Source organism: Osmia bicornis, chromosome 1 (genome assembly GCF_907164935.1).
Source record: "Osmia bicornis bicornis chromosome 1, iOsmBic2.1, whole genome shotgun sequence".
Lineage (NCBI taxonomy): Eukaryota > Metazoa > Arthropoda > Insecta > Hymenoptera > Megachilidae > Osmia > Osmia bicornis.
Genome location: NC_060216.1, coordinates 3376080 through 3448168, shown reverse-complemented (window position 1 = coordinate 3448168; position 72089 = coordinate 3376080). Strand labels below are relative to the sequence as shown.

At 40.8% G+C, this 72089-nt stretch overlaps 3 protein-coding genes across 3 annotated transcripts; 2 read left to right on the top strand and 1 right to left on the bottom strand.

Moving 5' to 3' along the window:
- Positions 1–8283: 8283 nt before the first annotated feature.
- LOC123988110 (protein ANTAGONIST OF LIKE HETEROCHROMATIN PROTEIN 1-like) lies at positions 8284–13582 on the bottom strand. The gene is made up of 4 exons (XM_046286969.1): positions 13313–13582; positions 12672–13002; positions 9859–9974; positions 8284–9367 (listed from the first exon to the last, which is right to left on the bottom strand). The coding sequence occupies exons 1-4, from the start codon at positions 13580–13582 to the stop codon at positions 8558–8560; spliced, it is 1527 nt and encodes a 508-aa protein (XP_046142925.1). The 3' UTR covers positions 8284–8557.
- Positions 13583–15718: 2136 nt separating this feature from the next.
- On the top strand, positions 15719–20248 carry LOC123988092 (general transcription factor II-I repeat domain-containing protein 2-like). The gene is made up of 3 exons (XM_046286928.1): positions 15719–15805; positions 15908–16552; positions 20237–20248. The coding sequence occupies exons 1-3, from the start codon at positions 15728–15730 to the stop codon at positions 20246–20248; spliced, it is 735 nt and encodes a 244-aa protein (XP_046142884.1). The 5' UTR covers positions 15719–15727.
- A 24485-nt stretch (positions 20249–44733) lies between these two features.
- Positions 44734–45600, top strand: LOC123988061. Its single transcript, XM_046286851.1, has one exon. The coding sequence runs from the start codon at positions 44734–44736 to the stop codon at positions 45598–45600; it is 867 nt and encodes a 288-aa protein (XP_046142807.1).
- The last annotated feature ends 26489 nt before the right edge of the window (positions 45601–72089 follow it).

The window sequence follows — 72089 nt, the reverse complement described above, 5'->3', positions numbered from 1 at the left end:
GACGTCAGCAAATCTCGAAGAACATTTAGAAACGGACAACAAATACGCAGGACAGATAATAAACAGTATAAATACAGTACTCGACAGCCACGAAGAAAAGTGCGAAATAGAGTCGTACGACTATACAACATTTCTAACAAAAGTAGATGAAAACACAAGCATCAAATTCAAAAACGAAACTGACCTTTTAGAAAACAAATATAACTATGCAGCATACGATGTAGAAGACATACTGGAAGGATTTCAGAAAACAGGAAACCTACCAGAAATAGACGAAAGCGAAATATTAGAAGTAGGAAAAATCAGTTTTACAGAAAACAAGGAAAATGGTACTGTGACGGAAAGCAAAGAAACGGAAAATCGGCGGGATAAACTATTAAAAAAAATTCGGCTAGGAAACCTATCTGAAGACAAGACAGCCATAATGAGGGAATTGATCGAAGAAAATAATGACATATTTTGGTTAGAAGGAGATAAAATAGAGTCCTACAATACGGAACAACATGAAATTAACCTAACGGACGAGAAACCCGTATATGTAAAACAATTTCCCTTGCCACATAAATTAAAAGAAACTGCAGTACAAGAAACGGAAAAATTAATCGCAAACGGTTTTGTCAGACACTCAAAAAGTGCTTTTAACGCCCCAACTTGGGTAGTCAAAAAGAAGGAAACAGCCGAAGGGAAGAAAAGATGGAGACTAGTGATAGACTATAGAAAATTAAACGAAAAAACGATTCCAGATCCATATTTACTCCCAAACATAACCGAAATTTTTGATCAATTAGGACAAGCAAAATTATATCACGTAATAGATCTAAAATCAGGATTCCATCAAATCAAAATGAACCCAAGGGATATACACAAAACAGCTTTCAGCATACATCCACTAGGACGATTCGAATTCAACGTCCTACCCTTCGGATTAAAAAACTCGCCACGCACCTTTCAAAGAGTAATAAACACAACTCTAGGAGATTCAATTGGAAAAATCTGCTTCGTCTTCATTGACGATATTATAGTATTCGGAGAAAACCTGGAGGAACTCAATACGAGATTCAACATAGTCGCTCAGAAATTAAGAGAAGTAAAACTAAAACTTGAACCCGAAAAATGCGAATTTCTTAAATCAGAAGTATGCTTCCTAGGTCACATATTAAGTGGGGAAGGGATAAAACCCGACCCAGCAAAAACAGAAGCTGTCCAAAAATTCCCTACTCCTAAGAACGTTAAGAACATAAGAGAATTCTTAGGACTCGCAGGATACTATAGACGATTCATAAATAATTTCGCAAAAATAGCAAAACCTTTAACGAGTTTATTGCAAAAAGACACAAAATTTTTCTGGAACACGGAACAGCAAAACGCTTTCATAAAACTCAAGGAAATATTATGCAACGCACCTATACTACAGTACCCCAAATTCGATGAACCATACGTTATCACGACAGACGCATCTAAATACGCCCTAGGTGCAGTACTTTCGCAAGGAGAAATTGGAAAAGACAGACCAATCGCATACGCATCACGAGTATTACAGGAAGCAGAAATCAAATATGACACCTACGAAAAAGAAGCTCTAGCAATAATGTTCGCAATAAAAACATTTCGAAACTACATTTATGGAAATAAATTTACAATAGTTACAGATCATAAACCATTACTTTGGCTAAAGACAGCCGACAATAATACTAGAGTACAAAAATGGAAATTAAAATTATCGGACTACGAATACGATATAGTCTATAAACCAGGTAAGCAAAACGTGAATGCTGATGCATTATCGAGAAATCCGGTGGACAACGTACACGTGTCCGTTACAACAAGAGCGCAAGGAAAGAAAGATATCAGCAAAAACTCGGCAACCGCGAAAATTCCAAGTCAAGATAAAGTAGAAGACAATCATATCAAGGCCAATAGAAAAAGGGGTAGACCAAGAAAGAAAGTTCAAGAACAATCAGGTCAAGAAACAACCGCAAACAGTAGCAGTAATGAAAGAACAGATTAGAACAAAAAAGATAACATAGAAAAACAAGAGCAAGGAAACATAATCTACACGAAAAACTCAATTCAGTTTAGAAACGATAACATAGTACAAATAATCACGCAACAAGGCATACCTCTAGACAAAAACACCAACGCGCTAATAAAAACTAAAAATATAAGAATAAACCCCAGTCTGTCCGAAAACGAAATTGAACTAATAGAAATAAATAATAAAAACCTCTTTATTTTATGTCTAAACATAGCATCATCGTCAGAAATAATAAAACAGAATTTGATAAAACTATTCAATATATTAAAAGATTTACTTATACGGAAAAACATAAAAATTTTCAGCATTTCAAAAGACATTAAAATACTAAATATAAACTGGAACGAAATAGAAGAAATAATAAAAAATACTTTCGACAAAACCGACATTAAAATAATAGTTTGCCTAAATAATATAGAATACGTAAAACCCGAGAACAGAGATAAAATATTTGACCAGTTCCACTCTACAAAACTAGGAGGTCATTCAGGTGTAAATAGAACATATAATAGAATAAAAGACAAATTCTTTTGGGAAAATCTAAAACAAGATATTCAAAATAAAATTAAAAAATGTGAGGAATGTCAAAGAAACAATTTAAAAAGAATTCAAACTAGACAATCAATGGTAATAACAGACACACCAATGAAAACTTTCGATAAAATCGCAATGGACATCGTCGGTCCACTCAACGTCACAAAAAATAATAATAAATACATTTTAACCATACAAGACCAATTATCAAAATTTTTAGTAGGAGTACCTTTAAAAGATCAAACAGCAGAATCAGTCGCAGATGCTTTTGTAAAAAAACTTATATGCACTTTTGGCTCACCTAAAATAGTACTTACTGATAGAGGAACAAATTTCACTAGTAAAATCATGAAACAAGTTGCAAAAAGATTTAAATTCTCAAAAATCGAAACAACATCTTTTTCACCTCAATCAAACGGATCATTAGAAAGAGCACATCACCCACTTTGCGAATATTTAAAAAATTTTTTAACAAAAAAATGTGAATGGGATGAACTTCTAGAGCTAGCACAATTCAACTATAACACAAGCATTCATTCCGGTCACAAATTCACACCGCATGAACTGGTTTTCGCTTACCCAGCTAGGCTACCTTCGACCGAACCCCTAAAGAAATCAGAACAGTTACCTACACATAACGATTATCTGGAAAACCTAATAAAAAACATGAGAGACATAGCTACTATGGCACGCGAAAATCTAATAGACTCAAAAATGAAATCAAAAGAATACTACGATAGATTCATTAAACCGGTAGAATTTAAAATCGGAGACAAAGTATGGTTACTCAAAGAACCTAAACCGGGAAAATTAGAAAAAGATTGGTATTTAGGGCCATACGAAATACTAAAAATAGGTGATAACAATAATATAACAATCAATTACAAAGGAAAGCCAAAAACAGTTCACGCGAACAAATTAAGTATTCAGCAGCACAGGAAATAACATAAGCCTTCTTTCTAGGAAAAGAGCCGACAATGAAGTTAATTCTATTAATTTATATCAGCACATTCAAAATTAGCCAAGCAATAATCGGGTTTGATTGCGGCGCAATGAACCCGATCGTATCGACATACTCTTTACTGGACACCGGAGAATGCGACTTCCACCATGCAGACGTTAGCATAACCAATACAACAATACGACTCCTACAATTAGCGGAATTCAGAACGGCTCCAATCATACAATGCAAAATAGAGATCCAACGCACAATCTTCCGATGCGGAATGTTCAGCCACTTAGTACCAGTAGAAAACGCGATACAAGAATACCTTCTAGACATAAGCCATGAAAACTGTAAATCCATACACAACACCGGAATATTTAGATACGATAATTTTCACACAATCGCGAATTTAAAAGTAAACTCAACGAAATCCGTAGGAATAAGTCTGGCAGGAAATGCAATAGAGAGCTCGTGTACAGAAGCGTCCTATTCCGATAGCTACGGAACATGGAATAAAGTATATGTACAAGGTCTTATAAAAATTACATTAATAGAATACACCGCGCAAGTTAGCCTTAATAATGATAAATTACGCTTAGCATCAGGAACAATTTGTAAATTTTCGGATGAACACTGTATCGACATGGAAGGCAGACATACCTTCTGATCAGCGCTACCGAGAGAAGATTGTCTTAAAACTAAATACGACGTATTATACCGAGGTCCGGTAACAAAACTAACAGCTAAAAATCGCGAAACATTATACACAATAGAAACAACCGACATCTCATTCGCGCTAGCAGCGAAAGGAGACATCGAAACTTGCAACAGAATATTAACAAAAACCGAACACCCAAAATTAATTATATACGAAAGATCACAAAATAACATACTATTCGATAACGACGCGCAGCCATCAAAAGAAATATTAAATTTAGACATTCTCACTTACAGTAATTCAAAATTAGTATATGTAGAAAAACACTTTAGGGCTCAAATACAAAATTTATATCTAGATATTTTAAGTGAAAAATGCAAACTAGAAAGAAAAACAATCTACAATTCTCTATCCATAGCCTCTATTTCACCAGACGAATTCGCATATAATATAATGGAAAAACCGGGATACATTGCTAGGATTGCAGGAGAGGTGGTACACATCATAAAATGCACGCCAAAGGAAGTGCAATTACTCCACACAGACAAATGCTATACACAGTTACCAGTAACCTCCGGAAACCAAACACGATTCCTGACACCAAAAACACATATATTAATGAAGTCAGGAACTCAGATAGAATGTAACACAATCATTCCACAATATTACAAAATAAACAACAATTGGATAGCACTAACACCAACACCAAGACAAGCGCAAAATCCAGGAATTCTAAAACCTAACACAAATATTTCCTGGGAATACAAAGAAATAAATTCACTAGCATCAAGCGGAATTTATTCACAAGAAGACCTCCAAGAGCTCCAACAACACATCATGTTCCCCCTAGAAAAATCAGCCTTGCTGAACACAATAGCGAGGGGCATGCTAGGAGAAGAAAGTGTACAAGGAGGACTAATCAACAACCTATTTACAGAAAACACGCTATCCCACATCGCAGAAAATACGTGGAATAAACTCGCGGAAAAATTCATCAAATTTGGTTCAATTAGCTCTGCAGTAATAATGATCCTTATAATCATTCATATCTGCAAGCTAATAATTGACACAATTATAAGAGGATACACACTGCATACATTATATGGCTGGTCCCTACACCTATTGGCGGCCATCTTTAGTTCAATTACATACTTATTAGTGACATTAAAAAACAATAAAAACATCAAAAAGCTTCCAAGACGAAAATGCCTAACGAAAAACGAAGACATCGAATTGAACGAAATAAAGATAGAACAACCAAACAGCCTAAAATGGGGGATATCACCGCCTATCCCACAACGACTACCTGCACTCAGATCACCTACAATCAAACCACCCGAAATCAAACCACCACAACCAATAAAACAAGAAAGAATACAAGTCTTTACGCTAGAAGTATGAAACTAAGTAAACGCAACGCAAGAGGGAACGCAAGGAATACGCATAAATAAACACACGCGAACTTTAAACAAAATAAAAATTTATTCAAAAATAAAAATGAAAAGTAACAAGATTTACAAAGTAGTAATATACAATAAAAATCTTACAATAAAGGTTAACTAAAAATACGATTGGAAAGGGAAAGGAAGTGAAGGACTTATGAAATAACAATACACGGACCAAAAATAAGATTTAAAAAAAATATATAATAAAACAAAATTTTCTTAAAAAAGGAATACAACCAAGAAAGATATATAAATTTAAGGAAAAACATTTTTTTTCTCTTCTTTTCTCTCTTATCTCCTAGAGGGCAGCGTGGGCAGCGTGGACAGCATTGGCCGCGTCTACTTCTCCTTAAAGAGAGGGGCAATCTCGAGGACACGATCCTCGTCCCAATCGCATAAGTCGCGCAGGTAGATACGGAAATCCTTCAGCCACCGCTGCACCGCGAGCCGGTATTTGACATTTACATGTCCGCGATGGATTGCATATAACCCATTCTCGCGCTACAACAAGACAATCATAATAATAATAATAATAATAATAATAATAATAATGAAAAAAAAAAGAAAAAGAAAAGAGAGAGAGAGAGACTGTAACACCACTTACCCAGGATCGCACCACATCCTTCAATGGAGGAAACAAATCCATACTCAACAACAAAATTAGATCAGATCTGACACAAGGAGAATTGCAAGTGACGAGTCTACTCGCCAAACACGGATATATACCAAACACCCCACCAGGTACACAAAATTTCCAAGTAAAACACAAGACATTAAACCGATGAAGCACTTAATAATACTCGGAACCAGCGCATGCAAAACATCGCTGTCTCAGCGCATACCCGCCACAATAGAGGATCTAAGAATTACCAATTTCATTCAAGAAACCTTGAATTTAAAAGTTAATAAAGAAGCCCAGAAGTGTCGGTCTACAATATTATTCAGTACACGCACTATATGTAGTTCCGTTACGCACCCCTACCGCCTCAATCTCAGCGGGGAGGGAAGTAAATGGTCATCCGAAAACCATTTACTCTTTGTAACATACCGATTCGCAAACGCAAAGAAATACTAGCAAAAAAAAAATTTACCCAGCGCAACAAATTCACACCAACTAACAAAATATTGTAATTACACTCACCTTAAAATTGTAAAACTCATCTAACTCATAAAACCGCAAACTATGAATTTGGATAACACAATCGCTCAAAGAAAATTTTCTCTCCAAATTTATTTGTTGATATCGTACCGATATGCAACAATCTAGGCGGCCAGGTGTCACGTCCTGTGACGCATTCTTTAAAACTTCTATTTCGCCACCCAAATTCTTTAAAGCGCTATTTCGCCACCCAAATTCTTTAAACTTATATTTCGCTATACAGATTCTTTAAACTTATATTTCGCGATACAAATTCTTTGAACTTCTATTGCACCATCCAAATTCATCGCTCCGCAAAAATTCTGAGTGAGCAACTCAGCCGGGTCGTCGTACGGCGAGAACGCTGACGATCCGGACGAGGTGGTTCACCCGGATTGCCAACTCAAAAGTCGACCTCATTAATCAATATATAATAACGCGACCAAGCCGCCCGCGTTCAGACAAATTATACTACAGAACCAGTATCAGAACCAATTATAGTACAGAAACAGTATCAGACTAATTATACTACAGAAACAGTTCAGATCAATTATAATACAGAACCAGTATAAGTTCGTGCGGACTCAAAAGTCATCGTGACCCGATCACTTCCGTGAAACTCGTTCAGAATCGGCCAGTCCGTTAACGCGAATCCGGATTTAATTCTAACACGCGTACAAAATCCGCAAAATACGACTCTGCTACGGGATCCAGAGACCCGACAGAGCAACTCGTTATTTGTAAAACACGCGCAAGTTAAGAATTGTACGTAAAACCAATAAACATTTGTTGTGCTCGGAAGTGTGTGAACTTCAATTAAACGTCTACCCTACTGTCTCCAATCACCAGGACGACTTATTTCTACAGGTATCCTCGCCCAGCGAAAGGTAAGTAAGAACCTCTACCTAGCTAACAACTTAGATTAAATCATACAAAAGGGTACGCGGAGAACTCAGTGAGAGGGAGAACTTCGCGACATTACACCAGCATGCTTTGTAGAGTCAGGGCGCTTCTTAATTTTATTGCCTGCCACGGTCAATGATCGAAACGTGGAATCTCGCGTCCACGTCACTTGAGGGTGGAAAAACCCATGAAAAACCGTTTGTTTTGGGCGGTTACCTTTGGCCTCCTTTCCAAAATCTTTAGCCAATAGAATTCATTTATACATTTCACACTTCCAAAATTTGCTAAAATTAGCAAATGAGCTTCCTTCACCCCCATTCGGTCTCCCTTGCCAAGGTGACCTGATGCCCAACTTCTGTGCTGATAGATCAAATATCGATAGCAAGTCGTCGCGCCTATATCCTATACATATATTGTGTTCAAGAAAAATTCGGGGATCCACCGATCATGTGTAGTCAAAGGATCAAACATGTAAGTTAATTGATTTGTTTGAATCCCAATCGGAGTTGTGGGATGTGTTAAATCCCGCATATAGGAATCGGTAAGTAAATGATTTATTAAAATTGTACATTGAACTTTTAGTGACTATAATTATCAATCTACTTTTTTTTAAGAACCCAAAAACAAAACATTTTAATAAAAATAGCAGCAGAATTAGACGTCAGTGTGAAAGATGTTGGGAATAAGATTCACAATCTCAGGTGTCAGTATAATGCTGAGGTAAGGAAGATTAAACAGAAGAAAAGTGGTGCCGGAATACATGAGGTGTATACTTCCCGATGGGGACATTTTGGTGCATTGCATTTTCTATCAAATGCAAATCAAGATACAGAGTCTTCGTCAAACTTGGTAAGAAAACAAACATTTTTTTTTTTTACTTTTTATTATATTATATTTATTATATTCGTGAATATTGCCATGGAAGTTCACCCACAGAGCTTACAAAATAGTCCGTTAAAAAGTGTCGAACATTTTTTGCATTTGATACTGGATTTGTGGGTCGATCTCTATTGAGTGGCAATATTTCATTATTTTCTTCGTTTCGCCATCGACCTAAAATTAAATCGCCACTATCTGTTTCGCGATCAAAGTCATTCGCTGTTGCGTATATGTTGGAACGTGTCATTAAGAAATTGTGTAATGTACAGATTGCAAGAACAATCTTCGTGGTTTTCTTTTCGTCTAAATGTATTGATTTTAATAATATTCGGAATCGAGTTGACATTATTCCAAATACATTTTCTATTATACGCCTAGCTCTTGATAATCGGTAGTTGTAAACCCGTTGGGGATCGCTCAAATCATACCCCGAGTATGGTTTCATCATATACGATTTCAATGCGAATGCATCATCTGCCACGATTACGTACGGTACGGGTGGTCCATTTTCTACCAATGGGTTAGCAGGTGGAATATTGATTGAATTCCGTTCTAACGCGTTTGATAATGAACATCTATTAAAAACTCCACCATCAGATATACGCCCTTTGCATCCCACATCGTAGTAAATTATTCTATAATTGGCATCCGCTACTGCCATAAGTACAATACTATGGCTTCCTTTATAATTATAATGCGAACTTCCAGAGTTTGGAGGGGCAAATATTCGGACATGTTTCCCGTCTATAGCTCCAACACAATTCGGGAAATTCCATTTCTTTTTAAACTCATTCGCATGTTGTACCCATTCCTCCTCAGTGTTTGGCATCTAAATAAAAAGAAAAATTATTTAATTATTTTTAGGAGTCAATAAAGGATGGAGGCTGTAATTCGATGTCGAATACAGTCGAGGTTGAAGACAATGAGGCAACGGATGGAAATGGAAACACTGCAGGAAATAGTGCAATTATTAACGTTCCTCAAAGTAGTTCCAACCGGAAGAGAAAACTCAGTCAGTCTCAAAACGTGGACGAAGAAGCATTATTACATAATGCTATAAAAATTATGTCTAAACCAACAGATGCGCACCAAATATTTAGCGATAATATTGCCAGCGAAATGCGTTCGATGAGCGATAAACAAATAACGAAATTTAAAACTATAATTTACAAGGCATTAATTGAATTGAAAGAAGAGCCTTGCGATACCACTCCCTCAACTTCTGTACCACCCGCTTCATCGACGCCGAATAATTTAATAAATGAGAACAGTTTTGAAAGGTATTGAAATGAAATATAGATAAATAGTGTTTCTTTTTACCTTTAAATATTCATCCTTTAAAACTGTGTAAATGGCTTCACACACTTCGGGTATTATTTTGGCGATTGTCGTCACAGGTATACGAAATACGTACATCAGTGAATGATAGCTGTCGCCTGGAATATACAATACTTAGATAGTAGATAAAAGATAAAAATTTTATGTTGTTACGTCCGGGCTGGATTTTCACCAACCCGACCTTGCGTTCCTCATCGGGTGCGTAGCACTTGAAAGTATTCCACGTGAGGGATGCAAGGAAGGGCCTGATTTTTCTAAATTTTCCGTTTCTGTTCGCGCTCCTCCGATCTCGTGCTTCTTCGTCGGGTGCGTATGCACGTGAAGGTATTCCACACGAGAACACGAGAAAGGAGTTTGAGATTTAAATTGACCTTTCTTTTCCTTTTTACTCTTTTATTTCATTTCAATAGCTACTTTCCAGTATACCTAATTTGTGTGCCTCGGCAGTGCGACGCACTTGGAAGTATCCCAGGCGAGGAACACAAAGAAGGCTATATTTGGCTCTTTCAAATAATATAAACTAATCTTCCTTGGGACGATTGCCGTTGGAACTACGTTTGAAAATGTACAGAAATTCGAAACCGTTGAGGTCAAGGAGAGGTATCATAAACATCCTTCGCCGCGCGGTTAAGCAGTGCGACGCACATGGAATAAAGAAAACGCGATTTTCGCCCCATTTTACAAGCGGATACCTCTCATACCTGTAAAGCATGCGTCAGCCGTTCCTTCCATGGGAGAATGAGTGTCATAAAGGATGAGAGTGATTTGTTTGAAATATTATAGAATGATCTGAATGGAATGAAAAGCGAGGTTTGCGTGACAACCACTGAGAGTTTGAAAACGTCGACGAACGTTTAGGAACGTTCGAGACAACGGTCGACGGGGATCGTAAACGCGTATTGTCACAAATAGGCAACAAAAACTGCCAAGCAATGTTCTGGAACGAATTCCAAGAACATGTTAACGGATATATGTATATTATTCGATATGCGTGAACTTATGAAAACGCGAATAAAATGTTCACGAAACTAATTGAAATTAAAACATCAATCTCTTTGTCACGGAAGCCGGGAAACGCGTGTAATAAAACAAACATCGATTATAAAAATACCTCGAATGAATCAAAAAGCCCTAATACTATTATTACGCGAATATTATAGTAATTGACATAAATAAAATGTTAATCGACACCAGAGATTCGTTTGTACCGACTTCGTTAATTAATTGAAAGCGAATAAGATTAAATTAAAGCATTTGGAAGATTCTAGAAGACATAGAAATTGCGACGCACTAAATTCATGAAGCGCTGTAGGGGTAAAAGAGAAAGATGGTCAACTATTAGACAGAGTCAGAGGAAGGTCAGGGAGGGATGAGGACTCGGGAAACGCGCCTAGACGAAACCAATACGCGCGGGCTCTCCCCTTCGACACGTACCCCGATTTGCCAAATGATGTCCCCACTTTGGGCCCATGATCGCGGGTCGAACCCTGAGATACGATCGCTTGACTGAGGCAAATCACTCTTCGTCGAAGAATCGCAAGGTGTGTGACGGGGAGCCCGTGTCCGCGTAGAGACAGAGTTGTCTACGGTATCGCGAAATCTGATTGCTCGGCAAAGTTCCTCCGTGTAACGAGGCAGAGTGTCGGGAGAGTTTCAATTCGCGGTTATCGTGTCAAAGACTCATACGGATACGAAAAATCTTTTCATACTTTTCAATTTCTATCCTTTTCTCTTTCATTTTAAATCGTCCGATAATAATTAATATTCTTTTCCGCGTCGCGTTGTATTTCGTATTTTATTAACCGTATTTCGTAGCCGTAACCCCGTTAAGAAAGGCTCAAACGCGAACGCGTAGTGCGAGTGTAACTGCTTCTCATCCTCTCTTCGATTTTCCAGATTTCAGACCAACATCAGAGTATTAAAAGAAAGCCTAAAGTATTGCAAATATTGTATTACATCGAATTGGTGAGTTGCACATTTTATATTTTCGTTAACACAACGAATCTGGTGTCGAGTGAGGGCAAAACGGCAATCTGAGGGACAGTTAGTCGCGGAAGTATTCCAACTAGATTGTTCCGTTCAAAATACGAGGTAATCAATAAAATCATTTTTCGTTTACACGAGCGTGAAGACGGCCCACGAGACTGTTAGTCCTGGAAGTATCCCACTGGGACCGTCCTTTCTCGGATCGTAGAAAAATAAAACAAACAAACACCGAAGTTCGAATCGCGATCTTTAAAGTCAACAGTTTTGTCAATTTTCTGTTAAAGGTTCATTTCAAGTAACTACATTGATCTAATATTCATTCTAACCTGTTATTTTCTAATTCTCTATTCATATATTTCATACAGCTCGTACACATTGTTAAATAACTTTTTGTTGTAATTATTTTTCTTACAATTATACACATCTTACCCATATTTAAATTTTTAATCATTTGCATTCAAACACCTTTAACATTTCCTTATTAATACGTCTACCTTCCTGCACGAATTCACACGAGGGGCCCGTATGGGACTAGAGCATTGACGAACTCAATACAACAACTTCCGAATCTAATTATAAAAATTAAACGATTCTTTTTAATTGTTCCGATCGTTAACGACCTAACATCGTCGAGCGCGATCGGGACTGGTGGCAGCGAAAATACCGTCCTGATCCGTATCAATCATCAAATTTTCTAATTCAACATCTCTTTACTTTTTTTTTTTTCCTTCCTTTTATATTTTGTACGTCGCGCGCCGTAACTCGCTCGCGACGTAACAATGTGAAAGGGCGATAAAAAATACATTTACCTGTAGCCAAAAATCTTAAAGTTACTGCCAATCGTTCACCAGCAGAAATTGACTCCCGCATGTTAGTATTTTGTTTTTTTATTAAAGGACGCACTTTTTGAAGGAGCACATTAAAATCAGCATGCGACATGCGCAAAAAGTTTTTATATGTATTTTGATCTTCATTCTTCAATTCATTCATTAACTGTTGATAACATCCCAATTCTCCTCTTCTCTGTATCCAGTCGCGCACCCAACATTTTCGTTTTTGCTTCTTTCTTTTTTTGCTTAATAAATAAACTACACTAGCTGCTGCGACTTTCACTTGGTCGGAACTCATGTTGCTACTGCACTTCGCAAAAATTTGAAGCATACTAAATGTACTTACTTCAACGCTTCTCTACCTGGTAGGGTCTGTCATATATCTACCAGCCTACTCTCGTGTACACAGAGCTGTAGAGCGCTAACGTAGAGCTCTACCTAAAATTTCTCTACGGCTCTCAGGTAGAGCGAATTTATGGTAGAGACACAGTCTCGTGTACACGCGTATGGTAGAGCAAATCTCTCTCTCCCGTAGAGCTCTACCATTTTTACTCTCTCGTGTATTCGTACCTTAAGAGTTCTTTTTCTCGTCGAAGTAATTCGAATTCCCTCCGACTCACGGGAACCTCCTCCAGCGCCGTGGATCTCACAGTCTGATCCAGGTAAACTGATTCTTCCAACGGCGGATTCCCCTGTACAACATCGTCCAACGGTTCGTTAAGTTCATCTTCAAACCTGGAGACATTTTCTCCAACGTCCGGTTCCGCACTCATGAATCGTGCAATCAAATCACTTTTACTCCCGCTAACCGGCAAGTCTCTTGCACGCAATAATGCCTTCAACTCCACAATAGTGAAGTCACACAAAGACGACTTAACTCCGGGCACCATTTCCAAATTTCTATTTTGCCAACAAAATAATCCACAAAATGTGAGTTCGAACACAACTAATTTCCCTGCACTGAGAGCACTCTCAAAGATACCAAGTCACTAAAACCTCTGTTCCACAGACAAACTCTTGATACTCGGAATACAATCGCAATCGCGGTACCAAAACCGTCGCGAATTGCACACAAAAGATCCGTAATCCCACTTCTGAAACTGTAGGGACAGAAGTTTGTGAAAGGAGAAATAAACTCGAGCGCTGTTTAAACTCATCTATTTTCTACAGAGTGCAGGGTCGAACTGGCGAAGTCGGTGATCGCCTCGCCCTTCCCCCAAAAAGTAGGAGGTGCCCATGGGTTTTTCCACGGACCGATCATTGGGAAAATAAACGGTAATTATTGATATTAGGTTACACCTCACCAATTTTCATGAAATTGCAATATGTTGTAAAACTCTACATTTTGAACAACTTTTTCCTATACATATAACCGCCGCTCGGCCTTAGTTTTCGAGATATTTTCGAAAAACTGTTGAAACTAACACATTGAATTCTGGCCATCCGTGTGTCCGTCACAACGTACGCATTAGTATGGGATAGCCGCTTTTCTACTGTTTTTGCAGGAAGCAGCACGGCGATCGACATCAATATACAGGGTGTTCCGTAACTTGTGTAACTCTCGGAAACGGGGGGTTGCTCGGGTGATTCTGAACAACATTTTCCTTTACCAAGATGTCGTTTGAAGCTTCGTTTTTGAGTTATTAAAGAAAAACACCGGCCAATCAGAGCGCGCGCCGGGCGCGCGCTGAGCCACAGGAGCGTTAGCTTTCAACGGCGCTCGGTCGTGGTCGTGAACAAATGCATTGGCACAGCGTAGGTATCAAGGGAAGAGTGCGATAAATGTTACATCGTCTTTGTTGTTCATGAATAACGAATGATTTCACATTGTTATTGATTTAAGACGATGTAACATTTGTCGCACTCTTCCCTTGACACCTACGCTGTGCCAATGCATTTATTCACGACCACGACCGAGCGCCGTTAAAAGCCAACGCTCCCGTGGCTCAGCGCGCGCTCTGATTGGCCAGTGTTTTTCTTTAATAACTCAAAAACGAAGCTTCAAACGACATTTTGGTAAAGGAAAATGTTGTTCAGAATCACCCGAGCAACCCCTCGTTTCCGAGAATTACACAAGTTACGGAACACCCTGTATATATATATATATATTGATATATTGATATATATATATATATATTGATATATATATATATTACGGGTGGGCTTAAAAATTAAATTTAACTAATTTTCATGATTTTGAATTTCAGTATGTGTGTCCGGTCGCCCTACGGCGACCACAATATCACTTTACCCTAACCCAGGCATGGGCAGATTTTGCTCATTCGAGCGCGCTCCCGATTCCTCGCGAGCGGCCGCGAGCTGCCGTTGCATCGTCGATCGAGGAGAAGGCGTTTGTTCTACTTAGTCGTTCGCTATTCCATGTAGTGGGGATAGCGCTTGGAAGAGGTGGGGTACATGTGCATCTCACCATAATTAAACAAAAGAACGCACTACGACATGACGATAATGTTACTGATTGTTTTATCGATACAAGATACCATGATATTTTATCGGTTTCTGTATGCATTTTTACCGATCGTCACTCTTAGAGGTCCGCGCTGGAAAACGCATAGGCCTCCGAAAAAGGCTAGTATAAGTCCAAAAAAACGGAACCATAAAAATTTCACATTGCGAAGTGATCAGTGAGTTTGAAGTGAGATTTGTGTTTTGTGCTATTGCTGTACAGTGCAGAGGACGAGAAATAATATAATTTATCATTGTGAGTCTGCAAATATATTGTAAGTATTATGCTTTTCGGTATACGAAGTTATTCTATTTTATTTTTTTGTGTGCAATTGGATTGGTTTTTTTTGTTGTTGTTAAGTGCAAACAGTGAAAAAGTGATGACTGGTCCGTCCCAAAAACGAGCCGGTCCCAGCAAAGACTATTTTAATCCGTCCTGGGAAGAAGAGTATTTTTTCGTGCAAAAAATGAACCACGCCGTATGTCTTTTATGCCAAAAGCAGTTAAATGGTGCAAAAAAATTTAATATACAACGGCATTATAATACACATCACCAGCATGAGAACAATATTATGGAGATGAATACAGAACAACGATTACATTATGTTAGCGAGTTAAAGATAGCGCTGTTAGAAGAAAACAGTCAACAGGTAAGTTCTTATAACTTTACCGTTTTTAATTTTATCCTTTTATATAAAATAATATTGTAATTATTTAGTATTATTTTAATTATTACATTTACATTTTGATAGGATGCCCTACTACAGAATCAACAGCAGATGCGGATACGCGCTAGTTTCGTAGTGGCCCTGCAAGTTGCTACATCCTCAATGTCACTATCGGATGGAGAAATAGTAAAAAGATGCATTGTAGCGATGGTACAGGATATGGATCCTAATGTAGCCGATATCTGCAAGCGCGTCCCTTTGTCTCGGCGCACTATTACAAGAAGAGTGAACCAGATGGCACAGGATACGACAATGCAGCTGCAAGATGCTTGCAATAAATTTATAACATTTTCATTGGCACTGGATGAAAGCGTGGACACTTCGGGTACACCACAGCTCGCCATTTTTATTCGCGGTGTAGACGAGAAATTGCACGTGACCGAAGAATTATTAGATATAGTCACATTAAAAGAAACCGTATTAGGAGAAGATGTTTTTGCAAGTGTGGAACACGCAGTAGAGAGTAACAATTTGGATTGGAAGGGTTTGGTATCGGTGGCAACCGATGGGGCCCCTGTTATGGTTGGAGAGAGGAATGGCTTCATCGGTCGCTTAAGAAGAAAAATGAGTAGTACTTATGACAAAAATATAATTGCAATTCATTGTTTAATACACCAACAAAATTTATGTGCTAAAAGTATAGCTTTACAAAATGTTATGTCTGTAATTGTACGTGTCACAAATTACATCAGAAATCACGGACACACACGTCGTCAATTTCGGACTTTTTTAGAAGAATTGCATTCCGCGTACGGTGAACTACCATACCACACAGAAGTAAGGTGGTTAAGTCGGGGTAAGGTATTAGATAGATTTTTTAAGCTCCGTGAAGAAATAACTATATTTATGGAAATGATGAATAACCCAGTACCGGAATTAAGAAATAGTGAATGGCTGACAGATTTAGCATTTCTTAATGATATAGTAAATCATTTAAATGTGCTAAATCTGTCATTACAGGGCAAAGACAAAATAATTACGGATTTATACTGTGCAATTGAAGCGTTTAAACAAAAACTTACATTGTATATAGAACACTTAAATTTAAAGCAATTATTTTACTTTCCGTCGTTGCAATTAATTGCAAATGCAAATACCTCATTACAAAAATACATAGACATTTTACAACTTTTAGTACAAGAATTTCAAGTGCGTTTCCAAGATTTAGCAACGTTAGAATCACATTTCAATGTATTCAGGACGCCATTTTCCGCGAATATTTCTACGGCACCGGTACAATTTCAATTAGAGTTAATTGAAATGCGATGCGATATGGCGTTAAAAGATAAGTTCTATCAGGTATGTTCTATAATGGAATTTTACGAAGGTGTATCGCGAAGGAATTTTCCACAGCTGTTTTATTTAGTATCAAAAATGTTATCCATGTTTGGATCCACCTACTCATGCGAACAAATGTTCTCACGTATGAAAAATACCAAATCTATTGACAGAATAAGATTAACAGACAAAGTTTTAAAGTCAATATTATTTTTAAAATGCAGAACATCAATTAGCCCGCGTATAAATCGTTTGGTACAGGAAATGCGTATGCACCGTACATCCGAGAATGATTCATCAGACGAATCGTCCGGCGATTCGTCTTAATCGCATGTTTAATATTACCTAATAAATCGAATTTATCCAATGATTCTAATTTTTACCTATGCCTGCATATAACCCATCGTATCCTACGATCATATCGACCGAACCGCGATCATATCGCGTGGGTCTTTCAATTCCGCTATGTTGTTATCCTACCGACCGAGCCGACGAGTTGAGGAGAGCTCGATCTTCAAGCCAGCGTTTTCCTCCTCTCGACGCAACGTCGAGAGAATTGAGGAGTGGGGTATAAGCCTTGTCTGTTTCATTTCGCGTAGCCTTCCTCTCCTGCGGCTCGCGAGACGCTCGTGAGCGCCGACGAGCGCTCGCGCTCGTTTTACTACTTGCTGCCCATGCCTGCCCTAACCTAACTTAATTCACTGATTAGCTAGAGTAGATTGGGTTAGGTTAGGCTATATTAAATTCCCAGCTGCCATCATAGCTACGATACATTGAAATCAGGAATGCAGAAGTACACAAGGTATATATTGGTCATCGGTCGCCGTGCTGTTGTCTGCAGAAACAGTAGAAAAGCGGCGATCTCATACTAATGCGTACGTTGTCACGGACGCACATGGATGGCCAGAATTCAATGTGTTAGTTTCGACAGTTTTTCGAAAATATCTCGAAAACTATGGCCGAGCGGCGGTTATATGTATAGGAAAAAGTTGTTCAAAATGTTGAGTTTTACAATATATTTAAATTTCATCAAAATCGGTGAGGTGTAACCTAATCTCAATAATTACCAAATAAACAGGCGATATCGGTCTTAACCCGACACCACTCCATGACAAAGAGCAGGCCGCAACGACCACACTCTTACACAAGCGATGGGTAGTATGCCCAGGCAACTGCAATAATACTATCAGGAGACTCGGTAGAGTCTCAACGCCAAGTAGTTTAGGCCGAAGGCTGGTCCGCCGGCGACAGCGAGACTCTACCGAGTAGATTATCCCGAAGCAGAGCGTTTTGAGCGTTATGCAAAAAATAATTTGCTGTTACAGAAAAAGTACGCAACTGAACTTCATTCTAATAACACAATCTGCTTCGGCTTGTCTTTCTCTTTCGTTTGAGCTCAATAACACCTCAATCGGTGCATTTATTCATGAGATATTAATTGTTTTGTATCGATAAATTTCGATCTGTTTCATTAACACCTACGTCATGCCTACGTCAGCGTGGATTACACATTTTTGCTGCTAGAGGCGCTGTCAGCGCTGTGGGTTACGTTACGCACATGCACCGTTACTGATATTTGCGTTTGTTCAACATCATGGCGTACGATACTCTAACACGTTAAGATCGTATTGCGACGGCGCGCGGTATCAGCCGCGTCAAGGCGGCGCGTACAAAATTCAAAACGGTAGTATGTACATCGGTCACCTATGCATCTACATATGTATTTAACGATGCTGGGTAATCATCAAAACTGCGACAGAAATAACAACACTTTTTCAAATTATTTTGAATAAAATATTTTCTTCACTTACTTACAAATTATAATCTTTATAAGTAATCTTCTTTATTTCACGGGAACAGAAGAACAGTAACAATTTGTTTTACTTTAAATAATGTAAATGTTAATTTACACCACAAATTATCACAAGATTATTTCAAACAATATCCAACTCTGATCATACCTTATGAAAATAATGAACAGTCCGTCTATTTACTTTACACGCGTATCATAACCCAAGATCATCTTACTATTACACATGTAAAATATTTTCTGTAACCACGACCTCTTTTCGTTGTTTGCCATAACTTTAGGAGTATTGCTGAGAAATTACATATACAGTGTAAAAATATTTTTTAACAAAAAAAAATCCTACTTCGAAATGCACTAAAAAGTGTAAAATAATTACTATTTCATTTATACCAGTATTCCACAGCTATTAATAAAATCTACTTAATCGTTAAATAGGATACTAAATACATTTCAACCTTCTCGGAGGCGGCGCAAAATTAAAAACTTTTCTTGTACTAGGAAGTTCCTAGTTCAGGCGTCAGCAACCTGTGACAAATGACCCATTTGATAATTTCAAGTAAACAATATTCAACGGGAATCAACATACCCATTGCCGATTAACTATACTGCAGTTCACGAGAGACCATACCTAACTCGCGCAGGTTACTAGATCTAGGGACATTTTTAATAACCTATGTGATTCCCCTATACAGCTTGCTTCTTTCTTGACGATCATATAATTTTTTTCTTTGAAAAATAACAGGAATTTCATTGTATCGTGTATCTTTACCATGTCATCATCGCTTATCAGTTATCGTACGTCATATATTTCTGTCCACCATTTATATGATCGGAAAGTACGAAGCCAGCTGTAGAGGGGAATCACACCTAGTGAGCTGCGCAAGTTAAGTATAGTCTCTCGTGAAATGCAGTATACATGTACATCAGAAGTGCTACCAACTTCTGATACAATCGCTACAATTACAAATGTTTTCTGCCATATCTATAACGTTTCGAATATGTTTTCTTACGACTTATTAATTACCAAATTTGCCATACTGCAATCAAATCGTTATTAGCAGGATCGTATAGTTAGGTACTTTTAATTTTGCGCCGCCTCCGAAAAGGTTGAAATATATTTAGTATCCTATTTAACGATTAAGTAGATTGTATTAATAGCTGTGGAATACAGATATGAATGAAATAGAAATTATTTTATACTTTTTAGTGCATTTCGAAGTCGGATTTGTTTTTGGTTAAAAATTATTTTATTTCACACTTTTTAGTGGAACTTGTAGTACTTGTAGGATAGTGTAAGGTGATTTTGGGTTTTTGGTGCTTAGCTAATAACCATGAACCGAAAAAAAATAGACCGAATTTAAATGGTTAATAAACAACAAATTTCATAAATTTTTGCAAGTGGGATCATCGCGGATATACAGCGTGTCTCGCGACTACATCGACTGCCGAAGAGGGATGATTGCTAAGTTGATTCTAAACAACTTTTTCCTTTGCTAAAATGTTGGTTCATTTTCGAGTTATTAACAAAAAGCACCGACCAATCCGAGCGCGTACAGCGCGCGGGTTCAAGGACTGCGATGTCAGCTACGAAAACCGGGCCTGTCGTAGGTCGCGAACGAACGGCTCAGCACCTCGTTGGCATAGCTCAATAAAAAAACTGAACTGGTAGAACATCTTTAGTCGTTTAAAATGAATACGGAACCTAATCTCTTGTCGCCTGTCATAATGTAAAAAAGGAAATTCAAAGCATTCTAAACAACAAATAGAAATGATTGAAATGGAATAATTAATAAACGTTTGAATTGGAGGCTACGTTAATGATGAAAAATTTGAAAACAATTTAAATGAAACTTACCCATTTGTTTCTAAATTAACCTGCTACGCTGAAAGCAAGTGAAAGCAAGTTATTAACTTGAAAACCAAGCCTTAACCAACAATTTGGCAAAGGAAAAAGTTATTTAGAATCACCATAGCAATCATCCCTCTTCGGCTGTCGAGGAAGTCGCGTGACACCCTGTATAACCTATTAAATAAGAAAGATTTCACCGCGAACGATACATTCCTTGCAGAGTAACATGAAGGAATGGATTTTTTGCTATAATAGTAGTTATTAACAAATTCCATAAATTTTTACAAGTGGGATCATCCGGATATACCTCCTACTAAATGTGAAAGGTTTCATCGTTATCGGTACATTCCCTGTAGCATAAACGCCGGAAGATATAAATGAAGTACATATTACGTATTTTGCGATAAAAGTCGTTAGGAATGAAAAAACGCAAAATATTTTTTTAATGGGACCAATTGGGAGACATACTCTATAACACGCAAAAAGTTTCGTTCCGATTGGTCCATCCGTATTGCAGTAATCGGCGACCGTACGCCGCACAGTGGTCAAAAATCACTTTCTAGGTGGTCAAAATGCGTATCAAAGATTTTATAAATCTGCAACTAAATATTGTCTAGTATGAGTTGTGTTGCGTATAATGTATTTAATAAGAACAGGATAAGAACAGGATTAATTATATTACTGTCCACAGGATTAAACCTGACTTTATATTAGACGCCATTACTTATTATAGAATAAGAACGAAGAACATCATAGAACATAAAAAAAGCAAACAAAGACATGACATAAACATAGAGAAAATATAATAGAACTCAACTGGCGCCACCTGGCACACTAATGCCATTAACCGCAAACTAAATTAATACTAGATAAGGAACAAAGCTATTTACAACACTCCCACTCTTTGTTCATTTACATCGAATATTGATATTGACCTTCGATTCAAACAAAACTTATCGCGTGGTAAGGCCTTTGTCAGGAAATCTGCTAACTGTTTCTCTGAAGATACATACTGCATAGATATACTATGGTTTTCGACACATTCTCGAATATAATGAAATTTAACGTCTATATGCTTGGTTAATTTGTGGTGCTCAGAGTTTTTCACCAAACGAATAGCACTTTGATTGTCCACAAAGAGTTTGGTAGACTCGTCAGAGATCACTTGGAGTTCGGTCAACATCATCCTCAGCCACATTGTCTCCTGGGCCGCTGAAGAAGCTGCAATGTATTCTGCTTCTGTCGTTGATCTGCTTACACACCCTTGACGGTGCGATGACCAGGTAACCGGTGCTCCAGCTAGGATACTAATGTATCCTGTTGTAGATTTCCGAGTTTCTTTATCTCCAGCAAAATCCGCATCTGAATATACCGAAAGTTCATTAGAATTGCCCTGATAACAAATACCGTAACCTCTTGTTCCTGCGATGTATCGCATAATTCTCTTCACCGCTGTCCAGTGCACCTCAGACGGATCGTTTAGAAATCTGCTTACTTGACCCACCGCAAAAGAGATGTCTGGCCGTGTCACAATTGCAAGAAATATCAGACTTCCAACAGCCTCTCTATATGGTATGTTAAAGGCCTTCTTAAAATCTTTATTTTGATTTGAACTCTGCAATTCTGCATTTGGATCCGCTGGGGTCGCCTGTGGATTGCAGTCCTGCATATCAAATTTAGCCAAAACACGTTCAATATACCCCTGCTGAACAAGAAACATTCTTTTGCTCTGTCTATCTCGTTTGATTTCAATCCCCACAAAACAGTTTGAATGGTCTATCTTGATCTCAAACTGCGAGCCGAGTTCCTCCATCAGAAGTGCCAATGTGTCAGAACATGTACTCATTAGCATACCATCATCCACACATAGTGCCAGCCAAATTTCCACTCCATTAAGTACTCCTCGATACACGCATTTATCTGTATTCAGTGGTTTTAAATTAAACAGACACAAGAACTTACGGAACTTTTGACTCCAACATCGCGGGGACTGCTTAAGTCCATAGAGACTCTTCCTCAGCTTGCAAACCATTTTTGAATCGCCGCTTTGGAAACCTTCCGGCTGCTTCATGTAGATCTCCTCTGCTAGATCACCGTAAAGGAATGCAGTCTTTATATCGAACTGCAGAATCTCCATATCGCAAATCGTTGCAAGTGCCAGAAGAATTCTAATTGAATCGTACCGAATTACCGGAGAAAACGTCTCCGTATAATCAATTCCTGCTTTTTGTGAATATCCTTTAGCGCATAATCGTGCTTTGAAACGTTCAATCTTCCCATCTGGTCTTCTTTTAATTTTGTAGACCCACTTGCAGTCAACGATTTGTCGATCCGGAGGTGCAGGTGTCAGCGTCCAAGTTTCGTGTTTATTCAACGAGTTTATTTCCTCCTTCATAGCATCGTTCCATTCCTTGGAATTCTCACCAGTAACTGCCTCCTGATACGTTTGAGGTTCATCATATACCGCTGCACATGCAATGTCAATAGCCACCTGACATGCATCAAATCGGTTTGGTGCCTTGAGAGTTTTCCTGTCACGAAGTGTAGGACCTTTATTCGCTGACTGCTGCGATGTATTTTCTTTTCCGACTTGCTGTTCATTGCTCTCCTGTTCATTCTCATCTGGTGGATTGTTTTCTTGTACATCTTCCGTTGACGGATAAACCACGTATTCTGGATCGCTAACTATAGCTCCTGAGGTATTCCCCTCATTAAATATTACATCTCGGGCTACCGTCACCTTTCTTGTACTCGGATTATACAGTCTGTAATTCGTGCTGTATTCATCGTAACCAATGAGGATGACTTTTTCAGCTTTCCTATCAAACTTAGTACGAGCAATCTTAGGTATGTGAACATAAGCCTCCGCTCCAAATTTCCGCATGTGCTTGAGAGTTACTTTCTTGCCAATAAACTTTTCGAATGGAGTAACGTTATCGTTTTTCTTGCTTGGTCGTCTGTTCAGTATGCAGACACTTGTGTTTACTGCTTCCGCCCACAAGATTTCTGGAAGATTCGCATCGATGAGCATAGTACGTGCACATTCCACGATTGATCGATTTTCACGCTCGATCCGACCATTCTGCTCTGCACAATATGGCGCCGTTCTTTCAGCAATTATTCCAGTCTTTTTAAAGTGTTCAGCAAACTGCTCATTAATATATTCACGTCCATTATCGCTTCTGAACGCTTTTATCCTGTTGCCTGTCTGTCTTTCAACCATCCTCTGAAACTGTAAAAATGTTTCGAATGTATCGCTTTTGGCCTTCATGAAATACACAAACCGATATGATGTACATTCATCTTTGAATAACAGGAAGTAGTTTGCGCCACCAAGCGAAGTAACCGGCATCTTTCCACAGACATCAGAATGTATAATCTCTCCAGATTTACAAACACGAGCATTCAAAGTGGTATGGAATGGCAATCGATGTATCTTACCAAATTGACAAGATTCGCAAAATAGATTATCGATATTGCTCGATTTTACTCCTGGAATTAAACCTTGATTGGCCATTTCCTTAAAACTGTTGATACCTGGATGGCCCAATCTATCATGCCATAGCTTCACCGTTGCTTCCGTCACTGTATTCGCCTGCTCGACGTCTTTCTCCTTGAACAGCATCTTATAACACTGGTTAGCCATTTTCATGCCCGTAGCAACGACATTCTGATTTCGCACCTCAATCTTACTATCGTCGAAGGTAACCTTAAATTGTCTACTCGTAACCGCTCCCACTGAAAAAAGATTTTTCTTTAATTTTGGTACATATAAAGTATTTTCCAGTGTGCGTGGCTCCCACTGTCCGTTAACGAGTGCCAGAACCTTTACTGTGCCAATGCCTTCCGCCTTTACAAATGAGTTGTCCCCTATCTGAACAACATTAGACGAACCGTCTATTGACCGAAGTTCTGTAAACAGCTCCTTTCGAAAAGTCATATGCTTTGACGCTGCACTGTCCGCAAGCCACGCATTTTCACACCCGGAGACTGAAATGTTCTTAAATTCAGCGCTCAACGCAACATTCTTTAAATTATCCTTTGAGCCGTCGTCTTGGTCGTCCTTTTTTGTCTTGTTCGCTTTCAACTTGTAACAGTTTCGCTTCATGTGACCAGTCTTTTTACAATAAAAACACACAACACTCGCCTTGCTAGTCGATTTTCCTTGATCAGCGCTTTTTTCACTTTTAAGAGTACGAGAGCTTATATTTTTCTTTTTCACATTTAACGTTGCAAATGCCGCCTCGACATCTTCTCCCTGCGTAAGCCGCTTCTCTTCCTTGAGAAGGCGAGAGGTTAAGTTTTCGAATGTCTGTTTCGTCTCGTCGTACGAATCCCATGCATTTATGAACGCACCATAACTACTCGGCAAGCTTTCGAGTGTCTTTGCAACTTTATCCACGTCGGTAACGCGCTCACCCACATCTGCTAGTGCCAAGGCCATCGACTCAATTTTACTAATATGCTGAGCGATACTGTCATTTGGATGCATTTTATAACTAAAAAACTGCTGCTTGAGCGTTACCTTATTCACCGAACTGCGCTGTTCATGCACACACTTAAGACGATTCCACATCTGTGCTGCTGTATCGCATGCGACGACAGTTTGTAATTGACTGTATTCCAAGCCCGTAGAGATGAACAACATACCTTTCGAATTACTTTCATCCCACGCCTTCCTTTTTTCTATTTCAGTCACTGCCGGTTGGATCAAGCTACCATCGACAACGTCCAGAATTTTCTCTGCACGTAATACAATTTCCATCTGAAATTTCCATAGCTGGAAATTATTTCCGTCGAACTTCTGTATGTGGAAATTCTTTGCCTTTTCCATTCTCCCTGCGAGTATCCTTTATGCCCTTCTTACTTGCCGAAGAATCCGAGCTCTCACAAAGAAAAATGATCAAGTCTCTAAAAAATGGCGTCTTCTGTGCGACAGACCCTTTTTATTTTCGTACTGATCGCACGAGCGTTTCACTGTTCTTTTTCCACCAACTTACGCACTGACCCGCGCTACTGGGCCCATAACCTGTTGCGTATAATGTATTTAATAAGAACAGGATAAGAACAGGATTAATTATATTACTGTCCACAGGATTAAACCTGACTTTATATTAGACGCCATTACTTATTATAGAATAAGAACGAAGAACATCATAGAACATAAAAAAAGCAAACAAAGACATGACATAAACATAGAGAAAATATAATAGAACTCAACTGGCGCCACCTGGCACACTAATGCCATTAACCGCAAACTAAATTAATACTAGATAAGGAACAAAGCTATTTACAACAAGTTGGAAGAAGGAAAAATGTCAATATTTAGATTTTTGGATCGTCAATGAGCGTTGGAGAGAATTATCAATCCGTGTTTTGACAAAGGTGTCCTTTTTCCTGTGTTCATTGTCTTGCTATTTTTTGAATAGAAAAATAGGTTTGATTGTTCAAATTTCATATAAAATGTATGCCATAGACTCAAATAAAGATTAATATTCTACTACCAGGGTTAGTGTTTCGATATGGTTTGAGCTAGTATGAATTATATCATTATAGAAAACATATCCGTTTTTCAATGAAGAATTACTTGCACACCCCCAAGAGGTCCCAAGCCAATTCTTTCATCATTATTTTCTTTAAACCTTCTAGTTTTCATATTCATAGAGTTTTTTTGCGATTTTTTGCGTTTTGGGTTTTAGAGATTTTTTAAGATTTAAAGACGATTTTTTTTATTCGGCGATGGCAAAGCTATTTTCTTATTTATTTTTTATTATTATCGAGGGCAGAGCTATTGGCCACGGGGAAAAACGATAATATTTACTATATGTATTTAGAATTAAAAGATTTTGATTTACACAAGTGCTTAATTTTCTGCAGTGGGATTACACTATCTCACTGTCTGATTACAGTATGTATTCTCTCCATATATGTGAAAAATATCTGTACCATATATGTTAAAATTTTATTTCGGACTTTACATTTACTAACTTCATCCATCCAAAATTTGTATGGTTTGTTACACTTGTGTCATTTTAATCAGAAAAACGAAACAAATATGATGGTGAAAGTTTTATTGACGAAAAACCATAAATAAGGAATTTTTATTTTTGTATTTAAAAGGTTGAGCTCGCACGACCTCCTTGTTATTTAGTTGCTGTCCTTCTCTACGTTCGGAATACAAGAAACAATCGGACGGGGCGGGTAGCCTCGGACATTTTTATATCTTTATTGTTACGTCATATAGAAATACAAATGACATATGACAACATGGCTTGTGTGCTTAAAAAACAATTGCAAACCAGTAATTGTATGCATGCCAAGCAAATGAGATCATTATATAAATTTTAGTTTCGCTGAAGGTGAGTTTACAGAGACCATCAAATTTCATTGACGCTTAAACAGAGGTTCCAGTTTATTGTTTGTTGTCTTAAAGTTATTTAAGAAATATGTTTTTTTTATGATATAATGAATCAGATAGACCCTATGTTTGTTACCTGAAAGAGAAATTTGATTAAAATTGATTGATTCTATGTTTTTTTTGCATTTTATTCAAGTGTCCGAGGCTACCCGCCCTTCCCCTTTTTGGAGAGAATACGGTTGTTTCTACCGCGGTCGTGTACACGAACTTTTTAAGTACTTTCTTTATTATCTCCAATAGTTTTTCTTTAACAATGGATATTACTGATACAGGTAAGACCTACAATTATTTTTTCGTTCTGTGCTGTACAGATTTTTTTTCAGTCACTGTAGTTCGAATTACGCGAAGGCAATTTTATGAAGAGTGGGCGAAGTTCCCGAAAAAAGATCGAAATGATAACTTATTAAGTTACGTTCTTGCTGCTGCCACTAACACTGTCAGCCTAGAAGACATCATATTAGAACCACTGAAACACAGTGTTGCTCACTTTTCAGACAAAATTTTGGAAAGATGGGAAAAATGCCGTCGAAAACCAGAAGTTTTTTTCAACAAATATTCAAGATGGCTTGATTCCTATGATTTCGACCTTCGCATTATACAGAAAGAAATTCAATCTACTTCTATACGTACAGGACGCCCTGAAAAAGATTTTATTGACTCCAGTGACAAAACAAAAAAAAGGAAAATCAATGATTTACTGATGGTCGACAGCGAAAAATTAACCTACGCTGCACAGCTCTCACTTTATGCTTGAGGTAGACGTGGTGCTTCAAAACTCGTAAAAGAGGCGCGGGAGTCCTTTGGACAACAGCCATCTTCTTCAACAAAATCGAACTCCACAAACATGCGATGCTTGTCACCTGAAGAAGCTTTGGCCTTGTTTGTGGACTGCGGATTAACGAAAGCTTCCTATAGTCTGTTGAGACAAACAGCAAAAGAAGCTGGTCACAATTTGTATCCTCCCTATTATAGGTTACTACGAGCCAAAAAAGCTTGTATTCCGCGAGACAGTGTAGTAATTACCTAATGTAGAGCGGAAATATCGTTGCAAGGATTGCTAAATATAACAGCTGAAAAATATGTGTTTCACAATTACCCGTATTAAAGCAGCTAGTTGACATGGGAATTTATGAATATAAATTATTTTGCAAATGGGGATGCAATGGAAGTGGGGGCCACAGCAAATACAACCAAAAATTTTCTTCTGAAAAAGAAAGCGATGAAAATATTTTCATGTTTTCGCTGGTACCATTGAATTTCGTATCTATAAACGATCAATCATGTGTATGGAAAAACAATGTTCCAGGATCAACTAGATACTGTCGTCCCATAAAATTTATGTTTCAAAAAGAAACAGCCTCCCTAATATTTTCTGAAACGGAATCTCTGAATGAAGAAATTCGAGCTCTGACTCCTACCAAAGTTAATATTGAAAATAAGGAAATATCTATAACGCACAATTTGGCGTTAACTATGCTTGATGGTAAAGCTTGTAACGCATTGACAGGCACCAAGTCAACTCAGACTTGCTATATATGCAAAGCAACCCCTAAGGTATTTCAAGACCCAAATTCTTCACTTCCAGAAGACACCATAGAACATTACAGTTTTGGTTTGGCTACACTACATGGATAGATTAGGACTTTCGAATTCCTTCTTAACATCGCGTACAGGTTTACATTAAACCCAACGAAAAAAACTTTGAAAACGGAAGAAGATCGCAATAATTTTTCTTTGCAAAAATTCAAAATTCAAAAAGAATTCAAAGACCAGTTAGGCCTCAACGTTGACCAACCAAAACAAGGACTCGGCAACACCAATGATGGAAACATGGTCAGAAGATTTTTTAAGAATTCGACTATAAGTGCGTCAATAACTGGCTTAGATGAAGCCCTTATAAACAGATTCAGAGTCATTCTCCAAAGTCTTTCTTCGGGCTTTGAAATCGATGTCAAAAAGTTTAGGGATTACATGGCCGAAACGAAGCGGATGTACTTAGATTTGTACCCCTGGTATAGGGTGACTCCCACAATTCATAAAATTTTCGACCACAGCGCCCAAACCATTGAAAATCAATGCGTTCCGATTGGGCAACTTACCGAAGAGGCTCAAGAAGCGGGGAATAAAGACTTTAGAAATTACAGAAAACCAAATACAAAAAAAACTCAAGAATAGACACCAATAGTGATTTGCTAACTATGTTATTAGTTTCATCGGACTCTGTCATTGCTTCATATCGGAAACCTGTACAGAAAAATAAAATACCATTAGATTCGGATGTACTTTATTTATTAAGTAAGAAGATGATCTCAAGTGAAGAAGATGATTCGAGTGAAGAAGTTTTTTAATTTTCTTATTTTTATATAAATTATAATTTTTTAATTTTCTAATTTAATATTTTATTTTTCATTTCAATGTTAATTTTCTAATTTTCTAATTGAATATTTTATTTTTCATTTTAATGTTAATTTTATAATTTAATATTTTATTTTTCATTTTAATGTTAATTTTATAATTTTATAATTTAATATTTTATTTTTCATCTTTTATTATTATTATTGTTAGGTGAGGCTAGCCGGGCACTCAGTCCTTGGGGACCATTGTACCCGGGCCGCTAGGCAGCCTCCTTACTGGCTGTACCTTGGCAGCTGGGCTTCTGTTGCAAGATTTAGAAGCACCGGTACCAGGTCAGCCGAAATGCTTAATGATGAGGGTTCCAAGGTTCCCAGGATTGATCCTCTAAGGGCCCTTAGTTCCCTGCATCTTAGGAGTACGTGGAGAGGTGTTTCGTCGTCCTCCTCGCACCTCGGGCATGTCGACTCCTCTGTGAGTCCCATGCGCGCGAGGTGTTTCCTCGTGTACCAGTGTCCTGTCACTAGGCCCACGAGCATGCGCAATTGCGCCCTGTCCAGGTGGATTAAGGTGTCACCCAGCTTTTGTGACGGTCCCTCAAGTAGGGCCCTCGTGTGTCTCATGCCGTTTGCGTTATGCTAGAGCCTGGTGAATTCCTGGTTTAACCAGTCCTTAGCCAGGCCTTTCAACGCATAGGTTGAGACGCCAATGGGGTACTCATGACATGGCTGGGAGCTTGTCGCCCCCAGTCGTGCCAGTTCGTTGGCCCTCTCGTTGCCTGGGATACCAGCGTGCCCTGGTACCCATAGCAGCTTAACTCTGTTGTTCAGAGATAGCTGTCTCAAAGTCAGTGCACAGTCCTTGACTAACTTCGACCCAATTTCCACTTTGTGGAGGGCTCTAAGCGCGGCCAGGCTGTCACTGCAGATATAGATGTGTTTTCCTGAGTGGGCCCTTTCCAAATTATATTTAGCGCAGGCCCAGATGGCAAACACTTCTGCTTGGAAGACTGTAACGTGGTGGCCCAGTTTGAGGGTCATTTCGACCCTTGGGCTCTCCCCCGCAATCCCGGCTCCGGTGCCAGATCCGGTCTTGGAGCCGTCTGTGAACCAGACCAGCCCCCCCCCCCCCCCCCCCTCCCCCGGAGTCAGAATGCCGTTTGGGTCCTCCAGCCATTTCTCCCTATCTGGGAGGATTAAATCATATTCTCGTCTGAAGAGGTACTCCGTCTTGCAGCGTTCTCCACCTTGGGTCAGAATTAACTCCGAACCCAGATCTCTGAGGATCTCGGTGTGCCCGCCGCTCACCGGGACCATTCTTCAGCTTGATGGAGGCGGATAGCCGCTCTCCAAGCCGTTGCCATCACTGTTAGATGGGGTGGCTTGATATCGAGCAGCGCACCCATTGCCATAGTGGGCGTGGTGGGGAGTGCACCTGTTATCCCCAGCAACGCTATTCGGTATATTCTTTCTATAGCCCTTCTGTGTGCTCCCCTCTTCATGGAGGTCCACCACACAATCGAGGCGTATGTTATGACAGGTTCAAGGATGGCCTGGTGTATCCACCAGACCATCCTTGGTTTGAGTCCCCATGTGAGGCCAAAGATTCTGCGGCAGGCCCAGTAGGTGCTGATTGCTTTCTGGATCTGCCTGTTCACGTGGTTCTTCCAGGTGAGTTTTTTATCTAGTATTACACCTAGATATTTTACCTTATCTGTGAGTTGTAGTTGCGTCCCAAAAAGATGAGGAGCCTTAAAGTAAAAGCGTCGTCTCTTTGTGAATAGGACCAACTCCGTTTTGCTCGGGTTGACCGAGAGCGTTGACTGTGATCGACACCAAGATTCTACGAGTGTGATGGCCTTTTGCAATCTCCTCGCTAAATCCAGCGGGTGTCTGCCTCTGACCGTAATAGAAAGGTCGTCGGCGTAACCCTGAACCTGAAAGCCTTCCGTGGTGAGTGTTCGTATGAGTTCGTCAACCACGAGGGTCCACAGCAAGGGGGGCAGGACTCCTCCCTGCGGGCAGCCCCTCGCGACGTCGGCCCTCACCGTCTCTTCTCCCAGGCTTGCTGTGGCTATTCTATTGGTCAGCATGTTGTGGATCCATCTTACGACGGAATCCTTAATGTTATATCTCCTCGCAGCTTCCTGTATAGCATCGTGAGGGGTGTTATCAAACGCCCCCTCGATGTCGAGGAAGATGCAGAGGGCGGATTCACCGTTCGACAGGGCGCCTTCAATTAAACCTACCAGTTTATGAAGTGCCGTTTCGGTGGATTTGCCGTTTTGATTCGCGTGTTGAGAGGGGTGCAGTGGTTTGCTGACCAAGACCTCGTCTCTTATGTACCTATCAACCAGCCACTCCAGCGTTTTAAGCATGAAAGAGGTAAGGCTGATGGGTCTGTACGACTTGGCAAGGTCATAGTTGTCCTTCCCTGGTTTCGGGATGAACACTACCTTGGAGTATCTCCAGGCTTTGGGTACGTAGCCCATCGCTAGGCAGGATTTGAAGATCTGGCCCAGGCGCCTGTACAGGTCCTCTCCGCCCTCTTGAAGAAGTGCTGGGAAGATCCCGTCAGTGCCTGGGCTCTTGAATTTTTTGAAGGAGCCGATGGCCCACCTCACCCTGTCCGTGTTTATCACCTTCTCAGCCATTACCCAGTCCGCTGGAACAGGGTCGGTGCGCGCGGTATCGCTACGGCGCCGCTCCCGATCCTGTGCTACTGAGCCTGGGAAATGTGTTTGAATAAGGTGTTCTAATGTTTCTTTGTGGTTGTTCGTTAGACTTCGGTTAGGGAGTCTAAGACGATCCAACTTCGGTGAGGGGCCTATCGTGAAGACCTTCCTTAACCTGGCAACTAGAGGTAGTGCTTCGGTTTCTTTGCAGAAGGTCTTCCAGGCCGTCCTCTTGCTGGTTCGTATTAACTTTTTGTAAGCTTGCTGGGACTTTTTGTAGTTGTCCCAAGCTAGCTCCGTGTTGGCCTTCGTGGCTTTATTCAGTAGTTTACGGGTGTCCTTCCTGGCTTGGTCCAATTTCTTGTTCCACCAGGGGACCCTTTTGCTAGTTGTTTCGGGTTCTGGCCGGGCAGGCAGCCTCGTAGGCTTGAGTAATGGCGTAACTCAGGTGCTCCACCGCTTGCTCAATTTCGCCTACGGTCCTGGGACGCTGGCAGTTCCCCTTCAGCCTCCCTTCCAGGCCCTCTCTGTAGAGTGCCCAGTTGGTGGCCTTTGGGTTCCTATAAGCCTCACCAGTGCCGCCCTCCCTGTCGCCTGTTAGTTTGAAAGTGATAAGGCGGTGGTCCGAGAGCTTGCTCTCGTCCCGTACCTTCCAGTGTTTGATGACCTATGTCACCTTGGCGGAGCCCAGGGTCAGATCAATCACCTCCTGTCTACGGGAAGTGACAAAGGTGGGGGAGGAGTCTAAATTAAGGATCTCCAAACCTGTGGTGGCGAGGTACTCCAGCAGTGCTGTGCCTCTACCGTTGGTGTTTGTGCTGCCCCATACGGTGTGGTGCGAGTTGACATCGCAACCGATCACCAGGTGCAGACCATTGACAGCACAGTGATCTATCAGAGCCCTCAGTTCCCTCGTAGGTGGAGGTTCCTCGGAGTCGTACGGTAGGTACGCCGAGCATACCACCAGCTCTGACGTATTCCCACCGAGGTTAAGTTTAACCTTAACCGCTGGAAGATCAGCTGTACAGAATTCATTAAGTTTCAGGGCCGCGATCTCCTTTTTAACGAAGATACAGGCCCTGGGCCTTGTGGATGTGGCATCATAGTGGAGTGAGCCACACCCCGTGTTTAGCCCTCCTACACGTTCCTTGTGGATCCAAGGTTCCTGTATGAGGGCTATATCTGTCTGCCCCATCGTTAGGCGGCACAGGAGGATGTCCGTTGCCGCCTTGCAATGTTGCAAATTGATCTGCGAGAATCTGGTACCTTCTGACACCTTGTTGGTGCCAGATGTGGTCCAGTCTCGCTTGGTTGAGGTACGTTATGTTCCCCGCCGGGGCCCATTGTACCTACTTGTGAGGGGGGGGCCCTTGCCGGGGCCCATCCCTCTTCTTCCCCTGGTGCCGGCCTTCAGGGTGTGTGTCAGGGTGCGTTGGCTCCCCCTTTGCACCCCCAGAAGCCCGGTCCTTCTCGTCGCCTCCGCCGTGGTCGGCCTTCCCCTTGACATTACTGCCCTGGGGATGCTCCCATTAGACGGAGGTTGCATTTCGGCGGCCTTCGGTCCTTGGGAGGATCCGGCGGCCGCCGTCACTGTGTTGCAGCCCTTGGGTGGGGTGGGTGGGAGGGTATCGGCGCAGGGGGAAGGGTCTCCGTGGGCGCCGTTGCCAGCGCCCTGGGCTCCCCTTCTCCTCCATCCACACCACTCACCCCCGCCTTCCCTTCCTCCATCACCGGGGTTCTTGGTCCCGGTTTGTTCCCTGGGACCATGTTGGGGTTCTTTTTGTCCTCCGTGGTCCCGGCAGGTCCCTCTCTAAAGAGTGCCCTGCGCAGTCCCACGTGGACTTCCGAACCCTGCCTCTTGATGAGGCTATATGATGCCGGGTCAACCCCCAGGACGAAAGTTAACGAATTCCGCCCCCCTCTCCTGCTCCACACTCTCCAAAGGTTCGTGTGGAGCCCCGGGTTCTGACCCTCCATCATTCTTAAGATTGCCTCCGTGGCCACCGGAGGGCCGGGGATGACCGTGACCATCCTGTTGAGCTTTGGGAGGCGCCGGCCATCCAGCACTTGGAGGACCGCCCCCTCCCAAGGCCTGATTGTGGTGGCTATGGCCCTCAGCCATTCTACCGCTCCGGTGTCCGCGCAAGTCACCAGTAGCAGGCCCCCTCCGAACCGGCACTCGTCGAAGCTCGGCATGGTCTCCCCTTTCTGGAGCCCACACAACGCTCCCACAATCGCCTGTTCGATGGCGGAAGCCTGCGCTTCAGTGAGGGTCGACTCCGGATACTTGGCCGGCGCGATCGCCAGCCTCCTCTCCGCCGTCAGCGCCTCACTGAAGCTTTTTGGCGAAGGAAAGATCCTTTGTCTCTTCTTCCCGCAAGGCTGAGTGTTAGGGGAGACGGATGGTCGGGTCCTTTTGAGTCCCTTACCTTCCGCCCCCTTGCTATCCACCTGCGACGTCTTTGCGCGGGGTTTCCCTGTAACCGGGCCCCCCCTCGCAGCGGCCGTCGCAGGGGCCATCTTAGCCTTGCATGTTGTCTCAGCGGTAGCCGTCTTGTCGGAAGACTCCGTCAGCGCTAAGAGCGCCATGCGGGCCTTCTTCTTTCTCGCTGCTCCGCTGGGCTTTACCTTCCTTCGTGCTACCGGGTTCGGTCCTGGGATTGCTCCCTGGTCGGCCCCGGAGTCGCCGGAGGAAGGCTCCTCATTGAGGGTGAGTAAGTCTAGAGCCGGCAAGGTTGTGACCTCGCCTGCCTCAGACATACTCACCCCAGAACCGCCCGTCGGCGGTGTTTCGGAGGCGGTCCCCAAAGTTGGGTCCCTTCCCTCCTCAACCAGCCCGCTTCCGGGTACGTTCATGTTGGTGTTTGTTGTTCTGGTGTTCGTGTCCGTGTTCGTGTCCATGTTTGTGTACCACGAGTAGTCGCGAAGTATAGGTCCACCCCTGCAGAGCCCGCTTGCAGGGGTAAGGCTAGATACAATGGGGGGCGCCTGGTACCCCAAGGGCATCGTTCGTGACACCATTACCCCGATGCCATCTAGCTCTCGGCACGATTGCTTACACCTTAGCTTGGGGAGCTAGTCCGCGACGGGGCTTTAATTCCCCTCCGAGGGTTTTTAGGCCTTCAGGAGTCACTTATAGCACCCATTGGCCGGGGCACTCCGTAGGCGCGCCTTTTCCGTTTCCTGGTCGCCTGAGGCGTCCCGTTCCACGGTACTCGGGGCCCACTTCACGCACCCGGTCGTCCTCCTATCCGCCACCCGGAGACGCGCTCGGTTGGGGCTCGGCCTGGATCGACCAGAGGTCGTCCTGGTAGCCCGCGCCCCTTTCGGGGGTTGGGGCACTCTGAGTATTTTTCATTTTAATGTTAATTTTATAATTTTATAATTTAATATTTTATTTTTCATTTTAATGTTAATTTTATAATTTTATAATTTAATATTTTATTTTTCATTTTAATGTTAATTTTATAATTTTATAATTTAATATTTTATTTTTCATTTTAATGTTAATTTTATAATTTTATAATTTAATATTTTATTTTTCATTTTAATGTTAATTTTATAATTTAGTATTTATTCTGTAAATAAATTACTTAACCCTATAACTGAGTTTAACCCTATAACTGAGTTTAACCCTATAACTGAGTTTAACCCTATAACTGAACTAAACTTCACCTAAATAAGTGAAAATACATCTATTATTATTATTATTTATAGGTTTACCTCATTCTGAATGGTAAAACGGGATTTCAGAGTTTTGTCCACCTAGAAAGTGATTTTTGACCACTGTGCGCCGTACGTACATGAAATAGTACGTTTTTTTGCAATAAAAAGCGTTTGGAGTGAAAAAATATAAAATGTTTTTATAACGGGACCAATCGGGAGACATACTCTACCAGATGCAAAAGGTTTCGTTCCGATTGGTCCATCCGTCTCGCCGTAATCGGTGAACATACATAAAAAACAAAAAAACAAAATATATACACATCGAATTGAGTATCCTCCTCCTTTTCGAAGTCGGATAAAAATATATGTATGTAACGAATGATCTACGAATCGTTGGAATCGATTTACGAATTCCAATTTTACAACCTTCAACATTCTTCTTCTGACAGTTCTAAGTTATTTAAGAATGTGAAAGTTTCTTCAAGACCGGGTATATTTTTATCGCAGATTTCGGCTACAGTAACAGGTGTCACGTCCTGCGACGCATTCTTTAAAACTTCTATTTCGTCACCCAAATTCTTTAAAACTTCTATTTCGCCGCCCAAATTCTTTAAACCGCTATTTCGCCACCCAAATTCTTTAAACTTATATTTCGCTATACAAATGCTTTAAACTTATATTTCGCTATACAAATTCTTTGAACTTCTATTGCACCATCCAAATTCATCGCTCCGCAAAAATTCTGAGTGAGCAACTCAGCCGGGTCGTCGTACGGCGAGAACGCTGACGATCCGGACGAGGTGGTTCACCCGAATTGCCAAATCAAAAGTCGACCTCATTAATCAATATATAATAACGCGATCAAGCCGCCCGCGATCAGATCAATTATAGTGCATAAACAGACGAGATCAAATTTTGTTCAGGAACAATTCACAATCAATTATAATGTAGACACAGATCAGATCAATTATCGCGCAGAACCAGTATAAGTTAGCGCAGACTCAAAAGTCATCGTCACCAGATCAGTTACGTAAAATTCGTTCAGAATCGGCCAGTCCGTTAACGCGAATCCGGATTTAATTCTAACACGCGTACAGAAATCCGCAAAATACGACTCTGCTACGGGACTCAGAGACCCGACAGAGCAAATCGTCATTTGTAAAACGCGCGCAAGTTAAGAATTGTACGTAAAACCAATAAACATTTGTTGTGCTCGGAAGTGTGTGATCTTCACTCGAACATCTACCCTACTGTCTCCAATCACCAGGACGACCCATCTCTACAGGTATCCTCGCCCAGCGGAAGGTAAGTAAGAACCTATACCTAACTAACAGTTTAGATTCAATCATACAAAAAGGTACGCGGAGAACTCAGTGAGAGGAAGAACTTCGCAACTTTACACAGGATAGGATTCAGGAATCGAAGGAATTTGAAGTAACTTTACTACTTCCTGTGGATATGGAAGTCTTTTTCTTTTTTGAATCCTTTTTTCGAGAGTCATAGTCGATATAACTGGATCTGAAGAATCCATTGTTCGATAAAAGATCTTCCAAGGAAAACAATAATTTTTAGTGTTCTATTTTTTCATAAAATTGATAGTTTTTAAGGTAGAAAATCTTGTGAATTTGATATCTCTTCCATTGTTTAAATATAAATAATTATTAGTATAATTATTAATATAATTTTTTTAATATATTCTTATTAAACACATTAGTTCAATATTAAACAAAAAATACCACTATGTATGTAAATTTTGAACCGAAATGAATAAGTACCTCAACCTACCGAACGTAAAGAATGATGAATGGAAACCAACTTCTCGCGTACGTTCTGTATGATATCCTACGAATTATCCAAAAAGCGCAAAAAGACGCAGACTCAGCTTCAAGTGCACATCGATAGGAATGTAATGATACCTTATTTTCATAATTTAAAAGCGGTATGTAACTGTATGACGTTTTGGTAGCGTGACCAGGATTGAAAATCAGAGGATAACGCATATAAAATTGCTTATAGGTGTATATTTTTATGTATTTTTTCATTTTCTGCATTATTTTTATGATAAATATATACAACGAGGTGAAGAAATTTTAGATGTATAACTTAATTTTATAAAAATACATAAATTTTCGAACATCTGCTAGAAATTCCTTTTTAATTCTGAAACGCAATTTTCCAACTTTAAATAATTGCCATTGGAGCACTAATCAACAAATCGACTTGAAATTTTCACAAAAAGTACTTTAATTTATATACTTGATACTAGTACACTTCTATCAGAGAAATTCCGAAACCGAATTTTGGCGAGTTTTTCTGGTTCGCTGGCTCACTATGCGGTGGGGTGAAATCATAGAGTAGGGAGACCGCGTATAGATTAGGGAGTACGGGTGCTCGGGGGACACGTGCTGGGAAATTCCAGAAGTCAACAGGAATTCTATGTAGAAAAAACGCGCTTGGTCAGCAAAATCTGACTATAAATAGAGGCGTTCCGCGCAGCGAAAGATCAGATCGTCTCCGACTCGGTTGAATACAGACACCACTCTGGCTATAGAGGAAAAGCTCTGCGCTGACTTCCTTAGGCAAAGATAGAGCGCAAGAGTAAGATAATCCTTATTTTTCAGTAGCGACGTACGAGACTCTTCGGATCTGTGGACACCCTACTCATGGTCCGCAACGTGTTAACCACATGTTAGTATTGAGTTCATACTCAAGTGTAAAGAGCTAGCGAGGAGCGGAGTTCCTTGAAACGGCCTGTACTAACATAGCTCTGGCTAGACCAGAAACCGATTGCGACCTGTAGGCTAGAGTCCGCTCGTGTCTGAGGATACCGTACAAGTTACTGATGTTGATAATTTCCAATACTTAGCGTGGTTGGCAATTATTCAGAGTGTTGGCTGTGTCCATAGTCTAATACATACTAATATATATTTTCTACTGTATTTTTCATTTAGGGCGTACTCATTGTAATTTCTTATTGTATTTTTTATCTAGCCCGTACACATTGTAATATTAGCATTATTATTTTCCTGTATATCTTGAGAAAGCATACTCACTTATTAAAGCATATTAATTTCTTACTTACTTGAATAAATCAGTAGTTGAGTACATTAATAGGCACCAGGTTAGAATATGGGACATGCACCTGCGGCGCATAAGGGGTTCATATATGTGATTCATAAGTGCCACAAATTTTTTATTAAGTGACGCAATACTTTCTTTTAAAAAGTAAAATTCCAGCCCTTTCTCATGTGGTCTGCTTAAGAGGGGGGCGCCTGCTATTGTAAGCAATAGAGGGGGTCATGGGGGACACAGTGGTGGTGGTTTCACTTGCAGAAGGCGTTGGAGTCGGGAGTTATGGGGAGGTAAATGATCAGAACATTCAAAATTTGTGAATGAAGCATTGATCTTTTTTTTAACATAATAAGCAACCTTTCTTACAACTTTCTCACAACTTTTCTTTTTTTTTACACAGTTTTAATGTCTTTCCACAATTGTTCGCAAGGATGATTGGGTTATGTTAGTGTTGGCGAAATTCCCCAAGTCTACGCGGAACGACGAAGTTGGCAACGAAAATACTTCGTTGGTGCGTCGTTACCGATAGCGGCAGCACTTCTCGGGCCCACTTTGTCCTCGCGGTGCTCTCTCCACGCGGAGCCGGCACGATTGACGCCATAATTGATTTCCTTCTTCTTGATCGAACGCTCAGAGTAAACGCACGTGTTACGCCTGTCCACGCTTTGTCTTCGATCAAGCAGTGCCCACGCAATCATTGCACTATCTTTGTTCGTGTCCACGCAGTGTGCGAGTGTAATTTTTGTATATATTGTCGTGTGCTCTCTGTAAAGAACTTGTGAACGCTTTTGTAAATATTTCTCTCTTGTATATACTTTTGTTTGTACAAAATACATTGTTTGTGTTACCGTTACGCAGGTGTGTGTTATTTCTGACCGCGCTGACCACGCAAAAATACGCAACAGTTAGGGTATATCTTATGGGGTAGGGGTGCCCCGCCATGAGAAAGGGCTGGAATTTTACTTTTTAAAGAAAAGTATTGTGACACTTAAAAAAAATTTGTGGCACTTATGAACCACATATATGGACGCCCCCAGGGGACTTGTCCCATATTCTAAACAGCAGCCCGCGAGAATACCGAAACACCTAATTCGCGACAATGTCAACCTTTGATCGTGTTCAAACAAGATGGTACGAATCTACACCACATTTATAACAATCATATAAATACAAACATGTTGCACGAAAATTTTCGTAAATTGTGTGCACCGTGTTGGGAACAGAAATATGGTTTCGTAATAATCGACAAGGACAGCTCGATGGAACGTGGCCGTTACAGAAAACGATTTAACGAATTTGCCGTTTTCTGAAACATTTAGTCCTTCGATAGAACGCTTAGCGGGTAGACGTCTTCTCTTTTGCAATGGATAATAGTAATATCAAAGAATCGAGTAAAATTCCAAATGCTATAGCTAAAACAAGCGATGCTATACGCAAAAAACGCAGAGCTCTCAAATCGGAGAGCGTCGACGAGGAGAGAGTCATCGAAAAACGATTGAGACCTGTGGTAAAACCGCTGGAATGAATTATCGAGAAAATGTCGACGGAATCGCCACATTCAGACATCGATATAAAATACGAGTCGACATTCTCAACTTTGGATATTAAAGAATTGCAAAAACAGACGTCAACTCCTTTTCTTAACCCTCAAAGCGCACAAACTGCAAGAGCACGCATTTATTCCGAACCTGGTACATCTTCGAGTGAACAGACAACGCATATGGCGAAAGGTCGTTCCAATTTCTATAATGAAGAGTCGATACATACCGTTGAAACGTACGGCGACGACTATGACAAGAATCTTAATGTTTCCATACAGCGAATTTTGGACAAGCCTAGCGAAAACATACGCAGCCATTTCAAGGAAAATTTGGGACCGTTGGCAGCAAAATACATTCGATTACTCTTTACCGATAGTGAGAAGAAGATAGATGACGTGTATGGAGTATACGTACAACGTAACAAATTAATGCTTGGAAGTTCAGTTTTCGATGTAAACAAAAACGACGATGTGATTATTAATGGAGTGCGGTACAGAGGAACAACTGGTTTGTACGAATTACTATTTGCGGAAATATTAAAGTCGTCGAACGCTCATAGACGCAGGCATATCTCGTCGGGGCTTGTGAAAAGTAACAAGGGTTACAAGTATAAATATATCATTGCAAAATTGCTTAAGAGCGAGCGGCGTAGAGGTAATCTGATACCGTTCGATATGGTGGCTAACGATAACGCAGTGAACTACGCGCACTGGAATGACCCAAACGACCTCGTCGAAAAATTACGTCTTCTTGTATCCTCGAAATCCCCAGGACATACGGGGCATGACAACGAGATCGTTTCTACAATCGAAGAACTTCGAGAAGTCGGGTTGATTATAAGTCGACACGTTCGTAAAGCATGATGTTAGTTTGCAAACATGAAGAAGGTGAAGAGTAATCATATAACGGACGAGAAGATGCAGCTGGTCAACGAGTGGCACGCGCCAGCGGGACGTAACTTTAGACGTAGACGAGTCATTGTGCGGTTACGATGATCTCTGGCAAGCGGATCTCGTAGACATGCGACGGCATGCGCGAATCAACAATGGCCACAATTACATACTCACCGTCATCGATGTCTTATCTAAATACGCTTGGGCTGTAGGAGTGAAAACGAAAAATGGAAAAAACGTTACGAATGCATTTTTAAACGTTTTGAATGATGGAAGAAAACTGAAGAATCTTCAAACGGATAAGGGAAAGGAATTTTATAATACAGAATTCCGAAATCGTTTGAAAGAATACGATATAAATCATTACTCTACGCACAGCATAATGAAAGCATCGATAATAGAATGTTGGAATAGAACGTTGAAAAACGAAATGTGGAAAAAGTTCACGCTTAATGGAAGCTATGTATGGACGATCGTCTTACCGACGCGACGCTGGTCTCAGATTATAACAATAGGAGGCATCGTACGATTAGAATCCGTCCCGTCGACGTAACACCGGAACATGCGGACAAACTCTTATCGTCCGTATATTCTAATATAAAGATTGCAGCTCCGGCCAAGTACAAGGTCGGTGATCACGTGCGAGTTAGTAAATACAAAACCTTATTCGCAAAGGGTTATACACCGAATTGGACAACTGAAATTTTCGCAATTATTAAAATTCAACAAACAAATCCTGTAACGTATCTGTTGTAAGATATGCAAAAACAACCGTTGGTCGGCGGGTTCTACGAATATGAACCACAAAAAGTAAAAAATCATGATGCATATTTAGTGGAGAAGGTTCTACAACGAAAGGAAAATAAAGTTTTCGTCAAGTGGTTGAGGTTTGATTCTACGCACAATTCATGGATAGTGTTACGGACGCGGATCCGGAGCGGTTCGGACGCACGCGCCGTGAGAAGTGAGTAGGTAAGTTACTCAGGTTCATTTTTGAAAATAAATAGGAAAGATGTTTTTGTTTAAGGTGGGTCCGCCGAATCATCGAAGTAGCCTGGCGGACGAATAAACGTCCCTGCAGGGTTCTCGATTCGGTAAGGGCAAACTGAATTAAATGAAAGTGCTCCAGGATAGCAGGGTATAAAGCTTTTATTCTGAGAGGTTAAGTATAAGTTTTAGGATGTCACTTGGAATCTCGTTGGTATCTGCTACGTTAACCGATTCGGGTTCTGGTTCTTCGGTTAAGTCGATAAATTGCGGCGAGCGAGGACCCAGGCAAATGGTCGAAGCCTCCGACACAGGTGAGTAACACGATTCACCCGGATGACTTGAGTCTCTAACTCCTTTCGTACCAGTTGAATGTGCCGTTTAATAACTGCCCTAGCTCGTTGTTTGGTACCACCACGACGAGTGGCTTTACGACTGCGTTTGTCCTACAAAGACCGTCACGTATTGGAGATGTAAAAATAAATTGAATATGTCATACTATTGTTTAATTACTCACTTGATTCACCTTGATTGCAAGTAGAATATTAAGTTGAGATGTCGGTGCGACTTTCTTGAGCGCACTCTAATAGGATAGTGAGGGCAGGTGCAACTCCTTTGAGAGCACTCTGACTGGAAGGAAGAATAAAGATGGAATATAGATTAAAACGAGAATCAAGTTGGTGATTTTAGTACATTAATAATTGAGTTACGTTGGGTCTTGTCGTAGGATTCCATAGACAATAGAAATAAGCAAATAATAGTGATCGCGGATGATTGAAATATAAATAGCACATAATAATGATTCACGAATTAATTCTGAGTATAATGACGATCAGGAATAAATATAATAAATGAGATTCCACGTTTTGACAAGGGTAGGAAAAATACGCAGGATTCAAGTAAAATATATAAGTGTTTAATAAAATATGTTTATGAAAGGCTTACGTATGGGCACTAACTTAGAGAACTTCTGCGGAACTAATTTAATCCTTATTTGAACACTTAATCCTTTCACTGGTTTGATATTGCGTTGTTAAAAGATCCCGGTAGACTGACTATCTGGGCTCCGGGCCCTATATTTATATTGTAAAAGGTGCTGAGGTTTGGCTTCCCAGGCGCCTATTTTTAGAGAGCCGGTTATCTTTTGCTAATGTTAACTCAGCGTTCGCGGAAGAGCCTTATCTTTGTCGACGCTAAGTTTTCGTTACTTGAGGAGCCTGAGTAAGGTCCCGTAAGAACTTCTGGATACCTCTCTCAGGGGTTCTCTACTCGCAGTGGTTCTCTTTACAGTGTTACTGTATTTATGCTTAAGGGGGTAGACTAGGGTAATGCAGCGAGGTGACATTACCGGCAAAAATGGGCCTAAAAAGGGATTTACGGGAATACACTTTTCGTCCTTATATGAGAAGATTTGGGGCTGGGTGAGGGCTTATTCGAAAGAGGAAGGTCCAATGCAGGGCGGTCAACTCATGGTTTAACGAGATTGTGTCCATATTTAATAATATGAGTGTCCAAAGTAGAGGAAGAATCGACAAAATACATCCGCAGGTTCCAAGTATTTTTTAGGTCACTAAAACAGTTCTTTGACTCAAACGGTGACCAGACCGCCCTGCATTGAACCTTCCTCTTTCGAATGAACCCTTATTTAGATCAAAATCTTCTCATATAAGGACGAAAAGTGTATTCCCGTAAAAGCATTCCCAAAGACGAGTTCCGCCATTATCTGGATACTACAGAGCAAGTTACGTGACAAATTTAGTTCAGCTAGTAGTTATAAGGTGGCGTCTAAGTAGAAAGGCTTGTGGCGACTTCTGCTGATGGTCGACCGTCTCGCCGAAGCGTACACTTCCGATAAATTTACCGCGACATCTACTTCCGGGAAAAGCGTCGTTTTCCCGTTCCGGAGGGAAGTTTTTCCATTCTCGTGGGGACGTTTGAAGCGGTAGCTTTGTGTTTGAGAAATCTTGTATTCCGTGCGTGGGTGTTCTCATCAGAGAATTTAAATGCGTTGTTGAGCGTTCTAAGCTGTGTCAAGTGCTTTAGGACCAGTTAAATGTACAGCGTAGTTACAAATTTATAATAATTGACAATTAATAAAATCCTATATGAAAAACGGTAGTGAGCTTGTTTTCCATCAATTGATAAAGTAGGAATCCTAACTCCTAAGTAATCACTTATTCCTACAATTGGTGACCCCGACGTGATCGTCGTAGTGCAACCGCTATTAAGCGCGTGAAATCAAAGCAAAAAAAAAAACAGTAAATGCCGCTGGAACATTCACCCACGCGAGAGGACGGACAGCAAGACAAGATGGCGGACCGAAAGGAAACGGTAAATGAGCCCGCTCCTGAGGCATCCATCAATTCAGCTACCTTACGACGGCTACCGCCGTTTTGGAAGGAGAATCCGGCTGCATGGTTCATCACAGTGGAGATGACCTTTGATCTGGCGCGAATAACCAGCGACGATACGAAGTACCGTTACGTGGTGACGAATTTGGACCACACTGTACTGCCCTTCGTCATGGACGTATTGACCTCTCCACCGGCGCGTGGTAAATACGAGGAAATAAAGAAACAGATCATCGAAGCATTTGATGAGTCCCACGAGACTAAATTGAGGAAGCTGCTGCGAGGAAGTGAAGTGGTGGACGAGAAACCCTCGCATTGTTTACAGAGACTTAGAAACCTGGCTGGTGGGCAAGTCGAAGAAAACGTTCTGCGTACGCTCTTTTTGGAGCAATTACCGGAGAGCATGAGAACTGTTCTCGCTATTAGCGATACGGCGGATCTGCAACGGCTAGCGCTCCTAGCTGATAAGATTGCAGAGATGTCTGTGCCGAGGGTGGCGGCCATTGAAGCATCAACCCCGGTGATTCCACCACCGTCCACCAGGATAGAGGTGCTGGAGGCTAAGGTGGAGAAGCTAGTCTCGATGGTGGAAACGCTCACTACGCGACAGTCCCGCCAACCCTATAGGTCCCAGCCAAGATGGCGACCACGCGGTAGCCCTGGAAGGGGGCGATCTGGAAGTCGGTCAACTTCACGCGATGGGAACAACTACTGTTTCTACCACCGGAGGTTCGCTCAAAGGGCCCATCGATGCGTCATTCCTTGTGGATGGCCAGGTCCACCGCCTACTGGAGTTTCGGCTAACTCTGCCACGCAGGGAAACTGATTGCGCAACCCCGGATCGAGATGGCGTCGGATGGTCGCGACGAGAACTGCCGTCTCACTATTAAGGATAGGAATAGTAACTTATATTTTTTAATTGATACAGGGGCGGATATCTCCGTATTGCCGCACAGATCGGTAAGAGGAGAACCCGCCATTACTGACTCTAAGATTTATGCGGCGAATGGCACTCCGATAAGTACATTCGGATCGCGGAGGTTGACTCTGAACCTTGGATTGCGTCGTCCGTACACGTGGGAGTTCATTGTCGCGAAGGTTCAACAGCCTATTATCGGTGCTGATTTTCTCAAGCGTTTCGGTCTTCTGGTTGATTTACGAAATAAGAGACTGATCGACGAATTAACTAAAATACAAACTACTGGTTTTTTACAGACGGCGACTCAAACTTCACTGACGACTGTTGACATAAACAACCCGTACAGACGACTGTTACAGGAATTTATTGCTATTACTCGGACAGTACAAAAACAGGAAGTTCCCGCCCATCAGGTACGTCACCACATAGTAACCAGGGGCTCACCGGTCGCGGAAAGGGCGCGAAGGTTGCCCCCGGAAAAATTAAAGGCAGCAAAAGCCGAAGTTGACCACCTTATTGCAGCAGGGATTTGCCAGCCTTCTAGTAGTCAGTGGGCAAGTCCATTACATATGGACCAAAAAAAGAATGGTGGCTGGAGACTATGTGGTGACTACCGGCGTCTAAACAGCATTACAGTCCCTGACAAGTATCCAATTCCTCACGTGCAGGATTTCGCACATAGACTTGACGGAACGACAGTTTTTACTACTTTAGATTTAACGTGGGCTTATCGCCAGATACCAATCAATCCAGAGGGTCGAGCGAAAACCGCCATCATCACGCCATTCGGGCTATACGAGTTTAATGTGATGACGTTTAGGTTAAAGAACGCAGCACAGAGTTTTCAAAGATTTATGGACGATGTACTCAGAGGTTTGAACTTCGTTTTCTGTTTTGTGGACGATATTTTGATCGCCTCTGCCAATGAGCTTGAACACGAGGAGCATCTGAGATGGGTTTTTGAAAGGTTAAAGGCTTACGGGTTATCGATTAATTTGTCGAAGTGCGTTTTTGGGGCACATTCCGTACAGTACCTGGGGTACCTGATAGACTCCATGGGAGCCAGGCCTGTACCGGAAAAAGTTGAAGCCATTAAAAATTATAATAAGCCAAAGACAATAGCCGATTTGCGCAGATTTTTGGGTATTCTAAATTTTTATCGAAGGATGCAGCTGCGATACAGGCTCCACTTCATAAATACTTAGAAGGAGCAAAGAAACGCGATAAGCGAGTTATTCAATGGACGCCTGAGGCTGAGGAAGCCTTCGATAAGTGTAAAGGCTCATTGGCGGATGCAGCACTGCTGGTACATCCACGCGATAACGCATCTTTAATGTTAGCTACAGACGCTTCCGATATTGCTATGGAAGCGGTTTTGCAACAGGAAGTTAAAGGAATGTGGGAACCACTAGGTTTTTTTTTCAAAGAAGTTTACACCCCAAGAGTCAAGGTACAGTACGTATGACAGAGAATTAACAGCAATTTTTAAAGCAACCAAATATTTTAGACACATGTTAGAAGGACGTGACTTTACCATACAGACGGACCATAAACCACTGACTTACGTTTTTGCACAGAAATCTGATAAAGCCTCACCTAGACAATTACGTCAACTTGATTATATAGGACAGTTCACTACAAGGATAGTTCACATTTCGGGAGTAAATAATTCAGTGGCTGATGCTCTATCACGGCTGGACGTTGTCAGTATGCCAGTCGTGGTGAGTACACAAGAAATAGCCCAACAGCAGGAATTAGATACAGAGCTTACACGTATTCTGCAGGGTGGTTCTTCATTAGACTTGAAACAGCTTAAATTAGATGGTTCCGAAACTATCGTTTACTGTGATATATCCACCGACAATATCAGGCCTTATATACCAGCGGTGTTAAGAAGGCGCATCTTTGATACCGTCCACAATCTTGCGCATCCGAGTGGTAGAGCTACGAAGAGGATGATTGGCAGTAGATTTGTTTGGCCAAAAATGAATAGAGATGTAGTTTGGTGGGCCAGAACTTGTGTTAATTGCCAAAGAAGTAAGGTTGCCAGACATACGGTCAATGTTCCTCAAAAGATGGTTGTTCCAGAGGGTAGATTTGACCATGTACACTTAGACATTATAGGACCTCTGCCCATAGCGAAGGGTTATAAATACTGTGTTACGATGATAGACAGGTTTTCCCGGTGGCCTGAGGCTGTGCCAGTCAAAGATATTTCTGCGGAAATCGTCGCCTCAGAATTCTACGCCGCATGGGTGGCGAGGTTTGGAGCCCCGGCCACTATCACAACCGACAGGGGAGCTCAATTTGAAGCTCAACTATTTTCTGCGTTAACGGTTCTTGTAGGGTGTAAAAGAATCCGCACCACTGCTTACCATCCAGCGTCGAATGGCATGGTAGAGCGGTGGCATAGGTGCCTAAAAGCGGCAATAATGTGTCACGAGTCACGGGACTGGGTCGCGGTGCTTCCCACGGTGTTATTGGGACTGCGATGTAGTTTTAAAGAGGACATAGGTGCATCGGCAGCTGAATTATTGTATGGTGCACTCCTTAGATTACCTGGCGAATTTTTTATGGACGTTCCACCTCTTGACAGTTTTATTATTAGTAAATTCCGTGACGCCATGAGACAAGTACGACCAAAACCCACGCACATCACGCACGCAAATCGCACTTTGTATCTAAAGATTTATATTCGTGCAGTCATGTATTTGTGCGTGTTGACGCTGTAAGAAGGCCCCTGGAACAGCCATACGAGGGCCCATGTCGCGTATTGCGGAGAATATCCGATCGCACCTTCCTTATCGAGTTACGAGGAAAGGAACAGGTCGTTTCGGTGGAACGGTTGAAACCGGCATTTATAGAAATATTGGAAGAGTCAACGCAACCCTTAAGGACCTATTCGAGGGTGTCGTCTGCTCTCCCTAACGGGTCGAGAGACTCGGAAGGGGGTAGTGTGGCGACCTCTGCTGATGGTCGACCGTCTCGCCGAAGCGTACACTTCCGATAAATTTACCGCGACATCTACTTCCGGGAAAAGCGTCGTTTTCCCGTTCCGGAGGGAAGTTTTTCCATTCTCGTGGGGACGTTTGAAGCGGTAGCTTTGTGTTTGAGAAATCTTGTACTCCGTGCGTGGGTGTTCTCATCAGAGAATTTAAATGCGTTGTTGAGCGTTCTAAGCTGTGTCAAGTGCTTTAGGACCAGTTAAATGTACAGCGTAGTTACAAATTTATAATAATTGACAATTAATAAAATCCTATATGAAAAACGGTAGTGAGCTCGTTTTCCATCAATTGATAAAGTAGGAATCCTAACTCCTAAGTAATCACTTATTCCTATAGGCTGCCGATCTGGAATCGTAGCCACAATCAAGCGTCAGCTTGATTACGTCACTCGAACTGTGCTGCGAAGGCAAGCGAAAAAGGCAACAACGCACGAACGCTGAGTGAGACGCACTACAGTCATGCTGTCCTTCTCTCATTCTGCATGTTGAGATTGTCCCTTTTCTCTAAGATTTGACTGCCGTCCGCCTGGATTTTTCACAGCGCCCTATAACAAACCTCGCCTCATTCAAACTATATCGTGTTTGGTATCATTTGAATCATAAAAATTTCACCAATGCGCTAGTAAATATTTGGGTTAAAAAAAGTCAAAAATAAAAAGGTTTTATAATTGAATTAGTATTGGTCACACCGATATGTTTCGGCTCTTTCCTTTGATCATTGGACCTCTCGCTCTCTCCTCCACTGTCTGTCCCTTTCTACGTTCACGCTTGGCTGGCTATCGCATATAATCCGAGATTCGACACCTCTGCTGAATATATGAATTGTTGCACATATTCAACTTTTACTGTACAGACGCGAGGTCCCTCCATTTATTAGTTCTAATAGTACCATATTACTTTTTTATGCAGAATGTTTCAAGGAGTTGACACAAGTAAAAAAAAAAATGCAATTCTACTTACATAAAAAATGGATCTGAATTTTTTGAGTGCATCGTTGCATTCACGAAGAAAATGAAATCACAGAAAAATATACATTATCATACCATTGAACTTTTACATAAACAGCTTTTTCCTATCTCTTACCAAATTCAAGATATAACCCGTCCCAACTGCATGACGTATCCTGTATACTTTTATTAATTAAAAAACATTTATTTTAAGAAGTTAATAACTTCTTCTAAAAATAATTCTCAGATTGCCCGTTCCTTCGGAGCAGGCATATATTTTTCAGCAGCGAGGAGTGCTACGGTGTGCTATGTAAAATCCACGCGTTTGGTCAGTCAGAATTTATCGGAGCGTGACAATTCTATCATTTGGGTTGAAAGAAAGATAGCATGATCACCGTACATCTCACTCTAAACGCGCGCCAATGTTTCGCTTTCGTTCTTCAGGCGTATCGTGGCGATGCCTCTGGCGAGATGAGCGTTTGAATGGGTTTGTAAAAATACTTGAGGCGCTGTTGCCTTCCTAGATCGTGTTGCGCGCACGCTAGCTGAGAATTAAACCTTTCAAGTTCGTAACAAAACACGCAAGTGGCTCCACCAGGCCCAACGAAAAAACTACTGTAATACCGACGTCCCGAATCGGTGACGTCACGTACTGTGTCTACCCCCTTAAATATTTAATGTTGTATATAGGTATACGACTTAATTGTTATTAGTATAGGCATATAGCCTAATATAATAATTTGTAATAATAATGAATAATAACAGTAATAATGGGAAATAGTAATACTAACAATGCGGGTATCGGTAAGTGGCTAACTCTTTGAATTTGATAAGTCGATGACTTACCGATGGTTAGCAATGTGTTTTACAATGTTGATAGGTTACCATTCGTCAATAAGTTTTAGCAATTGGGGGTAGCAACTTATCATCGGTCGGTAACTTACCATCAGTCGGTGACCTGCCATCAGCCGATGGCTGGGCACGACAGTCGCCTTTGGTCGGTATGTTACCATCGGTCGGTGAGGTAGTTCGCGAAAAAATATGTCTCCCCAGGGGGGTTACTCGAGGATGTAACAATAGGCGCGAACAATATTTTGTAATCTATATTTTAAAGATTATATGAATAAGTAATTTTTCGTTTTTATTCTGTGTTTACTTGTATTACCAGGGGAATGTTATGTTACAAATGAAAGGAGGTTGGTCTAAGAATTAATTATATTGATAACTTTTGAATACTTTTTAATACAAGAAAGATAATATTTAATACATAATATACAATTCACTGGGAGGCGGAGGCTATAACAGACAAAATAAAATTCGCATTAATATGCATTAGGTAAAATCTGATAAATTAAAAACATAAACGGACGGGAAACTCACATTAATCTCCTCCAACCGGCATTGGTTTGCATTTATTGACCACTTAAATTTTCCGTGTATGATAGATATGGTGATACACATCAATATCTCCCCAAACAGAGCCCTCATCTATTTCCTCTCCAAACCGAGTCCACAAATCGAATAAGCCTTCATGATTCGGATTCCAACCTTCGTCCCACACATATGTACATCAGGATCAGCCGATGTTCCGCTCGCATCCAGCGCACATCGGCGAATCTTTTTATTGGCACTAATCCTATTCTTTCAGCTTTTAACAAATAAACAACTAGTTAAAAATAAAATTCAAGCCCACTGTCCACGGAGGCGTCGCTGCATCGGAGCGTATTAGATATTTTACGCTTACTGTATGCTTCATTGCCACGACAACGTAAAACAATGGACATCTGTCCTCGAAGCGTCATTGTTGCGTTTTCGTCGCTGCATGCTTTCGTCACGACGCCTGGCGTACGACGTTGTCGGTCGATGGGCGTATTATAACGCGCGACATAGATTGTAAATATTTTTTTGTGAGATTTCTGTATATTTATTACACTATGTCGGTTACGATATTTGTTCAAACTATTGAAAATATCCTTGTTTATACAATAATACTTTATCAGAATATGCAAGGAAGGATATTACCGATAAAGCATGGAATGAAGTAGCGGCTGTAATGAAATGGTCAGGTAATATAAAAAAAATAAACATTTATTCATTATTTGTACAATAATTCCATTGCCATGGCAAGGCGACATTTGGCAGTAAAAAATAGTTAGCTAAGTAATTACGTAAACCTAAAGGAGAAGGTACGAAATTCATATTTGGTTGTAAATTTGGTATATTTCTGACTCTTGCAAAGTTTATGTTATTATCTTCATTTGTTGTGTATGGAATCCCATCGTTTTTACGTATGTAATTGTGAAGAATACAGGCGCATTTAACTATTGAAATTATAGTTTCATATTTACGACATGTTATGGATTTTAAAAATACTTGAAATTTTTGTGTCATCATTCCGAATATGCATTCTATACTTTTTCGTCCACGACTCAATCTATAATTAAATATTCTTTTTACATTATTAAGATCTCTCGAAGCATAAGATCTCATTAAATTCCTTCTTAGAGGAAACGCGTTATCACCAACAAAATAGTATGGAAATTTATTTCCAGTTTCATCGTAAGGCAATGGTGATGTAGTAGGAATATTCAAACCGTCTCTTTCTAACCATTGCCCTGAAGCTGACATACGAAATACACCACCATTACTATTTCTTCCAGCAAAACCACATTCAATGGTGATAAAATAGCCATTTGCATCACAGCATCCGAGTAAAATAATAGAATGATATCCTTTAAAATTATAATTAGCAGATCCTGTGTTTGGGAATTTTTGAATTCTTATATGCTTGCCGTCAATAGCTCCCAAACAGTTTGGAAGATTCCAAAGTTCAAAATATCTTCTTGCAATTCTCTTCCATTCATCTTCAGTCGGTACAGCCATATAATTTTCTTTTAATGCGTTCCATATAACTTGCGTTGTTTCTGCGATAATTCCTGATATTGTACATTCTCCTCTTGCAAAATATAATGCTAATACTCTAAATCAGAGCTTGGCAAGATTTGCACTTTTCAGCCGATTTTCAGCAGGCTCCGTCTACCGCTATTCCCCTTGCCCCGACGTTCAGCGCACAGCCTACGAATCATTCGAGGCTCAGGAGCGTAACACTTGTAAACGTATGCTGGCAATAGCTTTCCACATCACCCGCGAGATATTATTGTCGATGCATTTTTTTTTAAGTGGTATTCCCTGTACCGGATTTTACATCGACCGGGTATCGATCGGTCGATGCGTTGTTTTGGTACTGTTACGTCCCACCTTACGGGTGGTTATCTTTCTGTTACTACGATCTTTGGGTTCTGCCGATTTAAACGCTAAAGCGTACCTTGACCTTCCTTGCGGGTAATGTAGGATGCAGGATGGGGCGTTCAGTAATTGCTTGTACACGTATATGGGTCTTCAATAATTATATTCTCTTTCTGTGGTTACATACCCTTCGCTGACTTCAGGTGTTGTACGTCGCTCGTTCGTTCTCGTATTCGCTCACTGTTCATTCACACCGGAGGTCTCGTTTTACACTTGTTTCGCGTTTCGGACGATACACTAGACTCGCGGCGCGTGGCTACGACTCGACCTTGGAGATACAAGCGGTTGGTGGTGGTCCTGCACAGCACACGGGTGCACTCCTGGACTTGGTCCAATTATGGGTCTGTTATCTCAGACTACGGCGATACACTCGTGTTGAACCGTCGGCCGAGCACGTCGTCGATGATCTTCCTGGTTTCGAGTAGCCTTGCACGCGGATCTACTGCGGGTCACGAACGGACAGAACTTCGGTCTTTGCTTTACGCTATCACGGAACTGGCGAATCTGCGTTGCGCCGATAACTTATACTCCCAAAAGGGGAGTAGGTCACGCTCCTTGCTTGCGAAAACCTGCAAGCAAAGGGTTTTCGCCATCGCATTCCGCGAGTTCCCTGATTTCGTATCGCAAGCGTTGCTATCCGAGAAAACGCTGATGGTTCGCGGATTCCAGAGCAAGACCTCTTTGGAATGGCGAAAGACGAAAATGGATTATAACTAGGAACGTAACACCCCCCACGCTAGATACAAAACGCTCTGGCGAGGGCATTTTGTGTAAGGTGTTTTCGTCGGTCGCCACCTTCATTTGCTCAATCACACATACATTTTCATGCATTCACAGAGTATATATAATGGTGAAAAATTTTACAATAGAAGGTAGCTGTTTAAAATATAAAAGTAAAAGGTGCCGAAGAGTATACAATGGTGCGCAGCTGTTGCAAATACAAAGAAAAGAAATATATGTGTATGGTGTCGAAGATATGTAAAGGTTTGTGTCGTTATTTGACATATAAAGTGGAAAAAGTAGTGCGGGAAGTGCCCCCCCCCCCCCCCACGCTAGACGGTCGATAATTTTGAAATGGATGTCGAGCGAAAATCTATATGACCATAAAAGGCTTGGTTTTGAAATGCAGTGTCTATGAATACGCTGAATTAGATATTTCACGGTGGCTATTGAAAAATTGTCGACGTAGAAATCGAACGTTGCTATGCTCCTGGCAAACCTGGTGGGGAGTTTGTGGTATATATAGTGGTCGGCCGAGTTGTGATCGTTACTTGAGTGGAAAGAAAAGGCAGTTTTGTGTTTTCTTTTTTTTTTTTTTCAATTGTCTTTCACTAACCTAAAATGTACGCCTACAAGTGCACTGAGTTGTTCCCGCCTATGCGTGAGCTGTTCCGTACCTGGGTAAGTTTTTTTTTTGTTTTTTTTTTCTTTTTGTTATGCGTGTGTTTTATTACAGCGGACGGACGGGACCTACAAGATCTATCCAGGCCAGATTAATGTCCGATACCGGGAGACGGTCCGGCGATGGCGGAAAGAATACCGCCGGTATATCTTCGATCTCTGGGACTGGGACGAGGATAACATGCTAGACATCGCGCCCCTTTTTCGATAAACTGTAATCTAACAGAAAATATATGGTTTATCTAAATTCGTCTCTATTTCTATTTTGTCTCCTTGTTTATTCCAATCCTGTTGTTCCGTTCCTTAATTTTAATAGTAAAGGATTGTTTTTTTCTTGAAACCGGGATTCGTTATTCCATCTGGCGTTTGTGGTTCTGGTAGTTCTGCTATCTGCAGATCCGATGGCCACGTTGTTGGGGTGACGGTCGGTCGGCTTTGCATCTCGATGTCTTTTGGCGTGAACTAGTGACATTTGGGTTGGTTGTCGTTCTTGGTTCGCTTTTTGTAGTATCGATATCCTATTGCCGCTATTATTATCATAATGACAACACTTATGGCAGATAACGAACCGTAGGTGATGTAGGCTGTGTGGGCTAGAGCACGGTGGTACTGTGCTATATCTTGCGCTTGATTGTCTACTTTTTGCAAGGTTATAAGGTTGTCTGGGTCTATGTTGATAGGTGTGAATTTTGGCTGGTTTTCTTGGAGTTTTGTCAGGATTTGAATATGATGTGGGGTTAGATCTGGGATGAGGTTAGATATATTTAGGCCGAAACTTGGTTTGAACGTGTAATTGTATTTCTGGGTTTTTATTCCGGATGCCATTATTCTGGTGTGATCAATGGTTGCCTCGCAATGGCTTTGCAGCTGTATTATCCCTGCACCCTGGATTTGTTCGTAGCCGGCCGATCTTTTGTTGCACTTGATTTGGAGTTCTTCTTTGTGTTTCGTCGAAAATAGCCAGGTATTTGGAGCCTCCAGCTTCGTAATTTGGATGTTGTTTGCTGGAGCCGCTTTCACAGTGCATTGCTTCCACTGTAGGTGTTCCGGACGCAAGATGAGGTCAATTTCACAGATATAACTTTGCTCATAGTTTTGGAGCGAGAGCGTGATTTCACAGAGGAGTCTTCCGTTAGGGTTTTTGCAAGTTTTGAGATAGGTGTTGTCGGGGGAGAAAAAGGTAGTGGTAGCTTGATCTATTGCAAGGAAGTCTGTTCGTGGTTGAATCATCAAAGGTGTGAAAGTATTCCCATTAAGTTGTTGGAAAGAGGGACAGGGATATAGGTGGTATAGTTCATAGGAATTGGGTTCTAGAAGAGGAAAGTCTATCGTGATGATTAATCTTCCTTTTGCGTATACGGCACTCATTGTTGTCGTGCCCTGAAGTTGCTCCGATCTCAACTCTTCCATTGCGAGCGGGAATTCCAGATTTGTGGAAGTTTGGATGGCCTTGCATGCTGTGACTAATTGGTCCGGTGATAGGATCATTGGATGTAGGATTCCCAATTTTGCGAACATTACGGCGTTAGTCAGAGTGGATAGCATTAGTACATATTCGTCGGTTTGACGGATCAATCGGGTTCCCCAGGAGGACATAGCTAGTTCTAATTCTTATTGATCTTCTCGTTTACTAATTTCTGATGTTTTAGAGAGCATGTGTTCGATTCTAGTATTCATAGTAGTTGCTGATTTAGAAAGAATGTTCAGCGTATCATAGGCTTTACGGAATTCGGATTTAATTACATGTGTCTGATTATGAATTAAGGAAGTTATTTGCTTTTGATTATTATAAATCTTATCGATTTCGCGGTTATAATACTCCGCGTCGGTTTCGTCAAGTGTTGCGAACAAAGTTTTGCTGATCGAGCCGATGAATCCGAGAGGGGCTCGTCTTACTCTAACCGCATTCTTTCTGAGCGCGTGTGCTAATAAATTTTCGTATCGTACTGCCTCCGCGAGTTTTCTATCTAATTCTTCCGTCTTGCACATGGTCTTCATGCGGTTTACCGCGAAGATGGTATCTGGGCGGCTGGTTAGGATTTCCGTTACGTCCAGAGCTGTTACTAGTCTCCACGTCGTCCGAAACATGCGGATCGGGGCTAGTTTCTCGGGATATAGTCCGGGGTTGTTCCTTAATCGGGTAATGGAGTAGTCGCCTTCCATATGGTTCGCGATCGTGAACTGGATGGAGACGATGCCTAACAGCAGGTATCAGGGGCCCATGGTGGTTCGGTTGCGCTATCTAGTGGTTTGTTAACTATTTTACTGAATTTCCTAAAATAAATACCTTCTCGTTCAAGTAGGGTCGAAAGGGGGTGGTTTCCTGGTGTTATCGGATTTGTTTTCAAAATTTTTCGAATGTGCGAGTTTTAATTTGTTAAGGTGTTTTGCGAATTTTCTTCCCTGTTCGTCCCTGAGGATTGTGTTGTTATTTTCAGTTATTTCGCAGATTTTGAATGGACCGATATAATGAGGGTCAAATTTACTAAGACGTGGTTCTTTTAACACATAGACTTTGTTCGGGATTAAGCGCGCGCCAATTTAAATTAGACAAGTTATGGCAAACGCCGAAAACATTTCGGCGTTGTCATCGCGCTCACGACAATAAAAACCGCGACGCGGCGACGATCGTTCTACTCGTTCGCTATTCACCAACGCAAACAAAGTTATTACAAAGATTCTAAGCTCGCGACTAATTCGCCTTGTACTTCAATTGAAAGTACCTTATATAAAACCGTTTGCCTTTACTAATTAAAGGTCTTAAAGTGTGAAGTGACTCAACACTATCCTTTTTGTTGATTAAAGTATATTACGTACATTAAAAGTGTCTTCTATAAACGTTATTAAACTCCTTCGTTCCTTACTAAAATTACCGGTATTTTGCCCGGAGGAAAAAATTTATTCTCTGCGCGCAACAGACTTGATCATTGGGAGAGAATTCGATTTCTTTACTTTTCTTATCATACTGTAATTTTGAACGTTCTTTGCTTTGTTCCAGATTCTTTCGCAAGAATAGCAATATTTGGCGGATTTCTTCTAATTTTTGTACTAAATTTTGAATGTATGCTGGATAGGTCAGGAGTTCTTCGCGGGTCATAGGAGTGAAGGGATCTCTTGCTAGCTGGCCGAAAACTACTTCATAAGGCGAAAAATTTGTTGCCTCGTGTGTCGATGTGTTATATGAGTACGTTGCGAAAGGAAGGAAAATATACCAGTCATGCTTGTTTTCTATGAAATGTTTTAGATATTCAATGAGTACGTGGTGGCTACGCTCAAGGGAACCGTTAGTTTGAGGCCTGTAACCGGAGATGGTGACGTGTTCAATATTAAAAGTTTTTGCTATTCCTTTAAGAACTTGATTAATAAACGACGTTCCGCGATCCGTGAGGATTGCCCGTGGCGCGCCGAACATTGCGATGAAGTAACGCGAGAAGGCGTCTGCTACGGTCTCGGCTCGGATACCTGGTAACGGAATGGCCATGCAAAATTTTGAGAGTTGGCATTGAAGCGTGAGAATATGACGATTTCCGCTTGGTGTGAATGGAAGAGGTCCGACTGTGTCTAATGCTACCTTATCAACAGGTCTGGCTGGAGTATCTGTAATGAGCATCGGTTCTCGTGTTTTGATGCGCACTAATTTTTGTTCTTGACAACTTTTACATGATCGGATGTAATCTTCCACGTCTCGATGCATTCTAGGCCAATCAAAAAGATTCCGTATGCGTCGATACGTTTTAGTTACTCCTTTGTGGCCTCCTATTAAACTTTCGTGGTAATGTCGAATGATATCCTCTCTGTGATCTTCTGGTGGAGTTTGTATTTCGCCTGTGCATATTGTTATTGTGATCGGTTCTTCGTTGAAGACTTCGGATAATCGTTGTTGTAGGGTTTGCGCATCTAACTGGTGCATCGTTTCTCCGCTCGTTGGGATGCGAAGATTATCTACTCCTTTTATTTTTGCTGCCAGTTTTAGGGCATGCAATAAGTAAGACATCTGGTGTTGTTCGATAGTCTGGAAGAAGTATTTAGCGCCTACGATGCTAAAGATTCGTCTTTCTTCGGCTTGAGTAACAATTACGCGGCCTTCGGTTAGATCTTCGGTGAGCAGGTTTGTTTCAGAGAGCATTCCTAGAGTTTTTAGTGTTCTGCAGGTAGGGCTGGTGAGAATTTTATCGGCAGGGATGAAGTGCGCGATATCACCAGGGCCCTCCGTGAGAGGAGAGTAGTTGTTCTATGCGGATTCTAAATCACTGGCGTCAGCATTTTTTGTAATTTGACACCACACCGTCAGCAGAAATATGATACCCCCCACCCCGACAACATCCACCCCTCTCCCCACCCTATGACCTTGAACTGAAATTTGACACCACCGTCAGCAGAAATATGATACCCCCCCCTCTCCCTCCCCCGCCCCATAACCACCGCCCTCAGCAGAAATAACTAACCACCCCCCTCAGCAGAAATACCCACCCTATGACAACCCCCGCCCTATAACCACCCCCTCAGCAGAAATACCCACCCTATGACAACCCCCGCCCTTTAACCACCCCCTCAGTTGAAATACCCACCCTATGACAACCCCCACCCCATAGCTATCCCCACAGGAGAAATATCCCCCCCCCCCCCAATGACCTTGAACTATTTTTGTCTTATCGGAAGACGACACAAGGCCCCAGCCACTTTTCTACGTCTTGAAAATGGGATTTTTGTTGGCGCAGCAAATCTGACGCTGCAATTCGCGACTATAGAAGGTAGAGGTTTTGCTCATGACCTTGAACGAATTTTTCTACGTCTTGGAAATGCGGTTTTTTGTTGACGCTGCAGAATGAACAGCAATTAAACACTTTCGTCAATGACAGCCCCACTTTAATAAAATGGGAGAAAATTTTGCAATGTGTGTCATATGTAGTTTGACAATTAGAAGTGCAAGGCTACTTAACGTGTTTGTGGAAAAGAGAAATGGAGGCCATGTTACTGCAAGAACTCGAACGCATCACCGAATTATTGGCGCAGCGGGCGATAAACATCAATACTGAAGATGAGCGTTGTGATTGCTTGATGCAATGTGACCAGTGCATCGAATTGATAGACGAACGATTACAAATGGGAGACGATTTATCAGTCGAAGGATGGCGAGATATAGAAGCATACAAAGAAAGAATCGACGCCTTGCGTAGGATATTGTATCGTGACAATGATCATCCTAGTGGTCAAAAGGCAATATTACTAAACGAACTTGCTTGTATAGAACAACTTTTGACACAACGTATTGCAGTCATAAGTAGTAACGACGACCGAAACGCATGTCTGGTGCAATGCAATCAATGCATTGATTTAATGATAGAGCGATTGCAACTCGAAAAGGACTTATCAACTGGTTTGAAAAATAGTTTAACAGCCAGGATAGCGAGATTTAAATCGATAAGAGCAGAGTTACACGGATCTGTAAAAATAGGCGAAGGTCAAAGGAGAACAGATGCTGAATCACGTGCATCATCATCTCTTATCTGGGAGAATGTAGAATCAGCTTCCATAACCGGATAACTACAGGAATTATAATCAACACCGAGCATATTGAACCACGAAACTTTTTGGAAGATGCTAGAAAAATAGTATTCCAACGTCTAGCGGAAGTTTTCCTAATCATTCATGCATAAAAGTGAATACGGTGTTGTATGGGGAGTTTACCGCTAATAATAAAACTGATGTGAAAAGTTTCAGTGTAAGAAATAAACAATTATTTTCTACATCAAACTTGAACGATTGGTATGACAAATACGTTGTGAACTCAACTTTAACACTGATGGAAGAATTTCAGGAACGGGACAATGGTTGGGCAATATCGAAAATTCTGCATTTGATGTTAAATATCAATAAATGCAATCCGATGCATGCTGGTTGTTACACAGACATACCAAAAACAATCAAGGACAAAAAAGCGGTAGTAAATGTGACAGTTGACGATGATACGTGTTTTGTCAGATCGATAGTTGCAGCATTATATCCCGTCCATGTGAATGCAAATCGACCATCATCGTATCCCAACTATGACACCGTTTTAAATTTGGAGGGCATCGCATTTCCAATAACCCTTAATCAAATACCAAAATTTGAGCGCCAAAACGATGTTTCGATAAACGTTTATTTTTGGGACTTGAATGTGAAAAGGTGTGCTCCGCTCCAACTCACCACCAACAAAAGATTTCGTCACGTTAACCTGCTGATGCTTGAAACGCCCAACCGTAATGTGCGTCACTTTGCATGGATTAAAAATCTTTCCCGGCTTGTTTCAAACCAGCTGAGTGCACATAAGAGTAAAACTTATATTTGTGACAGGTTTGTATCATGCCATTACGATCTATTTTAGTGTATGCGTTTGTTCTTTTTGTACTAATGCAGTTACTTTGTTTATATGCAGATGCCTTCACTACTTTTATGCGGAAGAAAAGTTATTGAAACATACGAAGGACTGCATGAAGATGAACGATTGCGCAATCATTCTACCATCGAGTGAAGATAAAATAATAAAGTTTGATAATTTTTGTCACCGAGAACGTCATCCATTCATCGTGTACGCCGATTTCGAATGCATGCTTAAGAAGGTTAACAGAAATCAAGGACACTGCAATGCATACCAGCAACACGAAGCATACAGTGTGGGATATTATTTTCACTGTTCATACAACGCATCGGTGTGCGAGTATCGCGCGTATCGGGGTCCTGACTGTGCTGAATGGTTCGTGAATGAACTTGAGAGCCTTGTAAGAAAAATTGCACCATTATTTAATACGAATGTGCCCATGACAAATTTGACGGGTGATGAAAGAGAAAATTATATGAATGCAACGCATTGTTATATTTGCGAAAAAACCGTTCGACATCGACGAAACAAAAGTTCGAGATCATTGCCATTTCACTGGTCGTTACCGAGGACCTGCTCACCAGGGGTGTAATTTAAATTATAAAAATAAACGTTTTATACCAATAGTGTTTCATAACTTATCGGGATACGATGCCCATTTTGTAATAAAAGAATTGGTAACGATTATCGAAGGCTCGACATCAGTCTTGCCAATTACAAAAGAAAAATATATTTCATTTTCAACGAATCTAAAACGTTACAAAATTTCGCTTCGATTTATAGATTCATTCAAATTTTTAAATTCAAGTTTAGATAAATTGAGTTCATATCTAGGGAAAGACGATATGACGATTTTACGGTCACAATTTAATTTTTTGAACGAGATAAGATTCGATTTGCTTACACGAAAAGGCATCTTTCCATACGATTATGTTACCGACTACATGAAACTGAGCGAGACGACATTGCCGACATGTGACAAATTTTATAATCAACTAAGCGACTGTGCCGTTTCACAGCAGGATTATGACCACGCGATAAAAGTCTGGCACAGTTTTTAATATAAAAACACTTGGCGAATACAGCGATTTATATCTAAAAACAGACGTTTTATTATTGGCCGACATTTTTGAAAATTTTCGTGGCAGCTGTTTGAGAAGTTACAAATTGGATCCTGCATATTACTATACTTTACCCGGTTTTACGTGGGATGCAATGCTGAAGCACACGCGTATCGAATTAGAATTATTGACGGATATCGATATGCTACTTTTCATAGAGCGCGGCATACGTGGTGGTTTAAGTCAATGTTCTAATCGATACGCAAAGGCCAATAATAAATACATGGATTCATACAATTCCGAAGAACCATCGCGATATTTAGTTTATTTCGACGTTAATAATTTGTATGGATGGGCAATGTCGCAGTATCTACCTTACGGCGAGTTTAAGTGGTTAGACGATAATGAAATTAAAACTTTTAACATTCATGCGATATCCGAAAATTCGGACATTGGATATATTTTGGAAGTCGATTTGAAATACCCGCTAGAATTACACGATAAGCATGCAGATTTACCTTTTTGTCCAATACGCGAGAAGCCTCCTAATGCCAAACACGAGAAACTACTCGCTACAGTTCAGGATAAGCAACGTTACATCATCCATTACCGCAATCTTCAACAATGCTTAAATCATGGTTTAAAAGTTTCTGTAATTCATCGCGTTTTAGAATTTAAACAATCTCCATGGCTTCGCGAATACATTCATTTAAACACGCAACTTAGAACTGCGGCTAAAAATGATTTTGAAAAGAATTTATTTAAATTAATGAATAATGCAGTCTTTGGCAAAACTATGGAGAACGTTAGAAATCATGTAGACGTTAAATTAGTTACAAAATGGGATGGTAGATACGGGGCCGAGGCCCTGATATCAAAACCAAATTTTCATAGCAGATCAATATTTTCGGAATATTTGGTCGCAATAGAGATGCGAAAGTTGGAAATTAAATTTGCAAAACCCATTTATGTTGGTATGTGTATTCTGGATATATCAAAAACATGTTTGTACGAATTCCATCATGATTATATTTGGCCGAAATTTAAACATCTTTGTAAATATTATACACAGACACAGACAGTCTTATATACGAACTGGAATGTGATGACATATACGATGTAATGAAACGCGATATACATCGGTTTTGACACGAGCGACTATACCGAGGACAATGTTTACAGTATGCCACGAGTAAATAAAAAAGTACCGGGATTAATGAAGGATGAAAATAATGGGTGTATAATGACTGAGTTTGTCGGACTTCGGTCGAAAATGTATGCTTTGCGCGTAGAGGGCAAACGGGACACGAAAAAAGTGAAGGGTGTCAAAAGTAACGTAGTTAGGAAAACTATTTCCTTCGATGATTATATACGTTGCTTGTATGAACGTTTAGAAGTGCATCGTGAACAGAGATGTATTCGTTCAAAATTGCACAATGTATATTCTATATGTGAAGAAAAGAAGGTGCTTAGTCCTTACGATGATAAACGATTCATAATTCCACAATCCACAAGAACATTGCCTTGGGGGCATTATAAAATAAATAATTATTCCTAAAAACATAATTTATTCTTTGCTCCACGAGTAAAATATTAATTTCCAAGTATCTTTATAAGCCTGTAGGGTTTCGAGTTCATGCAAACCTTGCAACTTCATGAGAGAGAGAAAGAGACTGGAGTTTTTTACTTATCTCAGGTCTTAGAGTTTGGAGGGAGATGTTTTCACAGTGCTTTATAAACCCAAGCGTGTTCGTTTTATTCATTATTTTCTGTTCAACGATGACGGTCCCAAGGTTGGAATCCTTAGCATTCTTGGCGATTGTCAAACATTATCGTAAGTAATCTTCAACAATTACCCAAATTTTATTTATTTTTAACTAATTGTTTTCGTCTTAACAGCCATAGTAATGCCAGTCTTCGAAATTGCGCCGGCGGAGGATGACGCGCGACTACCCGCAAAGTGCCGCGAGCGGCAGGAGTGGCGGCGCGAGTATGAAGCGCGGTGGGCGGCTACCTGGACGGAGGTCGATCTGTTCGACCTCCGATATTTGTTCGGAGAAGAAATCGATGTAAGTTGCCTGTCCGATTTTATTTTGATTTATTAGATTTTTACTGCGTATTAATGTATATTTTATCTGTTATAGCCGGACTGGTGGTAGCCGCCTACATTTATATTTTTTTTGTTTTTACTTATTATATATATATTATTTAACGTAAAATATAAATATCTATAACCGTTATTAGTATAATTTATTCTGTACCACACCCTTCCCCATACTCCATTAATGTAATATGAAAATAAAAAAGTATATAATCGTTATTAATGTAATTTATTTTGCCCAACCCTTCCCAATAATCATACTTCATATCCTTATATTTCTTCTGTGTGTCTGTATGTGACTGAACTCCTCCTAAAGCGCTGAACGATTTGATGAAATTTTTTTGTGTGTTCAAGTTGACTCGAGAATGGTTTAGATTCACAATTCGGTCCACTACATAATGTGTTTCTAATTAATTTTTTATAATTTGTTGTTGATCTTGGAATGTTTTCCATGCGTGGGGAAGGGCGTGGCAAAAAAATACTTTGATTTCATCTTTACTATATATTTTATTAAAGGAAGTATAGGAAAGGGTGCGACAAAAAAATAAATTACATTAATATTGGATATACTTGTACTTTATTATTATTATTATTATTCATATGTTTTTTAATTTTTCCTCCTATTACCAATCCGGCTATAACAGATAAAATAAAACATACATTAATACATAGTAAAAAATCAAATAAAACAAAAACGTGCAAGTAACTCACATCAAGCTCCTCGCGGAACAATTGCCGCAAATCGAATGCGGCGTCCGCCCATATCTTTTCAGCGTTCCGTCGCCTCTCCGCCCGCTCCCGCCGAACATTTCGGAGGTCTTTCTTCCGTACAAATCCTAAACTCCTTAAGGTAGCGGCTGTTAACAAAAACGAATTAAAAATAAATAAAATTTACGCGCTAAAAGTAATTATTGAAAAAACTACTTACGCTGAGAGGCGATGAACGCCTGCAGAGCAAGGAATTGTTCGTTTGTGAAGTTCATTTTGAATAACGAAAACGCTGCGCTGATACGCTTATAAAGCAAACAGGGGAAACATCTCCCTCCATTTCTAACAATGAAAACCGCCAACACAATCTGAGATTAATCTGCCGGATATCTTACATGTTGTAACAACTCGGAATCGGCATGAAATTAAATGGTTTGCAAGAACTCGAAACCCTGCATGCGTATAAAGATACTTGGAAATGCATGGCCAGCGAACACGTGCGAGTCAGTAAATACAAAGCCTTCATGTATTCGCAGCTTCGCCCGCTCTCATAAATAAAAACTTCAAGAATTTGAAGTAATAATTGTTGTATTATTTTTTGGTGATCAATCTCTAGTATTTCAGAAAAGTAGGTATTGCTGCCTGCAGAAACAGTAGAAAAGCGGCGACCCATACTACATAATGCGTTGCCACGATCGCACACGAATAAGCAGAATTCAATGCGATAGTTTCCATAGTTTATTAAAATAATATAGCCCATGTCACTCCAGAGAAGGCATGGAAGCTACTGTTAAAATTTGGTATCAATCGGGCAAGTAGTTTTTGAAATTTTTCTGTACATACAAACGCTGTCTCTTTATATATATAATAGTACTAGCTGCGTTACCCGACTCTGCCCGGGAATTTTAATCAACTATTATCCCTACTTCCTTATTCTTATCCCTATTTCCCTGCCCTTATCCCTACTAATATATAAAAGTGAAAATGTCTGATCGTTTGTTCCTCTTCACGTTTAAATGGCTACACGGATTTTAATGAAATTTGCACTATTGGACTGATTATTCTTTTAAGATGGACATAGGCTATGTCATATTGCGATTTGCCCTTCCCCCCCTACTTCATTAATGTAATATGAAAATAAAATTGCAAAACCGTTAATGCGATATGAAAATAAAATTATTCAATCGTTATTCTTTGCAACGTTCAAGTTTTTGCGAACCGTGCAATTTCATGAGAGAGAGAGAGAGAGATGCCCGACTCGGAGTTCTTGCAAATTTGCAATTTCGCGAGATGCTGAAAGTCTAGTGTTTGGATGTATTAGGATTGGAGGGGATATTTTCTCGGTGCTTTATAAACCGATGAGTTTTCATTATCCGCTATTCATTTCGCATTAATCAGTTTACGATGGCTACCGTTCCACGACTTGAACTACTTGCCTTTAGGGCACTTATTGAACAGTATTGTAAGTAGTCTTTAACGATTACTTGTCTTGGTGTGTTAATTTTATTTTTAACTAGTTGTTTGTTAAAAGCTGAAAGGTTAGGATTAGTGCCAATAAAAAGATTCATCGAAGTGCGCCGGAAGCGAGCAGATCATCGGTTCAGCCAGATGCTAATGTGGGCCGAAGGTTGGAATCCGAATCATGAAGGTTTATTCGATTTGAGGGCGCTGTTTGGAGAGGAAATAGATGAGGGCCCTATATAAGGTTTTGTATTTACTAACTCGCACGTGATCACCGACCTTGTACTTGGCCGGAGCTGCAATATTTATGTTAGAATATACGGACGATAAAAGTCTGTCCGCGTGTTCCGGTGTCACGTCGATGGGACGCATTCTAATCGTACGATGCCTTCTATTGTTATAATCTGAGACCAGCGTCGGTAAGACGGTTGTCCACGCATAGCTTCCATTAACCGTGAACTTTTTCCACATTTCGTTTTTCAACGTCCTATTCCAACGTTCTATTATCGATGCTTTCATTACACTGTGCGTAGAGTAATGATTTATATCGTATTCTTTCATAAGATTTCGGAATTCTGCATTATAAAATTCCTTTCCCTTATCCGTTTGAAGATTTTTTGGTTTTCTTCCATCATTCAAAACGTTTAAAAATGCATCCGTAACGTTTTTTCCATTTTTCGCTTTCACTGCAACGGCCCAAGCGTATTTAGATAACACATCGATGACGGTGAGTATGTAATTGTGGCCATTGTTGATTCGCGCATACTGTCGCATCTCTACGAGATCCGCTTGCCAGAGATCATCGTAACCCCGTACAATGACTCGTCTACGTCTAAAGTTACGTCTCGCCGGCGCGTGCAACTCATTGACCAGCTGTAGCTTCTCGCCCGTGATATGATTGCTCTTCACCTTCTTCATGTTTGTAAACTAACATCATGCTTTACGAACGCATCAATTTATAATCAACCCAGCTTCTCGAAGTTCTTCGATTATAGAAACGATCTCGTTGTCATGCCCCGTATGTGCTGCGGATTTCGAGGATACGAGAAGACGTAATCTATCGACGAGCTCGTTTGGGTCATTCCAGTGCACGTAGTCCACCGCGTTATCGTTAGCCACCATATCGAACGGTATCAGATTACCTCCACGCCGCTCGTTCTTAAGCAATTTTGCAATGATATATTTATACTTGTAACCCTTGTTACTTTTCACAAGCCCCGACGAGACATGGCTGCGTCTATGAGCGTTCGACGACTTTAATATTTCCGCGTATTTGTGTAAATCAGCATCGTTGAACAAGGTGTCATCAGGCATTCTCATGAATAGTAATTCGTACAAACCAGTTGTTCCTCTGTACTTCACCCCATTAAGGGCACAGACTCCTTGCGCTATGACCTGTATGCGTGCACTCACACAATCAACGAAAAGCATGCACGTATACGCCATGCGTGAGAGAGACACTCGATTTCGTAAATTTCGTTTTTCGTCTCGATAATTGCAGAAATGAAATTTTCGCGGGTACAGCACCCACGAGTAGACTTCACCACAGGGTGGTCTGGTCCGTTTGAACGCTATTAAACACCATACGTTGAGAAAAACGGTATTTTCGATACTATAAGATTGAGACAGACGCTGTTGTAAGCAAACAACATGGCTGCCGAATGCTGCGTTCGGCTGCATTTTAGCAAATATTGGACGATTTAATGGTTTTTTCACCCATAGCACACCAGACCACCCTTCCTTGAACTAGCACAATGTCACTGAAATTCGATTTTTCACAATTTATCACTTCTGGAAGACGTAAAACGAAATTTACGATTTGCACGCATCAGACGTCAAATAGACGGAAGAATAGTTCACTGATTTTCCGTCAGAGGCATTGATGGTATATTTGACCACGTTATCATCGGGGTCGATAAAAACACAAATCGGTCGATAAATGTAAATTCTAATTTGACACCACAAACGGCTACGCGAATATAGCCACAAGTATGGCATAGTTGCCGCAACGTATTAAGACTTCTGTCACGCTGTTGCCACATCTATTACAATTGCAACAGGCTCGAGCCGATTTTGATTCCTGCCAGACATAGAAAAGAATAGGGCGCTCGAGAGAGAAAGAGGTCCGAGAATGAAACAATACATGTACGTACTAATGTGTGCAACCATCAAACTTTTTTATTTATATTTATAATCATGTTTTTTTATTAATGAAATGACAGATAGAATACTTGAAATGGTATGCCAGAAAAATGAATTATGAAACTTGCACCATATACAGTGAAAACTCGATAAATGTACGTAACTATTGCCGGTCCACTCCGCAACTATTATGGAATAGGAGAATCATTTTTCAAATTTGATTGTCTAGTCAGTAAACACTGATTAGAAAGAGTCAGTAGCTAAAGACGAAAGAGGGACCGAAACCGGGATTTATTGCCTTCATTTAAATGTCCCGTGTCAATGTGACCATACTAATGCACAGAATAAAGTTTTTTATTTGGTACTTTTGGTTAATAAAAATTTCACTATCATGTGGAGAAGATTTTTCTCATTAAAATGAAGCTAAACACAATATAAATCGGTCAACATTTAGTAGCATAATATTGGGTTAAATGTTGTGCTTGCGAGTCTTTCTCTCTTTGTTTATCCTTCTTGCGCTATCCTTTTCTATGTTCGGAAACATCAAAGAACGACGGATTCGTGGTGCTGGTAGGGGTAGAATGAATGAAATAATACACATAACGTAAGTACGCGACCATAAGACTTATAGGAATGAAAACTACCTGACATAATAATTTTAAGAAGGGAATAAGAAATAAAGAAATGAATAATGAATTTTAATATAATTCTGTCACACTTATTGTTAGACTGGGACACCCTGTATATGCAGGTACAATTATGATTATATTTCAATCAATAAATATTGTATATTCTAGATCAATTTACATGTCTTTATTTTTCATTCCTTTCCTGAAATTATTAATGCCATATAGTTTTTATTCCTATAAGTTTTATAGTCGCAATTATTATGTGTATTACAGAGTCTCATCGAATCTGTCGTAGCGTGTGACTATATTTACGCCGATCGGCCCTGCGTTATTTCATTCATGATACTCCTTCTCTTTCTTTCGCGCTCTCCTTTTCTATGTCCGCCAGGAATCAAAATCTCGCTCGGCTCGAGCAAATTCATTTTGCTAGATGGTCACAGATGCGGCAACACCGCGATAGAACTCTCAAATGATGTGATTTGGCAACTATGCCAGCTCACTTTCGTTTCTTATTCTGCATAATGACGTTAGATGTCACACCGTCAAATGTCGAATTTCTCAATTATGTGTTTTCACGATTGTCCGATTCTTTCCAATGGCGCTTACATCGATTCGGAGGAGGCCTCGAAGGAGTCTGTGCCCTTAATAATCACATCGTCGTTTTTGTTTACGTCGAAAACTGAACTTCCAAGCATTCATTTGTTGCGTTGTACGTATACTCCATACACGTCATCTATTTTCTTCTCACGATCGGTGAAGAGTAATTGAATGTATTTAGCTGCCAACGGCCCTAAATTTTCCGTGAAATGGCTACGTATGTTTTCGGCTAGGGTTGTCCAAAATTCGCTGCATAGAAACATTAGATTCTCGTCGCTGTCGCCGTACGTTTCAACGGCATGTATCGATTCATCACGATCTTTTCGTCACATCCACCGCCTGTTCACTCGAAGATGTACCAGGTTCGGAATAAATGCGCGCTCTTGCAGTTTGTGCGCTTTGAGGGTTAAGAAAAGGATTGACGTCAATTTTTGCGGGTTCTTTAATATTCAAAGTTGGGAATGTCGACTCGGATTTATATCGATCGTGTCTGAATGTGGCGATACCGCTGATATATTCTCGATAATTCGTTCCAGCGGTTCTACCACGGGTCTCAATCGTTTTTTCGATGACTCTCTCTTCGTCGATGCTCTCCGATTGAGAGCTCTGCGTTTTTGCGTATAGCATCGCTTGTTTTAGCTATAGCATTCGCAACTTTACTCGATTCTTTAATTTACTATTATTCATTGCAAAGAGGAAGACGTCTACTCGCTAAGGGTTCTATCGATGGACCTAAATGTTTCAGAAAACGGCAATGCGTTAAATCCTTTTCTGTAACGGCCATGTTCCATCGAGCTGTCCTTGTCGATTATTACGAAACCATATTTCTGTTCCCAACACTGCGCGCACAATTTACAAAAGTTTTCGTACGACATGTCTGTATTTACATGATCATTATAAATGTGGTGTAGATTCGTGCCATCTTGTTTGAACACGATCAAAAGGTTGGCATTGTCGCGAATTAGGTGTTTCGGTATTCTCGCATAAGTCTGACAGAGATAAAAACAGTCCACGCGCGAGTGCCTACCCATAGCGAAATATTCTCTTATCACGTCTTGCTTGTCGCACGCAACGTCATCGAATATAAACACCGAATCGGGCAGCGCCTCGTTCGGTGGCACAGCTTCGGCATTATTTGAAAATGAAAAGTATCCGATTTCAGGAACGTTTGTCAAATTCGTTCGAGATATTTGTACTTGGTTGTTGCAATGATTTTGAGTATACATATACGTATTGAATCTTACACCGTTCGGGCTCTCGATCAGACTGATTACGACGTTCGTTTTACCGCAGTTCGATGGACCGCAAATTATACCACGTATCGTATTCGGCAAGAGGGGCCCGTGTCGTCGCCGACGATCGTCCATGCCGTGTTGTCCTCGTCGTCTAAATCGAGAATAAGGATAGACAGGGGCTGCTTGGCGAAACGCATATCGTCTATATAATAACCATATATTTAATGATTCAGCCTCTTTATAGGTTGCGGAAAAGCTGCTTGTCCGCGTCGTGAACGCGCTTTAACCGTGGCCGTAGACGAGCTTTAACCGCGATTAACCCTTTTTCTCCGCGGCGATAACGCGCTTTAACCGCGATTAACCCTTTTCTCCGCGGCGGGCGGCGGCGGCGGCGGGCGCGCGGTGGTGGCGGACACGCGGAATGTAATTCGTGACCGAGTCATCAAATACGCATCCAAGCAACAACGTGACCGAAAGTCTGTCTCGACAATGCTCGCTCAATCTGTATCAGATTGCACTCGACAGTGTCCTACTGTAAACATTATCATTCACCCTACCCCCTCATGTTAACCGCGTCAGCAAGCCGTCAAAGAGGCATCCAAGCCAAACGTGACCAAAAGTCTGTCTCGACGATGCTCTCTCTAATCTGTACCAGATTGCACATCAACACGGTGTCTGCATGTAAACATGGATTTCGCCCTCCTCCCTCATGTCTTTGAAATAGAAGATCATTCCTTTTGTATCTCCTACATTGGAATATGAAACACAACGTTACGCATACAATCGTTCTAGGTAAACAACATTAAGACGCATAAAGTATATTTTTACTAAATAGATTTTATTATTTTACAGTAATGAACAAAATTAATAAATGATATTAAATGTTTCGTGTTTTAAGACAAATGTAACAATTTTTCTTTTCGGTGGAGGTCCATCTATGTGCGTGTCATCCCCCGGCCGGTTATAATGTTTCCATGCACAGACTCTTCATCTCCTCCTTCCTTTTTTTTAACCACCATTCTTTTAATATCGATACGTTTCTCATAGCACATGCCCCATTGTGCGCGATGCATGCCATATGTTTATCCATCCATCCATCCTGAATATGCCGGCTCTTGGTTGGCAAATTCGGGTAGATCGTCATCTTTTGTTCAAAAACCTCTATATTGATTGGACTGACTGAAGGATAAAGTTTCTTCAGCCATTTTTCTTTCTCAATGCCCTTGACGTATACCGGATCCATGAATACTTCTGTCAACACGAAGTGGCACACTCTTGAAGGCAATGAATACGGCACGGTACCATCGTCCCCACTCAAAAACCGTGATGATTTTGCGTCAACCATTTTAGTTATCTTAATTCTGCTTTCGACAATTTTTCTTAGCAACTGGTGGCGCAAAGATGAAACATTGTACACGATTCCCATTTGGAAGATAGCAAGTT

Bases quoted from the DNA above. Each gene is read 5' to 3' on its own strand.
- LOC123988061 (XM_046286851.1), top strand. From the start codon at position 44,734: ATGGCGGACCGAAAGGAAACGGTAAATGAGCCCGCTCCTGAGGCATCC.
- LOC123988092 (XM_046286928.1), top strand. From the start codon at position 15,728: ATGGAGATGAATACAGAACAACGATTACATTATGTTAGCGAGTTAAAG. The intron at 15,806-15,907 runs GTAAGTTCTTAT...ACATTTTGATAG, and splicing joins TAGAAGAAAACAGTCAACAG to GATGCCCTACTACAGAATCA.
- LOC123988110 (XM_046286969.1), bottom strand. From the start codon at position 13,582: ATGGTGCCCGGAGTTAAGTCGTCTTTGTGTGACTTCACTATTGTGGAG. The intron at 13,003-13,312 runs GTGAGTCGGAGG...ATTTTTGCGAAG, and splicing joins CGGCGCTGGAGGAGGTTCCC to TGCAGTAGCAACATGAGTTC. The intron at 9,975-12,671 runs GTAAATGTATTT...TGTATATTCCAG, and splicing joins TTTAAGATTTTTGGCTACAG to GCGACAGCTATCATTCACTG.